This window comes from Passer montanus, unplaced genomic scaffold (assembly GCF_014805655.1).
Source record: "Passer montanus isolate IOZ18808 unplaced genomic scaffold, ASM1480565v1 scaffold199, whole genome shotgun sequence".
Classification (NCBI taxonomy): Eukaryota; Metazoa; Chordata; class Aves; order Passeriformes; family Passeridae; genus Passer; species Passer montanus.
Genome location: NW_024366580.1, coordinates 76,051 through 148,139, shown reverse-complemented (window position 1 = coordinate 148,139; position 72,089 = coordinate 76,051). Strand labels below are relative to the sequence as shown.

The following is a 72,089-nucleotide window of genomic DNA, read 5'->3' as shown; positions in this document are numbered from 1 at the left end:
AAACACCCAGACTTCTAACTATAAAAAGACAATACTGCTAGCAGCAGTGTGGTCAGGAGCAACAAGCCTTGTCAGACATCCAGCACCCACCCAGTCTCCAGATGATGATAGAGGCCATTGACTTGGCAGCTCTGCACTCTTCTGCCCACCCTCTGGCAGCCATTTCCTCCATGACAGTACTAAACCCAGTTGCTGTCATAATGACAAACTGCTCTTTACTCCCTTACCATGTCAGCTAACAAATCACAGAATGAAACTTGGGTAGCTGAAGTCTCCAAACCCAAAGAGTAATTATCATATTTTTCACAGAATGAGCTGTCAGAGCATTACAAACCCAGATGCTACTAGATTCCAAATTGCTTAATATATAATCTAAACTATATTGTTTGGAAATATCTGCAATACATTCTGCAGTACCTGTATTACATATGACAGCACAGCATTCCTCATGGACTGTAGAACTCCAGGTTTGCTGAGGTGTAAATTTTGTATACATGGTAAGTTCTTTGCCAAAACAGAAACACACTCAAATGTGGAGCTGTTTGGGAATGGTTTTGCTGTTTTTTCTTGAGGAAATACAAATGGGTGTTACAGACCAAAATACCTCTTAGATACAAGATGGATTGAGTAATCAAAACAGTAGCTCCTGGATCCAGAAAAGGCAGCTGGTCAGAGCATCTACCTGGACTTGGCAGGACAGGGTATGAATTCCTGGCCTTGGTCAAGAAGAGCAGGGTAACACCTGGGTTTGTCATATGCTACATTAGTCCTCTCTTCCAGACATCTTTTCTTCCATTTTTCTGCAGAAAAAAAGAAATCTTGGAAGACCAAGGTTTTATTTCAGTGTAAATTATCTATAATCCCAGATTTCAAGATTTTATGGAGTAAAAAAATCTCTACTGTCTGAGTTTTGTAATATTATATACTTTCCCTAGGGTAGTATGAAAGTATTTCAGTTTTAGGGGTAAAAAAATGGTTTGGAATGTTTTTTAGGATCAGTTTATTGGTTTACATTGGCTAGAGAACTCCCAGATTTATTGGTCTGAATTGCTTTCACACTGATGACTCAGTCTTGTCAGTGCTTCATCTCAAGATTAGAGTTTAAAGAACAATTTGTAGTTCCTTTCAAGGTGGCAAGTGTCCCAAGGAATGACAGTTGAGAGTTTACTGTAAATAAAATAATTTTAATTATTCAAAACAATTCTACTCAGTTTCAACCACTCCAGATTTTCAAACTTGTTCCATACACATGCTTTTATATGCAGAAAGTAAATACATTATTTGTATGTGCATAACTTTGTCTCAGAGTACAAACCCCAGGGATAGTATGCAGCTCTGAATACACCGGTTACCCAAAAAAAAATTAATTTCTAAGCTTTTAAGGCTGTATTAACTCCATATTAGTTTTTTCTGCACTTCTGCCTCTCCAGATGTGGAAGCATAGGAGACACTCCAGGAGGAGGTTTGATGCCTGTCAGTATTAAGTGCTTTGAGCTGCAGCCACAAACTCCACTCCACAGGTAAAAATCTGAGGACCTCTGTTTGTGGGTTTTGGGCACAAGAAAAAGTGGGTTTAGACTAGACAGTGCCAATATATTCTGCAGTATACATTTCTGGTAAGATTCAGCACGGCGCAAGAAATAAAACCCAAGCAAGATAATATGTAGGGTGAACACAGTGAGATGTAGGAGATGCAACTGTCAGCTGCTTAATGAGATTGTTCCATGTACAGTTATATGAAGGAATAAAACTCTATCTGAGCAAAACAGGTGGACTCAGTGCATACCGAATACCTAGCTGCATAATCAGTTATCTTGGTAGTCTGGTGGCCAGAAGGAGTCAAATCCCAAAATGAAATATGAGTACAGCATTTCCAACACTAATGTTCAAGCATCGAATAATGGAAACAGAACTGTTTTGAAACTCAATGTGCCTGAAGACTGAAGATCACAGGTTTATTCACAAATCATGGAAGAATGGCAGGCTATATCTGCAGCTGACCTACAGATATCTACAGATCTATCTCAGCGAAGAAAACTGTTCAAATATTTCAGTTCCCCCAAGAACTGGTATTTGTTCTGCATAGTGTGATAAAGGGTTCATTTCTTACACAGGAAATAGACCATTTTTACAAATTCCAAACATACCAAACAAATTTCCAGAAAAACATTTCCCTGATAACAATTCATCTGCTCATTCTCAACTGTGAGATTTGAATTCGAAAGTTTTCTACTCTGTCCTACAGTGAAATAAATGAGCTTTCTAACTTTTTCTTTAAAAATATCCCACATGCCACCATCTAGAGCAATCATATGGCCTTTAAAATACTGCCATTTAAGTTTGGTCATCTTTGTTAGTTTCAACTGGAGTAAAGTTAATTTTCTGCAGAGTGGCTAGCATGGGGCTGGTTTGGATTTGTGTTGAACACGGGGTTGATAACACAGAGATGATTTTTATATTGCTGAGCAGCACTTACACAGAGCCAAGGCCTTTTCTGCTTTTCACACGGCTGTGCTGGTGAGGAAGTTGCTGGTGCAAGGGAGGTTGAGAGCAGACACATCCAGGACAGGTGACCCCAGCTGACCAAGGGGATATTCCAGACCATACGACATCATGCTCAGGATGTGAAAGGGGGGAAGGAGGAAGGGAGGGATATTTGGTGTGATGTTGGCTGTCTTCCCAAGTAACCATTACGTGTGATGGGGCTGTGCTCTCCTGGTGATGGCTGAACACCTCCCAGGCCATAAGAAGCAGGGAGTTAATTCCATGTTTTGCTTGGGTTATGTGCAGACCTTTTGCTTCCCCTATAAAAAAAAAAATTCAAGGGACTATGAAAGGTGTCATAAAAAGCCAGTGAAAGTTCTTCATTTTTTAGAGATGCCTGTGATTTTGTATTTTCCAATAAAACTCTGCAGTCCAGTTGACCAATATTTTTGTCAGAAAACATACATAAAAATTAGTGTATGGGAAATATTCTCCTATTTTTTCTTCCTCAGGATTCACATTCCTGCACTTAAATTTTATTTTTCCAGTTCTTTTAAGGCTGTTTCAAGGCTGATTCTAGAAAGACTATTTTGGTTGAAAGACACCCATTTCCCTACCCTATGGATGACTGACTGTAAAAAGAAAAGAGACTGAAGTAAGAAAGACGTTTCATTCTTGACTGCACAAGTAAGAAACTGGGGCAAATGGAACAAGAGGTCTGTGGAGATGAACAAGCACTCCAGTCACTACTCAAGCATAAAGCAGGAAATACACAGGGGATGGAAGCACTCAGACCACTTGGAATGAATATAGAGAATTTTCAAAGTGGAAATTAGATGAGGAATGTGGAATTTAATGTAGCCAAGGATGTCAAAGACAACAAGAAAGGCTTCTACAAACACATCAGCAACAAAAGGAAAACAAAAGATAATGTGGGCTCTTTACTGAATGGAGGGGGAACCCTGGTAACAGAGGACACAGTGAAGGCAAAGTTACTGAATGCCTTCTTTGCATCAGTCATCACTGACATGACAAGAGATCAGGAATCTCTGACAGAGGAGACTGAGGGGGAGGCAAGGAGGTGGGGAGACAAGGAGGGAGGCAGGAAGGGAGGGAGGCAGGAAGGAAGGAGCTTTCCCTCAGTCGAGGAGAACTGGGTTAGAGAACATCCTGGTGAACTTGATATCCGCAAGCCCATGGGCCCTAAAAGGATGCATCCCCAAGTACTGAGAGGGCTGGTGAACACCATAGGAAGGCCAGCCACTCACAATCATCTTTGAAAGGTCATGGCAACCATAAATGGTGACTGAGGACTGGAAGAAAGCAAATGGCACCCCAGTCTTCAAAAAAGGCAAGAAGGAGCTGCAGGAGCTACCAGCCAGTCAGCCTCACTTCAGTCCCTGGAAAGGAGGCAGAGCACCTCATTCTGGAGGCCATCTCAAGCCACGTGGATGATAAGAAGGTGGTCATGAGCAATAGCATGGATTTACCAAAGGTAAATCATGCTTGACCAGCCTGATTGCTTCTAAATGAAACAATTACCTGTGTGGAGAGCCACAGATATTGTCTACCTTGATTTCAGAAAGACTTTCAACACTGTCTCCCCCAACATCCTCAGAGATACACTCAGGAAATGTGGGCTGGATGAGTGGACAGTGAGGTTGATGGCAGATCACAGAGGGCTGTAACTAGTGGCACAGGATCTAGTTAGAGATCTGTCATTAGTGGTGTCCCACAAGTGGTGGGCTCAGCATTGTTTACTTATGTTTACTTATTCATCAGTGACTTGGATGAAGTGACTCAGTAACATCTCAGCGGGTTCCCTGATGACACAGAGCTGGGAGCAGTGGCTGATATCCCTTCATTCAGCAGTGACTGAAACCCCAGAGGAATGTGTAGCCCTTCAGAGGGACTTTAACAGGCTGGAGAGACAAGCAGAGAAGAACTATCCGAAATTCAACAAAGATAAATGCAGGGCCCTGCACCTGAGGAGGAACAACCCCAGGCACCAGCAGAGGCTGGGGCTGAGCTGCTTGGAAGCAGCTCTGAGGAGAAGGACCTGGGATCCTGGTGGACAACTGTCCATGAGCCAACAGTGTGTCCTGGGGGCCAAGAAGGCCAATGGGATCCTGGAGTGCATTGGGATGATCTTTGCCAGCAGCTTAAGAGAGGTGGTTCTGACCCTCTACTGTGCCCTGGTGAGGCACATCTGCAGTTCTGTGTCCAGTTCTGGGCTCCTCAGTACAAGAGAGACATGGAGCTACTGGAGGGGGCCCAGTGCAGGGCTACAAGGATAAGTTATTGTACGAGGCACCATCTCTCTTATGAGGAAAGACTGAGAGAGCTGGGCCTGCTCAGCCTTGAGAAAGGATGACTGAGGGGGGACCTGGTCAATGTCTGTGAGTATCTGAAGGGAGGGTGTCAAGAGGATGGAGCTGGGCTCTGCTCAGTGGCACCAAGCAATAGGATGAGAGGCAATGGGCACAAAATGGTCCACAGGAAGTTCCACCTGGAAACAAGGAAGAGCTGTGCATATTACCAAATACCAGAACAGATTGTCCAGAGAGAGTGTGGAGTCTCCCTCCTGGAAATACTCAAGAACTAACTGGACATAGTCCTGTGCCACGTGCTCTAGGATAGCCCTGCTTGAGCACAGAGATTGGAGTGGATGACCAACTGTGGTCCCTTTCAATGTGCCTCATTCTGTGATTGTTGCAATCTCAACAAAACCCAGTTCCAGGATATCAGGTTGAAAGTCTTCTGCAAAGGTGTGACCAAACCATAAGAATCAATGGTATTTCCAAATGAAGGGAAGTATTCAACAACAATATGCCTATGGGAATGGGAAAAAAATATTAAATGTGTATGTCCTAATAATTAAAGTTGAAACACTAATTAGAAATCGCTCCACTCTTTTTACTAATAGGGGTATTAAGAATTAAGGCTGTTCTCCTGTTTTTTTCCTTCTGATGAGAGATAAATGCTGACTGCTTCTCTTAAGGTCTTAGTTGCCAGAACTGGAATTAATACACACATTACAGATAAGAAAGCAGGCTCTGCCAATGAAGTCAACAGCTGCTTGGAGTAGGTGTCTCCAGAGACCTAAGTGATCATGATCTATCCCTTACATATAACTGGCTGCTGTTGTGCTCACAGAAGGCAACAGTGGGATAGAGGTTGCTGGAGAAGCTGGCCACTTACAATACAGTCAGTGAGGAAAACGCTTCTCTTGCAGATGCCAATTGCTCCACAGGGAGAAGCTAGATCAAGCTCAAAATGCAAAATTTTTCTTAATCACTTCCCAGACCAGCACCAACTGCTTCCCAAACTCATGAGCCTCCATAAAGAGCATACTAATCAAAATTCACTTTTGGCTTAAATTGCTAGAAAGACAGGATTCTCATACTCTAGAAAAAAGAATTTAAAAATTTCCCTCTGGATTTGTATGTGTTCTCAGAAAAATAAAATTGAATTCACTCAAAACAGAAAGAAAAACACCAGTTTTGTTGTTTCTCACAGCTACAGTAAAAGCTTATTCCTCTAGAAAACAGACACAAAATAATCAATACGAAAACTGCTGTAGTCTGGAAAATACTGTAAGTTGATGGTTTGGTGAGGCATTTATTCACAGGTGCATTATTTCTTGTTCGATAATAAAACAGGCAGTAAAAGAGTACAGTGTGAAAAGCTTGCAAATGACTATGTGCAATACACTGGTCAGTCTGGAAGACAGTATTTTTGGGCCTAGAAAAATCTTAAACATCCCAATGTCATTCTTACAGTCAGTCAAATTACCACTCTTTATATGCAGCCAGCAAGAGTTATTTTCTCTGCTTTGTTTAATTGTGTAGCTAAGTTAATACTATACAAAACGCATCTTGTAGAAAAAGTCTGCCTTGGAAAACAGATGGAAAATTATTTGTATGCTTAGTATGAATAGTTTATATTTGTGGCTGACTGTTTCATGATTTTATGATAACATACTCCTCTAAAATAATAACTATGATATATTTAGGTCTTACTATTAGCACTACTATTAGCAGTGTGAGAAAATTTCTATTAATTTTATTATCTTTTCACTTAACTTGTCTCACATTATTTTAAAGATCCCAGGTTGAGCAGAAAAGCACAAAGAATAATTAAGTCTCCTAATCTTTGATGATACTCAGGATGAACAAAGCAGACCTTAATGTAGACAAAAAGAGGTATTATGCAGCTTCTGTCATCCTAGAGATTAACAAAAATATCTCATATATCTTGAAAATACTATCAGAAAAACTACCCTGTATGTTATTGAACACAATTTCTAAATTCAACACAAAAATAATTTTTCACTAAAGGGAAGAAAGGAATATTTTTCCTATTTAAATGAGAAAACTGCAAGGGAAAAAGGGACAGGTTATTCTCTATATTTGGTCTTAAAATTCACATCACTGTGATCAAATTCATTCCTGATTTCACGAAACTCTCAAGAGGGATGAATGTAGTGAATGTGACAGTTATAAAAGCTGTCTTCCACTAGAAATATTTAAAAAAATTAATCTTCCCTCTGACAAAAAAATACGTAAGACAAGATCAAAAGCAAAGCAATTACTACTTTTGCATTGCAAAATCAGAATGTTATTCATAGCTATAATAAAATCCAAAATGAATCAATACTTACAAATCTACAAAAATTTTTATTTCACGATGAATTCCATATTGCTCTCATTTGACTACATCTCATGTATTAGAAGGAACAATATAAAACTTTCATCTGGAACAGATAAAGATATACACTGACAGGCAGAATCCCTTCATATATATTCACACTTTCACTCAAGTTAATGACTTGGAGAGTTTAAGAGTGCAATAAAATATTGTTTGCATGAAATTTATATTTAAGTAAATAATTAGGCAAGTAGGTGTGACCTCTGGTATTCAATTTCAAATGTGAATGCATGCCTGAATTTTTCCAGGCACAGTAAAGAGCCAACCATCAAAAACAAGCCATGAAGTGTACCAAATATTTTGTAACCACTAATTTCATATCTTCCAGGGTTTCACAATTACAAACTTAATTAGAATAATGAAAGTACAGAAAATCTCCTCAGCTGCTCCAAGATAAATCAGTCCCATCAGCACCACTGACTTCCAAAAACCAAATATTAACTTAAAACAAGTGCTTCTGAAAACCTAATTTCAACAATAACCCTTAACCAATTACAGAAAATCCTTGGCAAAGCAAAAGTGCAAGAAGAAAGAAACAAACAAAACCACCACTACCATCACCACCAACAACAACAAGAACAACAAACTATAAAAAAGAAACCATTTTCATTCATAAATTAATTTACTTTTGATAATTTCAATATATTCAGCAAATAAACTTTAAGCAGTAACACAGGTGCAAACAACTAATAAATATGAAATAAGTGAAGACCTTCCAGGCCTTCAAAAAAAAATTTGCTGACAAAGTCCACGTTTCCAGAGGAGATAAAGGGGAGGTTCCATCCCTATCAATGTATAGTTGCATCTTTACCCTACCTATGTGAAAAAATGTTGAGACCTCATCCTGCCATTTGTTCTTTCAGAATTTTACCTCAGGACAGCCAGGAAGCCCAGGTCCTCAGATGGCTTGTCACAACGGAAAAGCTATGAATAGGCTAATGTTTTATTAACTTTAGGTTTGTGTTATGCAAGGCTATCAGCCCCTAAAATAGGATTCCTTTGCCACAGAATCCAACCCAGGAACCAGACTTCAATCAATGCAAAAGATCTCACGAATTCAGCAATTTTCTACCCTTGAGGGAGGCCACAGAAGAAAAACCCCTCTTAGAAGCTGTTATTGTCTCTCACATAGGACCCATCAGTCAAGCCAAAATGTTACAAATTCTAAGAGAGAAATTGTTGCCTGGTGTTTCTCCTGTTCCCCACACACTAGGTGGACACAGCTTCAAGAGAAGCTGTTCCTGCACACTGTGGGCTTGTGCTCATTCCTTCATCATAACTCAAATGTGACGACAGCAAAGGTGCTGAAAATCCTGGCCCTTACATTTAATAATGAAATAGGTTCACCTGGGCTCATGGGGTGTGCAGTCCACATTCTCAGTCTGCTGACACAGACCTTTTAATTAATCTGTGCTAAAAAGATTGCACAGCTCAGTAAAATACACATAACCCAGATGATAAGCTCTCTTCTTTGTCCCACATGTTACACTATGTGGAAATGTATTGTTGAAAGTGCAATCAATATCAGTCCTTTAAAATTTAGCTATAATAGGGAGTTATAGAAAAAAAAAATCAGAACATAATGGCATATTAAATCTTACCTCAGCATGGCAGCGTAGAGTAGGAGTTTTATTCATGAGAAATTTTAGAGTAGAAGGGCAGAAGGAACTACTGAAAGTTACTGCTATGCTCCTAGGATCTATACCATGGTAGAGACCATGAACCTAAGGGTCACTTTAATCAAAGTACATCAAAAAAACCCTAAATCTCAAACAAATTGAAGAGAAAATACACCGTACCTCCTACTACGTTGTTCCACAACTTTATTGCCATTGATGACAGTCTTCATTTTAAATCCAAATACATCTAATTTCAACTCCCAAAACTTGGGTCCTCTTTTACAACTTCAATTTCCTCTTCTCATATATTTCTTAGAAGATATCTCACCCTTCTCAGATACCTGAAAATCAGAATTCCTTCTCTTTCTCTTTTACCAGTCAAATATTTCCTGGAATCTCTCAATTTACAGCAAACTCTTTCTTTTCTTGACACTTCACTGAATCTTCTTAGACTTAGCAACTCCTATTTTGAATTTTACACACTCAAAAAAGATCCAACATTATGAAAAATGTTGCCTTAGAGCTAAATACAAAAGCAACTTACCTCCTGGTTTTCTTTTTATATGTCTCTGATATACTTATATGCTGCAATTTAGTTCAAATAATTAGGGAAATAGAATCAAAGTTGTCAGTACTAATAAGATACAAAATCAAGATAAAGTGTACTTCATAAGCAGTATTAAAATGATGACTTATACTCTAGCCAATAACTAGAGTATATATTTCAAATATCACAGATAACGGTAAAAAGATAATGGACCAAGAAAAAATAATTAAAATAATCCCAGTACCTTGGACTCCTGGTTTGGTTTTTTTTTTTTGGGATGGTGGGTATGTTTGAAGTTTTTCAGGGTTTTGTGGAATTTCTCTTACTAAGGAAAGAAAGAATCAGCTATTCTCAAAAATTCTCTATTATTAACATGATATCACTCACAACCTTTTTAAGATAGTCTGATGCACTGTAATAGTAATGAAGAAAAGCGTGCTGTATTGCATGCATGTGTGCTCAGTTGCAAGTGAGAAACAAAACAATCCTTAGACATGCAAAAGCACAGAGGAAGTATTAAGTAATCTGAGATGTTGAACAGATTATAAGATAAATAAAATGGAAGCTGGGTAGTCATATCTGAAGACATCACTAAAAATTTCCAATAATTTTTTAGCTGGTAAGTTTTCTGACTCAAGCCAAGAAAATTACATTTTCTAATTCTCACATTTTCATGTTCCAAACAGAAAGAACAAGAAGAAAAATCTCATTTCTTTTCCAGGTACAGCAAACAGTTTAATTGTAAAGGAAACCTTTTAAATAAGATTTGATATTGCTAAAATCTACTCAGAAACTGATCAGGTGCAGTCAAGCAGAGTGTGGAAATGGTAAGAGCATCTGAACGAATTACATTTCACAGAAATGACAACCACTAACATAATTTTGTGCATTGGAACCAGTTTGCTTACATAACTTAGGCTTACTGTTGAGGTCTGTATTTCAATAAAGCAAATGTGCAAATGGCATGATTCCTGTTAGAACAGAGTCTTCCATCAAGTTAAATAGCTGCACAACACACTAAAATCCAGATAGCTATCATTCAATACCATTTTTGCATCTGTCTACATTCTTGTTGCAGTAAACAAGATAAAAAGGTAAGAGGTTCAGAAATAAACAGCCTTTCTTGTTTTTATTCCATTTGCTGGCCTTTCCAAGACAATGTCTAGAACAAACATCATCATTAATCATCATCATCATCATCATCATTACAGTTTAAAAACCCTGACTAAATCCAAAAATATTATAGAAATAGAAGTATACTATAAAGAGGACTTCTCTGAGAACAGCATGTATAAACAACACGCTCTTTCTGCAATTTTGATAATTTTTTTTTAATAAAAGATCCCTTACTGTCACACATCCATTCTTTTTTTTTCCCAAGAAATCCAGATGAACACCCACAAAATAGTGGAGAACTACAATTGATGTCAAAACAGTAACAGACATATGTTATTCATAACTCCAACAGGATTCAACCTGTTTAATCACCATAATTCCACCTATTTTGTTGTGCCTGTTGGCCCAGCTCTTTGCCAAAACTGAGCATGTCATTTTTGCTAAGATACTTCTGGCAAACCCCTCATTCTTTCAGCAACCTCCCAAAACAAAATCTCTTCACAAACTCCCTGATCAGCTGCCACGCCACCATTTCAGAGAAGGTGCTGCCTTAGGGACCTGGCAGAGAAGAGAAAACAGAAATTCAAAATACTAATTTAGCATTAGTGAACTTTTTTGCAGCTGCAGTGATCTGAAGAGAAGTAAACTAGAAGGTATTGGGTATCAAAGGATGACTAGATTTGCCATTTTATAATGATGCAAACTCCTCTAGCCTGTAACAGCAATTTTTGCCCAGCACACTACTTTAAGAGTGTAATTTAGCAACACATTGTTTGTTGTTTAGGCTTGATCTCTTTTGTGGTCTGTTCCATGAGAGCAGGCTGTTTTAACTTCAAAAATCCTGGAGTATATGTCTCAGTTTTAAGTGCTGCTACAGTTTGAGATCATTAGCATAGATTTTTTTCGACATACTCAGAAAGAAAATATAAAGAAATCCCAGCATCTAGAAATGGAGACGATTTTTACCTCAAGTGTCCTGATGTCAGACAAATCTTTGTAATTACTATCAATTAAGCCCATTTTAAATATTAGAAAATAGAGTTATATTATATTAATAAGAAAGTTTTCTATCACATCACTAAAAATCTTCCATCATTAATGAAAGCTTATGCAGGAAGAAGAGCATACTTTTCACAATTTGAGCTCCAGCTTGCTCCTTTGTTTCTCAGTGAGCACTACCTGAAAATTTATCCAGCACAGAAAGACATGTACTGACTTAACAGTTTCCTTATTTCCTAATTCCTAAACATTTCATTAACCTTTCTAAAGGGAATAGTTTCTTCTGAGAAAGAAAGCATGTTTCAGATAAAAGATGAAAGGACAGAGAGTCCATGATCGAAGAAAGAGTTTTCATATTAAAGACTAATTGGCAGGTATCAATAGCATGAAAACCCAAGAAATACAGAAGTAATTAAACACCAAAACCTCAGCCTTCTTGCTAGCAGTCCAATTGTAGCCAAACTCCACTAGCCAAATTGCTGGCTGGAAGTCACTTTTTATTTTCAGATAAAAGCTTGCTATGTCTAATGTACAGTTGTACTTTTCACATATTTTCACATATTTTCCCTCTAAAGGTAGCAATTTTCTCAAAGCAGGGGAATATTCATGTGTAGAGGAGTCCTTTATTAGCTGACTTCAGTCAGTGTGGCCCAGATTTCCCTCTGTATTAAGAGGGTGCTGGGTCACCACTTTGGACTAGCAAGGAATTGCACTCTATGGAACAATTGGCTCTTTATGCTGAACTTATTCCACGCTGAAGCTGACTTCAAGACATCCTCCTTCTGCATCTCTGCCTTCTAAATGCCTCTGTTTAAATGATTCTATTTTTTTTCCTTTTAACAGCTTTGTCTTCACCAGGGCCTTGCTCTTTACTTATTTCTGAAGTTACCAAACGGCAGCATTGACTAGAGTAAGAAAATTGAATACAAGGCCTGCACAAGACTATTTGATAACTGAACAAATGGCAAACAACATGCTTCCAAAAAATCTTAGATATAAGAATCTTAGAACTCTTCATGAAATAAATGTACATGAAATAATTTTTGACATGAGCATGACTTCTCTTCCATAATCCTCTCAAAACTGAAAGCAGGGATTTGTGTCACTTTTCTGTTCCCCAGTCTGGCCTTTTCCAGGATAAAATATATGACTTAAGTGCAAAAGACTAAGACCATTTTTTGGTTGTTTGTTTTTTGGTTTTGGGGGTTTTTTGTTCATTTGTCTAAGTGCTTCATTCACTTACATTTTTTTCATTTTAGGAAATAATAGATTCTGACCACTATATTTCATACATGTGTGAGACTCCACCTACTTGCAAGAAAGAGATCTGACAGCAATAAAAGAGTACAGTGAATAATGGCAGTGGGTGTATCTGCTGCATGAGCATAGAAATGTAGTCAGTTTTTCTGCCATTGGTAACCATCCTCAGTACCCCACATTTTTGAGTAGTTTTACTTGTTTGTATCCTTTCATTAATAATCAAATGAGACATGAAATTATGCCTTAGGAAGCAAAGGATAGTGGATAGGCAGGAAATAAGACATTTGAATGTGAGAGAAAGGCACTTGAAATAAGTGCAATGAAGGACACCTACACTGGAGTTTCAAAGAGCTGACAGCACTGTCCAGGCTATTTGCAGATCATTATATAAGCTTCATTTTCAACACTCTGGATGGTCTGAGGTAAGTGAAAGATATTTAAAATCAAAATTAAAACTAAAAACACTGAATCGGAGAAACAAAAGAAATCCTATAAGCAAAGGTTATTACTTTAGAAACTATTTCTGTCCACTGCCCTTCCTATTTTCTTGCTAATCTGCACTGGAGCCTGAGCGGTGAAATATTCAGAAGTGCCCAGCCCCACTGAAATCCAATTTCTTTTTCTATTTTTAAAATTAAAGGTCTTGAGTCAAACCATGATGTATTATGCAATGAATCTGTAACAGGAAGAGCTGTATAACATTGCCAGCTAGTGGTCACTTGACTTCAGAGCACAATAACTCAATTCTAGCACAGTTTAAATATTTTTGAAATGTAATAAAACCTTTTATAGTTGTAGCTTAAGGAGATGACAAATAAATTGCAAACATATTTCAGTACCTTAGCCATCAGAACATAAAATTCTGCATGAAAGTAACATTTAGCTCATGAATATGCTCGTCCTTTGTTTATGTTTAGTTTCTCAGTTGAAAATGACATTAAAATTTTAAGTTCATTCCAGCACTGATTCCAATGGTGCAGAAAACTATGTCATATTTTTATTAATATTGTTTAACTTTACTATGTCATCTCTGAGGTGTATCTTCTGATACCTGGATAATTAATATGGTTTTGGGTTTTTTTACAATTGTTGCTGCTGAAGACTGTTTATTCATTAGAAGTGAACTCTTACAAAGGCACAGACATCAGTAAAACAAATATGTAACGGATACAAAAGAGACTAAGAAAATTCAGGAACCTCCATTTATAACAAGGTGTGCATTTATAATAATTACAGTTAAAATATTAATGATGCATCTTTATGAATTCTCTCTGTAATCTAAGGTTTAGATTCAAACAAGCTGTTTTTATGAAGATGTAAAGGTACATGAACACCAAGTAATGCACAATACACAGTAAGAGAGAAAAGGAGGAGAGAAAGAACAGATCCTAACATAAATGTTATGTCCTGCAAAAATATATATGCTTAAATGTTTCTATAGATAACTTCACTAGCTACAGTACATTTGCAAAAATTAAGTCAGTTGGCATTTGTGTGTCAGTATGTAAAGGTCATAGAGCAGAATATACATTCTGGAAGCCGACATTTTCTTCAGACTAACGTAAGAAAAAAATGGAAATTTTAGGGAATTGTAAAAGAAATTAAAGGCAAGCCTATGATGGTGTAAACAGTTATCACCAAAGAGTTCTTATTAAGTCATTGTTGGTCTTAATTATGTTAAAGGTTTTATCTATGTCATCATTTGCAGCCAGTTTGAAAATTGCACTTTTCCCACTTGGATCAGAATTGGGAGCAAACATCCCCTTACAACAAATTAGCACAAATCTGTGTTAATTCATCCTGCCCTGCAGACATCTATTGTGTGGATTTCATTTCAGAGCTGGCTGTGGTTATGGGGCCCACACAGTTCAGAATGAGAACACACCGTGCTCATACTGGCAGTGTGCACCAGCAGGACCAATCTGGTTTTGCCTGTAAAGGACTGGGCAAACATATTCTAAAATCAATCTAAGGTCCTTCCAGCCTCAGAACATCATTCTGCAAAGATTTGCATGCCCATTTAATTTTATTCTGACTTCAGCAGGACTAGTCATGGATAACTACAAGCATAGCAGGCAGCTTTGCAAACTAGTCTGAGAGTCAGGATAATTCTGAGGTGCGGCCTGAGATACTGAGTCTGAGGACAAGTCCTCAGTTGTCTGAAAAGTTGCACTGCCATTAAAATTCATGTGAGGACTATTCCTAGAGGAACAGATCTGTCGACAAAGCCAGAGAGCTACCAGAGAGGCCTTACTCAGAATCCTTTAAAATTATCCACTACTTAGAATGGAAGACCGAATTTAGAAGATGTTTTTAAAAAGAGGAGAGATGGCAAATTTCACTTTTTAATCTGAAAGAGGGGTTTAAAAAGGCAAAAGAAAATTTGTTCCCTTTAGGCTAAATCCACACCAGCTATTTCAGAGCAGTTTTGAAGCCCTTCCCTTAACTCACTCTATTGAGCAGTTTCCTTACACAGGATGGATTTCCTGTACGCTGGACAAATGCCTTGGGCATTGCAATTAGTCTCTCTTTCACAACCAAGTCTATCAGCCTTTAGACATTTTGTCTCCAAACTACCTGTGTGGTGGAGACTTTTGGCATAGGGGATCAAGCTAGACATAACTCAGAGTAAATCCCCTGAACAATAAGTGTAAACAAAAACAGAAGTCCAGAACAAGCTTCCAAATACCAATTTCTTTCTGATGTACCATATGATCTCCTAATGGAGATATAAAAATAGGTATTGGGTAAACAAAGTCAAGCTCTTGCTGCATTGTTAGTCACAATTAACAAAAAGTAGGTCTTCAATCACACAGGCGTCATTTGTTAAGAAATTATTTAACCAGCCTCAGCAGTGCCAGGTACTGCACATCCCAAGTTTCTGACTGCACAAGCAGACTTCCTGTCCAAGCATTGAAGTTAATAACTCTAGATGGGCTGTAGTCATCCCCACAAAGGTAGAGGGATTACTTAGACTTTCCTAGCCAACACAGTGCTCTCCAGAGCTCATCTCATTCAAATCCTTATATTCTCCTTCAATACTTGCAAAAGTAACCAACCTGCTGGGAAATGCCTATTTCCACATTAAATTTTCAGGCTCTTGAATCAGTGACTGACACATATCATCCTCCATGCAAAGGATGCTCTGCAGTTCCAGCTTACCATGAGTCAGACTTGGCAGCCTTGGTCTTGTTTTGATCTATGATCTAGCTCTATATGTCATGGTTTCTTGCCCCATTCCAGTGCAAGGAAGTTTATATTTTTGTTTTCTTGCTAAAAAGGTATTGGCAAGATTTTTCCAACTAGCTTGATAGTTATTAACTTGGGCAGCTACAAGCAGCTTGTGTAAGAGGGCTTCAAGGCTGACAGTCTTACAGTTCCAATGCTGTCCGTGACCGCAGAAGCACATTTGTCACCTCTTGGATCATTCCATGCTGTGCCACCACTAGCCAATTTTTACAGAGTTTTATATAATCCCCTCCACAGCCTTCAGTTCTCTACAGTACAAAAGCTTTGACCAGCCAAAGGCTCATTGATCACGATTTCTACTTTTCACACTCTGTCCCTCATAAATCACTACCTGATCATGTACTCATTTCTCCTCCTTCCAGCAATTGCTCCCATCAATACACATACATATGTTTGGGTTTTTTTAATATACTTAGAACTTTTGTTGATGTATGCTTTGCTTTTGTACAGAAAGCAGCATTCCTAAATCTTCTGTAATGCAGTTGCACAGTTAGATCATCTGCTGATATAAAGGAAAGACACTAAAACCAAACCGTTTCAGAACTAGCATAACTAGCATTGCCAGCAATGCAAGAAATGATCCTCTGACAGAATTCTTCCTTGGTAGCACCAAATGCCTTTGACAACACAAAGCACAGTGCTGTCCATTCATCATCCACTCTACTAAAATGCCAACACTCATAGCAAGGCTTTTAACTCACTCCTGTATTTGTGGGAAGTTAGTGTAGCAAAACTCAGTACAAGATGTTACAGAAGAGGGAGGTGATTTCATTTCATATTTATCTCAAATACACTGTGTGTGCAGTTGCATTCTGTCAAGTACCAAGGTTTCTCTTTTTCTTTTACAGGCTGGGGATGAGCAGATGTAGAGCAGCCCTGGGGAGAAAGACTTGGGGTGCTGGTGGCTGAGAGACTGGACATGAGCCAGCCATGGGCACTCCCAGCCCAGAAAGCCAAACATGTCCTGGGCTGCATCCAAAGCAGTGTGGGCAGCAGGGGAGGGAGGGGATTCTGCCCCTCTGCTCTGCTCTGCTGAGAGCCCACCTGGAACCCTGCACCCAGCTCTGGGGTCCCACAGGAAAGGACAGGTCTCACAGGAAGGACACAGACCTGTTGGAGTAAGTCCAGAGGAGCCATCAAATTGATCAGAGGGATGGACCACCTCTCCTATGAGGAAAGGCTGAGAGAATTGGGATTGCTCAATCTGGAGAGAAGACTCACTTGCAGTACCTGAAGGGAGCCTTAAAAGGAAGATGGAATGGCACTATTTACAAGGATGTGCAGTGACGGGACAAGGGGGAATGTCTTCAAACTAAAAGACAGCAGGTTTAGATTAGACACTAGGAAGAAATTCTAGGGGAGTGGTGAGCACTGGAACAGGCTGTCCACAGAAGATGTGGATGCCCCACACATGGAAGTGTTCAAGGCCAGGTTGGATGAAGCTCTGAGCAACCTGAGTCAGTGAAAGTGTCCCTGCCCATGGTAGGCAGGTTGGAACTAGATGATCTTTAATGTCCCACTCAAGCCATTCCGTGATTCTACAGTTCTGTGACAGCTAAGCAGCCTGGCCAGAATCACTTGGGCTCACCATGGAGGACAAACACGGCTGTACACAACTCTCATACATCTTGATTTTTTTGGGATTGACTCCTGCACACTGACTGGGGCATGTGGTAAACATAATACTTTAATGTGGACAATGCTGAAGCAAATGCCCAGGACTTCTTATTTTCATTTTCTCTATGAACATTTTATCTCTCCAGATATCTCAATTTAACAGTGTTAATATTGCAAGTTTTCCCTTCTTGCTATCTGTGTTGGGTTTGTACAGTCTGGTTTTCTGGTAGCAGGGGGGTCACAGAGCTGTCTTTTGAGAAGCTGCTGGAATATCCAACAGAGCCAGTCCCTGATGGCTCCAAAGATGGGCATGTCATTGGTCAAGGCTGAGCCAGTTATAAATGGTAGTAAGGCCTCTGTGATAAAATATTTAAGAAGAAATCAAAACAAAAGCGTGGCACATTTTTAATTCCTGCCAAAGAAGAGCAGATTGAGAACATGTGAAAGGAAAAACACTACAGACACTGAGGCCAGTGGAGAAGAAAGGGCAGGAGCTGCTCCAGGCTTAGAGCTGGGATTCCCCTGCAGCCCCTGGTGCAGACCACGGTGAAGCAGCTGTGCCCCTGCAGCCCATGGGGGTCCATGCGGATGCTGAGATCCCCCCACAGCCCATGGAGGAGCTCCAGACTGGAGGAGGGGGATGTCTGAAAGGAGGCTGTGGCTCTGTGAGAGATCTGTGGAGTCTTCTTGAAGGACTGCACCCCATTGAAGAGTGACCCACACTGCCGCAGTTTTGGGAGGACTGTGTGTCCCTGGGAGGTACTCCCATTGCAGCAGGCCACAGAGAGCTGCTGCTCTTGAGAGGGACTCACATCAGAAAAGTTCATGGAGAACTCTCTTATGGGAGGGACCCCACGGTGCAGCTGGGGAATGACTCCTCCCACTGAGCAGCAGGATAAACCATGGCTGATGAATTTATTTACCCTAATCCCCATTCCTTGTCCTCTTGCACTATGGGGTACAAGGCAGAGCTTGGGAAGAAGGAAGCAGTGGCAGGAAGGTGTTTTCAAGAGCTTTTTTTACTTCTCATTATCCTGCTCTGATTGTATTAGTAATAAATTCACTTTATGTCCCTAATTTGAGCCTGTTTTACCCTGATGATATTTGATGAGTGATTTCTCCTGGCCCTTATGCCAATTCATGAACCTTTTGTCACATTTCTCTCCCCTGTCCAGCAGCAGAGGGCAGTGAGCAAGCAACTTTTGTGGGTGCCTGGCATCCAGTCAGTGTCAACACATGACACTATCAGGGAATATGAATGAAAAACTATATGCAGCATTCTGTACCAATTAACACATACCATAGCCTTGCTTGGCTGTTTCTAAGGCTTTAATACATTCTTCTGTTAACACTTCAGTTACACCAGTCTTAATATTTTTGGTATAACATCTACACATTCTCGAAGTTAATTATCTTTGTTTCCATTTGTTTTCCAATAATTTAGCCATCTAACCTCACAGAGGCATGACTCCTCCTGTGTTTGACTACTTTCAATTGCAAGTTTATTTAACACAACAGCTGACTCCTGCCAAAGGTATTCTGATATTTACTACATTTAATTATGAAACAGGAGTGTGTTCTACTTGCCATCATTTGTTTCAGCAAACATATTTCTACTGTACAGAGGGTGAGTATTTTTGGAAATTATTTAATTAAATTTTTTTCAGGTTCATGAAACCCAAGTTAATCTGTACACAAACAGAAGACAACTGTTCAAGCTTACTAAATTTTTGCAAGACTTGAAAAAAGACAATACAAGACTGTGCATTAATAGGTGAGGATTTTTAGTCTATTCATAGGATGTATTAATGAAAATGAACTCAGATTTCACAACTGTCACTTTCAAAGAGACAACAAGGACTTTTCAATTCCTCAGTCTGTCCTGGGGGTTGTCTTATTTAGCATTAGAATCACAGTTTTCTTCCAGTTGATAAAGCTTTTTGTGGTCCTTTTAGTTTAAGGGTGATACCAGATATAATTTTATCAGATAGTTCAGTATCTTTTTGATATAACATTGGTGTTGTAACGTCTAAAACAACGGACAAGGTCTCAGACTAACATCGAAGAAGCATCTATGATGTTTTACCCAAGTATTTGAAGCTCAGTGCCTTAAGGCACTTTCTAACTCAAATACCACTCTGGGGTTTGTGGATGGATGTACTACTTCCTCAGCTAAGATTTTCTTCTATGACTAATTTCTCTTAGGAATACAGTGGTACTAACTTTTTACAATGACACCTGCACCTTACAGTACTCTAGAGACCATGACATGAAAGCAGACACTGTGGAAACAAAAGCCAATATTTTCTGGTATTTTTTTGCTGCTAAGAGTAGGCTTTCTAGACTTCTGCAACTAGCAGTGACAGACACTTTCAGTCCCTCCTGCCAATGGGATTATCACCACAACCTTGGGCTGTAAAGAAACAATGCAGGCAAGTCTTAAGTGATCAGCACATTCAGTGCTCTAAATAGGACTGCTATGTCAGCCTTTCCTTAGACTTTTAGGTCTTTTTTTATGCACGACAAAAGCTACATAAAACAGCATCAAACTAACATTCCCTTGGTAACAAACATGTGAACACCCCAATTAAAGCATGGGTATTTGCTGCTCAATGCTGCCATGTACCAACTGCTAGAAATCTCAAAAGTTGCATGGGCAGAAAAGAATTGTCATCTAAGGGCGAAAATAATATTGCAACATGAACAAATAAATAAAAGACATGTTTGAAGCACTGTAGTTAAGAAATTGTATCCTACTGGAAGCAGTTGCAAAATAGACACCCGAGATTTGCGGCAGTTGGAGCCTTCTGTCTTAAAAACAGGTTATCTGAAGGTGTAAGTTTTCCTCTGCTTCCTGTCAGTTTGTGACACACAGGGTATGAGAGGAAAATTGATATGTGAGATGGGGTTGAATTCTCTTCTTTGAAGGCCATTTCTCAGTTTTCAGAGATCAAGTTTGCTATGCAGATTTTCAAATTAGCTTTTGATAAGTTTAAATTCAAAAATCTAGGTATATTTCAGATACTAGATAATAACCTTCGCCAAAATCATTGATCAATGTCATGTCAAAAATATTTCCATTCAAAGCTAGGTCTGCAAGGAAAACACCTTTTATCAAAATGGTATAAACAAAACTTTCTGCAACCAATGTTAATCTTTCCTGTAGCTTTATACAGATAAACCTTGCTCACCTCCTGAGGTTCTTTATCAGGTTTGAGAATTCAGTTGGTTAGCAAGTCATGCTGTCTTCTTTCCTTCTCTTTCTTCTGTGATACCACACTTCCTCAAATGCACTTTTAATACAGTTAATTACCCTATCTGCACTCTGCTCTAGGTAGCTTGGCATTTCTGGTAATCATGCAAGAAATATCATAACATAAGCTGAAACTCTCAGGTTGAGCCTTTGCAATTAAGAAAAACTTTTAAAAGAGAATTTTTAAAAATTACCTCTTAAGTTACACATCTTCCCTGTTCCATTTTTATTGTTCTTTCTCCAAATATGACTACGTTTAACACTGAATAAAACCAAATAAATTAAAATATATTTATCATGGGCTCCTTCCATAAACTTAGAGATAAGCTTTTACTTTTGTGTATTTCATAATAAAGTAAAAGACCTCAACCAACTGCTTGAGGCAACTGTGCAGAACTTTTTAATATGATTGCTACATGGTAGCTTGATGTATTTTTCCCCCTAGAGATGGAAGAAATAGGGCAAATGAGTTGTTTTTACTACCTTCAGTTATTACCTGGAGTCATGAGTTGTTTTTCCTTTTGACAGACGCTGTAATGTCAAGGTGGAACCAGCCCACCCTTGGCGAGGCTCTATCCTAGGAAAGTGTTTTGCTCATAATAGGCTGCCTGACAGTCTGACCTTTACCACATTTTTCTTTCCTGTCACCTTCAGGAAGGGCAGCTGTGGTGCTGTTGATGTATTTCATATACAGACAATTTCAGAATTAGTCTAAAACACTAAAAATTAAGTTCTTCTTTACCTTGCAACATCTTCTGGGTTTTGTACTAAAAATAAAAAGAAAAAATCTGAATTTATTTTTGATTACTTAGTTCCAGGATCATTAAGAGTTTCTAATGTTCTATATTTCCCAAGGTGATTTCCCAAACGTGCCTTCATGTCTGAAATATGAAAGCTAAGTCATTGGTAGGAAGAGCCTACTTGAGGAAAAACGAAAATCTATTGTCCAAGAAGATTAAATCCTTAACCACTCAGTTAAAGTCACAAATTATCAGGTCTGCAAAGAGTTTTTTTCTCTAAGGACTGCAGAAAGGCCTGCAACATCTCTCCGAGGTCAAAATGTGTGCCTGACAAGGATATGCAGAATGCAATTTGCTTTAGGTGGCATAGTCTAGTGAGTATTTATACTTCTCAATCTTCTTTTTCAGTTTTATTTTTCTTTCATTGTTAAAAAAATATATATTGTACACCTTTTGAATGTATCTTTAAATATTGTACCTAAAATATGCTACTATTCTTCTTAAATACATGTTTTGAACTTTCTGGAACTACTGATGCACTGAATTAACACTCACAATGCATTTAAGCATGAGCACAAGGCATACCAGGACTAGATAGCTGGGCAAGTTTGATGTTTCAGCTATTTATAAGCCAGTTACAGATTATGCCAATGATGAAAAACTACATTTTGTTTATTATGCAGGCATAAAGAAGTAAGACAGCAAGAAACAGCAGCTTTTGGGCTTTGAGCAACATGGAAGGATGCTTAGACCTGCATGCTTAACTTTTTTCTTCAGTACTTAACACTTCAGTCTGTTACTAAAACAATTTTGTCATGTTTTGGTTTTTTCCCCGTCACTGTTTTTAAGAGGATTTTTGAACCACTGCACTGAGAAACGGCATTAAGTTATCAAAAATGGTACCTGCATATGATAAAGCAGACACCCCCATGCATAATTTTCTCTTACTTAAAGAGAGCTCATCAGGACTTTCAGAAAAGACTGCAGTAAAAGACTACACTTTGACTTGCTTCAAAGTGTGAAATATGCTTAAAAATACTCTTCATCAAAACCAGGAGGAGGAGAAGAGAAAAAAATAATCGCCTATAAAATTTCCTTTAAAACAGATTTTCTGGACAAAACAATAAAACAACTGCAAAGTTTTCAAGATCAACACTTTCCACATGTGTAGAAAAGTAATTTCTCATGAATGATGTTGCCTGCCTGTTATTCACCAACATTTTTTCTTGGGTTATCATCAAATAAGGTCCTGCTGAGCAGATTTTTGCCTACATTCAGATGAGCAGAGCTAGCAGCACAGTTTTCTTTACAGCCTGTTTCTCACACAATTATATTGACACATAAGCATTAAGGTATACATCAGGTATCAGTTAAGGGACATTTCAGACACAAGCAATTTTCTGAAATGCATCAGCCTAAGTTCTCACTGGGGTATGCAATCAGAAGTGGCCATTTTTTCATGTCAACAGAAAAAAGGACTATAAAAAAATATTGACTTCCAAACTGCCAGCATGTAATGCAGTCAATTGCACTTAAGTCACACAGCTCTGTATTTCTCAGAGATTCAGCTGGTGATGCAGCATTTACTTTCAAATTAAGGATTTAAAGACATTTGCTTTAAGGTGGTAGTGCTGAAAATGCAATATATAAAGGCACTTTTGCAGCAACAGAAAACAGACTGCAAGGGCAGCAGAGTAGCAATGCTAGGCATGGGACTGTATCCCGAACCATGAGCAACATCTTCCATTCTTACTGCAGTGTTCTTTCAGAAAACAGAGCAAGACTACTCTTTTTAGACAATGGGAGAAGACTAACAGCACCTTCTTTTCTGTACGACTATGTTCAACAGAAATTGTCTAGGAAATAAAAAACAGTTTTAATTTACTTCTTTACACCTGCTGGATTCAAGATTTTACTATTAGATCAATCTCACCACTAGGCTTCTGAAATGAAGCCCGTGAGACAGCATGCCACTAAACAGTGGACTAGAAGTCATGCTTAGTTTCCTCAATCACATACATGCTCAATTCCTCAATCTCAGCACGTTCTGCTGATCTCATCCTGCTTCACCAAATCTTTCAGGTTGACCAGGAAGTGTCTCAGCTTAGCCAACTGAGCTTGGAAGATCCTGTGAGTGAAAGCTTTTGGACCACAACAGGAAAGTATGACCAAAATTTTTAAACAACTTTTAAAATTCTCTTCTTGTTAAGAAACATAATGATGCTAGTACATATATAACAGATTGCTTAACATGCCTGTTAAAACAACCTAAGTAATAAGTTCATTTATCCCAGGTTTTATTATGACCTTCTAGTATATTATAATCAAAATACAGTAGCATCATATTTTCACAATAAATGCATGTACAAAACAGCAAAATCTCTGAGGACATAGCAAAAGGAAAGAAGCTCTCCAAGTATAGTTTTCCAGATCTTTGTATGTTAATTCAATCTTTCCCTGCTTTTTGGTTGTTTTTTTGGGTTTGGGGTTTTTTTTTGAGTGGGGAACTGTGTTTGACTTCTTCTGAAAAAAAGAAAAAGAAACAAGAAAGGTAAATTTTATCAGAACTAGAATTTTGTTTCTGTGAATCAGAAGCACAGCTCCACACAAACAGAGATCAGCAGCTGCCCCAAAGAAGCATGCCCATTACCACACTGAGGAAGTGAAGCACTGTCTTACTGCATGTTGTTACATTGCAGTAAAACATTATTCTGGAGCAATGATATCCTACCTGGAGGTTAGGCACACCTCAGGAGTATAAGGAGGCAAGCTTTAGTAATTGTTTATTTTTCACCTAAAATAAAAGTATTTTATTTACCACCTAAAAGTATTAAGAAAGTATTAACAACTTTACAAATATATGTCTTGACACTGCACTCCCATCTGGTGTGTATGCCAGACAGTCACACTTAAGGCAGACAGAACACAAGGTACCCTTGAGGAAGACTGGGTGCCTCACAATGCAGAAGGGAGTTGCCAGTGATGCCCTCACTCCTTTCATTTTCAGTGTATTGACATTTATATGTGCCCAGTTAAGCACATCTGTGAACTGTATTACCTATCTGCAACTAAATTAACCCTCACAAAATGACACTCTCTCAAGAAAGGTCTGGAAAAAAAACAATTCAGAACGAAAGTAATCCAAATGATACAAGCACAAACAGACAAGTTCCAGAGGTGATACTTCTGCTCCTAGTGCAAGTCCTTCATCAACCGCTTTGCATAGTAATATCACAGACAATGTAGTGAAATTTGAGAAAAAGTTGGCCAAAAAAATTGAAAGCAATCAAAGTAAGTATTAGAAATACAAATTTTCAAGTGTTATTGCTAACAATGAACCTCTTTTTGAGTGTATATTGTACCTTTAGGCATTAGCTAACAATCATATGGAGCCACAAGGATTAACAGGATGGCAAATTAGCCACCCAGGACATGAAGAACAACCTTTTTAAGTTTTTTCAGCGATGTTTGAAGTCCTGTGATATTCAATCCATTATTTCACAAATTTCACAGAAAACTCTGAAGTTTGAAGAATGCTGAAGGTTTGAAGAAACAAATATTAGAACAAGTGATTGTTCTGGGAGATGTGAAACTACAAGTGTTTCTAACCTGTCTCAGTTTAAGGTACTTGCTAGATTTTATACAGGACTAAGTACATAAAGAACAACTTTTTAGTCAATCCTTAATAAAAAGATGTAATAGAAAAAGAAGCTGCTCAACAGTTCCTTTATTTAAAGTTCTGTTTGGTGAAAAAACCGCACAAGTATAACCAGTGATGAAGTGGCTGCCTTGAATAGAATCCCTTAGAAAAAAGGGACCTAAGGATAAGTTTACAGCAAGAGTGAAATTTATTCACTGGATCACTCATGGGCAAGCTGGTGCAGCAAATAAACTGGAGACAAAAGCACACAAAGTCCTACATTGTCATCAATGTTGTAATTGTATAAAAACAAGACCTTTCAATATTAGAATCTTTACAGTACTTTGGAAATAGATGCTGTGAAAGTCTTTTATGCTACAGGGGTTCACTGGTTATCCCATATCAAACTTATATTTTTCTTTCAAAGAAAGAAAAGCAGTTGTTCCACATCTCCTGACCTTTTCTGTGACCAAAAGGGCCTGCCAGTACTATGCCAATGTTTTTGAAAAATAAAAACATTCAATGTGTCTCTTCAAGATAAAGATGTTGTTCTAACAATAAGAAAAATTTTCTTTTTAAAATAACTTTGTTTCATGGAAGGAGCATTTTGAAAACAGAAGTTTGAAAAAGTTTCCATCATCATGCAATTTTATTGCAAAAAGAAGTGTAGAAGTCTCACCCATAAAAACCTCTAATATCTGTATACTTCTACAGGGAAGTGACTTCCAATCTATTTGTTAGCAACACAAAAATTCAAGACCTTTCAAATAGTTTGCAAATCCAACTGAATGACATGAGGGAAAACGGAAACTTACTAGTTGAGTGTTAACCTGAATCTTAATACACCTTTGCATAAGTAGTGGGCATGACTGAAAAATGAGGATCATGATTTCATAAGTACAGCCTTTAACACACTTTCCACTTGGAACAGTATCTTTGTGAGGTATCTTTTTCAGTGATGACAGATACTAAAAACAGATATTAAATACATACTAAGTTTAAAATCAAGATAAACTGAACTTAGAACCAAATCTTAGAATCTCTGTACCACTGCATTGAATAAAAATTCCTAAAAATAATGAGGCATCAGGTATTTCTGAGCATCATTTACTAACTTTCTACTGGGAACAGAAAAATACTTTACACTACTCATAAAAATATTTGAAAATTGTTTATCTAATCTATAGCTTACCTTTTACATTTTTATTGTATACTTAATTAGTAGAGTAGTACATATAATAATTTATACAGAGTAAGGGTGCATGCTTAAAATATTTTTTTTCCATCCAGCTCTGGATTCCCCAGCACAGGAAACCATTGATCTGTTGGAGTGAGGAAACCACAAAGGTGGGTAAAGGATTGGAGCACCGCTCCTGTGAAGACATGCTGAGATCTGGGGTTGTTTGGCCAGCAGAAAAGGCGGCTCTGGGATGACCCCTTCAATACACAGAAAAGACTTTTAGGAAAGGAGGCAGCATTTCACCAAGGTATGTAGTGACAGGACAAAGTTTAAGAGTTTTACAATGAAAAAAGTTTAGATTGAACATAGGGAAGAAAATCGCTACAATAAAGGTGGTGAGGCACTATCACAAGTTGCCCAGAGAAGCTGTGGATAACCCATTCCTGGAAGTCCTTGAAAGGTTCAAGGGTGACTCTGAGCAACTTGCTCTAGTGAAAGATGTCCCTGTCCCACGACCTTTAAAGGTCCCTTCCGACTATTCTGTGATTTTGAGATGCTACTTCAAAAATCTGATCCGTTGCTGGGATACTATAAGCAGTAATAAATTTGACAACTGCTACTTCTAACAATAATATACTGTATTTTATTCCTTATATCAAGTTTAAGACATTCTAAGCTGGGATCACACAAAACCTACCAACTGCAGTCTGGCCTGCAGCAAAAAAAAATTATCCAACATAAAAGCTCAGGCTTAAATTACAAGAAATTCAAAGAAAAAGAGCTACCTGAGCCTCCTCAGAAAAAGCATATTAATTCTGCAGTAGTGTTCAGATCAGAAATTATTCTTGGGGTTTTTTTGTACTTCTCCAGCCCAGTGAATACCATGTCAGATACCCAAGGAATTTCTAAGCAAAGCATGCTTTTCACCACTCTTGATAACACAGACACAACACAACAAAACAGGAATTCAGGTACTGTCATCCAACACTAGAATAAACCCACTTGTGCTCTGAAGCAGCAAAGGCACAACAGTGAACTTGGAAAAACAGACACTCACAAAACCTAGAAAGCTTGATATTTATATTTATTATGCAATAGGAAGCTTATTAACATAAAAACCAAATTGCATAGTACAAAAGGTTTCTTATTTGTGCTCAACATGGAACAAGTTTCAAAATATATATTTTTTTAAATTTGTTCAGCCAATACACAATCCTTTTAAAAAACTGTATAACTGTCTGTACCCTCATTACATTTATAAATACATGATTTACACAGCACCCCATCTGGAAAAATTAAAACTCCTTACAAATATCTACATATATTGCATACATATAAAACATTCATAGGAGTACTTCGTCAAAGTTGGGTTTAATAGTCCATTTGCACTGCAGCAAAATACATATAAATCTTTGTCTTCTTCATAAAATGTCTCTAAAAATTAGCACATTTGTTGTAATTCATAACTCCTTTGATGCATCTTTTAGAAAAAAAAGATATTAATATATCCATGATATTCTGCAGGTAAGACAGTGATATGAAGGCTGAATGTGGTTAATAACTGAACACTAAGAAGCAGTTAAGGCAGCGGTGAAAGGAATGAATGGGAAAAATTAGTTTATATGGCAAATAAAGTGACAAAATACAGTACATACATATATATTTTGATGTAAAGTACTCTGGCACCCACTCACAAGTGTCTATTTCTGACACTGCTCATTTTAATATTAACATTTTATTTTTTATAAGCAAAACATTAATGGGACCTGGCTCTTGGGTGCCATCTGGATTTGCTTTAACTGCACACAACTGATGATTCCAGAATATGGGTTTATGGTTTCTGTATGACCTTCATTTATGGATAAGTACTATCCTGTGTGATCTCACACATTCACAATTCTGCCATCTCATTTTCATCACTGCTTTCTGGTAACTACTGGACTTCTTGCTAGTAAGTAATATTTGAGAATTTCATCGATAACCACCATTTCAGGTGCCAAAAATATACAGGGATCAATGCCTTCCATACTATGAAGACTACATGTGGTATAGATGCAGACAAAAAGGCATAAGAAATGCAAAACAAACTATTATAGTGATGGCTGAAATTGTTCTCACTCAAACCTGTTTATTTTTGTATTAACTTGCAATTTTGGGAACTAAACATTCAAAGTTTTTTTAAAAATCTGTCTCTGTATTCAGGTTTCTACTCAATATCAGAATTCGACACAGCATTTGCAGTCCAGCACTGGGTAGAATCACACCAGCTTGTGACCTGCTGTTCTAAAAAACCACTCCCGCATGCATGACATCAACCTCAATAGCAAAGAGCAAGTGACCTCCTGTCACAGCTGCCTTCTCCTCAAAGGCAAGATACTCTGGTTCCTCCCACCAAGCTTCCAGAGCCACAAATCAGATGAATTTGTTCCATCAGCCCCTCAGAATTTAGTTTTCACACACTGCTATCCTGCAGCAATGGTTCAATGTCCTCTTCATTACTTTGGTCTATGTTGTTACTCAGACTACTACTGATGCTGTTGCTGTGTTTTTTGGTACTGCTGGCTTTGCTGTTCTCAGGAATAAATAAGGCGACTAGAAAAGCCAGAAGAACAATGCATGCTCCAACCAGGAACGGTGGACCAGGAATCATCGCTCTCTACGGGAAAACAAGTATAATAAAGAATTCACGTTTCAGACACTGACTTCAGCATTATGAACTACACGACTGAGGCAGGAGATCATGAGAGACATTTATGGGGACTATAAAATTTTTGCAAACACTATAAAAATTTTGCAAACACAAAAATATGTGCATTGTAAAGTGAATTTTCTACATCTAAAATCCCCACCAATTCCTCCTTTGATCTCCACACTGATCTAAAAACCAAAAACACATAAAATTTTCAATTGAAAGTATGATTGCCTAGCAAATGAAACAGATGTTGACTTGATGCTTTTTTGTAATATTTTTCTGCTTTAGGCAACATGCCTGTTAAATCAACAAGACTCTTCTGAACATTAATAGAATAAGATTTCAACATCTAGAAGTACAAGTACTCAATAACCTCAGCTTCACTTTTCCATGGCTGAGATATCTACAATCAAGATAGCCAAATAAACAAGCACCCCAAAAAAATCAATATATGGGTAATCAAAATAACAGTGAGACCATTCTCAGTGCAGAGACATGTTACTCATACATGATAACCTAGTATTTGGAGTTATTGTCTCTTGCTTCTAAGCAGTTTATTTTAAAATTCAAAACCAAAACTTACTCACATTTCATAGCCACAAGTAAAAACAAACACCAGAAAGGTTTTAAGATAAAGTTTAAATCAGCCAGGTTTGATGAAAAACCTCTACCAAAGAAAAATGTCAACAACCCAGCTTTTTTTAAAAATTTTAACAACTTTTCTGTATCTGGGTAAAGTAAAACTAGATAAAACAGAAGGTGAAAATTGTCAATCTAGTGTACTTTTATTCTACCAAAAGGAACATAGGAAGTTATTCTCAAATAAAGTGGGAAAATACCTGAACATAAGTATACAGTAACCACATATTTCCCTTGCCTCAATCTTGTTACAATCAGAGGCCTAAGTTTTCAGCTCACAGTCTGTACATATAAAGAATATAAACATATCAAAAATAGATTTTGATGATATTAAATCTTCAAGAGGTGTTACATACACAAATACTCAAAGAAGAAATAAACTTCCACAAATTAATACACCCTCATTTGCAGTGTAACAGCTAATTAATCTGAGCAGTTTTTGAATATTACATAATTGTGGTTTTGCTGACAGGAGTAAAAATCTCTCAGAAGCTGCCCTTTTTCATTGCATTGCCAAGCTTTATTACTTTCCAACGCAGCTTACAATGCCTCTGTTTGCTGGAAGGGTTTCCTCTGCATAATCATAATGATGCAACCTCACTCAAACTTTAGTTCCTCAAACTTTAGTTCCAGTAAATTATATCAAAAGTTACCCGGTACTGTTACAATACCGAAACCAACGCTGCTACTATTGTAAATCTAAGTATTTACTATTACATTTAAATTATGAGCTCTCTTAATTATTTAATAGAATTGAAAAGCAGAATTAAGTCATTTAAGAATAAGATGTGATGATGTTAAATCAACCAAAAAGGCAGACTTCTGGCCCTATGAGTTCTACACAGCAAACTCCACACCAAAATTTTGAACTAACCTTATCACTTGGATTCTGCTTTGTTTTTATTTCAGAAGTGTTATCAGGTAGCAATTCATTGAGTTCCACATGGAAGAGAAAGAAAATAAAGCCATACAGTGCTGGTCCCAGGCCATTGCACAGTCCTCTTACTCCAGTTATTATTCCTTGGACAACACCTAATAAGGAAAAAAAAAAAAAGTAGGAATTTTTTTAAGCAAGGAAGAAATGCTCAGAACCAAGATCTCTGAGTGTAATCTAATAATTGCTCCAAAATTGAACATATCATAATTATTTCTACATTCTAAGATGTAAGAAGTATATTGAAGACAAATCTTGGATTAAAATAATCCTCTGCACACTATAGTTCTGCCACTATACTTGCAGATTACTGGAAGAATTATTGTTTTTATTATTGGATAATATTTCATTATTATGATAAAGAAATTTATGTGCAGGTTTAATTTTTAATATTAAGAGTTCTTCCACTCTCACCCAAAGCTGGCAATGAAGATACCAAAGATAACAGAGTTTAAATGTGGTCTCTATTAAATTTATTTTCAAATAGAGTAATGTATCTAAGTGTTAAGAACTGTGATTGGGAAAATACACACAAATTGTGACCAGTATTTATTTAAATACCAAGTAACTTACTCAGGGCAGTATATTAAATACACAGCAGTAAATTCACAATATTTGACTGACTGTACTTTTCCACTGGATTCTTTTTAAAGCTTGATTAATCAAAGTGCTATAGGTATATTTCTGTTTCAACTTCATTAAGTAATTATGACAACAGTGTAAAAAGTGTTTTGATGATATTAACTTCACATAATAAGAGTCTAAAAAATGCTGCTTTACAATATTAATAATCTGCTTCATTCTTAAGGCAGTAACTTATAAATTGTGAGGAAAAGAAAACATGCAAAAAAGACAGCTGTCCAAGTTTTTACTTCATAGGTTGATGACATGAAAGTTTAAAATCTTCATGCCACTAGGTGGCAAAATCTCAGTCTTGAAAGCCTTAGCTATTAACACCAATTTCCTCTATGTAAAATCAAAGTTCAATGGCTTCTGTCAGCTTAACTAAACTAGTCATTTCCTAATGTAAACAAAAAACAAGTCTTTAAAAATCTTTAAAATGTCTCAAAAAAATAGGAGCGAGGGGCAAAATTACAAAAACCCATGTAAAATACTTTTGGATCTTTCAACAGAAATCCACTTCCTGAAATGGCATCACCTTGGTACTTCTCAGATTTCCTGCATTTACCTAACTTCATGTGGTACAATGCTAAAGTATAACTGATACTTAAAATTTATATGTACAGCATTTTTTTAAAAAGAATACTAAATTCATGTTCAATTCAAGAACAATATTAAGTCTTTTTACTAGTGTTTTAATTTATGATGACTTCTCATTTCATTTTAAAGGAGGAGTAATTCCTGACTGTACATTGCCTTTCACATCAAAACCAGTAAATTCTGTGTTTTCTCAGATTAATTAGTTATTTTGGCATCCTTTTCTATTCCTTGAAAATCTGAAGTATTGTATCAAATAGGGCCAACTTTTCTACAAATAAAAATAAAGCTTCTTTGCTACATTTATTTCAATCTGGTAAATATGTAATTAAAAAGGTAGTATTGTTACATTAATCCTCACTGTCTACTTAGAGAATACTGCATATAATAAAAGGAAGGGAAAAAAAGAGAATGTTGTTGTTGCCTTCATAGTACTTTTACAGAAAGAAAGACAAGAAGTAGCTCATCAGAAATAATATCTTTTACAATGCAAATATAATAAATTTGTGCACTTTCTTCCTCTCTACACAGACTAGCAGACTTCCACAAGTACTACCAAGTAAAAACACAAAGAAAACTTGAAAAGTACATCTAGATAACTCTTCTGCATTCTAGACAAAAAAGCAGTCTGATCCATAAACAGTAATTTATCCAATACTCACCTTGTTGATCTGCCTCTGCATTTCGTGAAACCAGAGCACTAATTGCTGGGAATGTAATGCTTGACATAGCTGCTACAGCTCCTGCCGCCCACATCATCCTGTGTTAAATACATAATTCGAATTAAAAATGAGACTGTCCTTATAATAATCCCCACACTCCTACAAGGGCACCCTTATTTAACATGTCATTCCCTTTCAAAACATTCTTATTGAAACACCTAAAGAACTGGAAATTATCTGATTATCTTCCTGCTCCCTTCCCATATATTATTCTGAACTTGCTGGACATTGATTTGATTCTATCCTAGAAGAAAAAAAGACCAGAACAGAAGTGAAGTGGGCTTTCCTCTCCAAACACTGTACAAAGGAACAATTTCCCAGGGTGTTCCAGTGACACAATTCTTTAGCTTCTACAACTGACTAGGAAGTACTCTGATAAACGACAAGCACTTACCCCTCTCAGTAGGACACACTTTGTAAAGAGTAAGTTTTTCTAGCTTATGGTTCCAATTGTCTCTACTTAAAGACAGTTTTTCCAACAGAAGAAACTCTAGATAGTTTCTAGGACTGATTATAGTTGGAGTAGGAGAATATGTTATAAAAACAAGTGTAGGTCCAATACCTAATGGGTAAAATAGATCTAGTGGAATTACTAGAGGGAACATGCTACTTATTAACTTGTGAGTTTAAGAAGAAGTTTTAACCACATTCATAGACTTAATACTCAGTGGAACAAAATGTTGCAAAGACTCCCTTTTCAAAAGGGCTGTAAGTACATGAAATTCTATCATTCCTACATATGCAAAATACAGACCACATTTTGGTAGTGTAATGAAAATGGAAATACTTATTTCACAAAACATTCAAATACATGACAACAGAATTAATAGTAGAATTTCTTGGGGTGAGAAAACCCTTTCAGTTCCTTAACAAGTGTGTACATAGCAAAACATATGCTTACCAAGACTGAGATCCAAAACCATACCAAGCCAGCTGAAAGATCTGAAAGCCAAGACCAAGGAGAACTGTGTTTTTGTTCCCTATAGATCTCATCAAGATACTGAGAAACAGAGTCTGCAAGAGAAATTAGTTCAACCAAAAGTTGTTTTTAAAAGTCACACTTGCTAAAGTAATTTCTCCCATGCAAAGACCTTACAAATTATGTGGAAACTCATATCATTTGTCCTCTTTCTCCTCCTGTATAAAGCTCAAAATACAGATAAGTCATTTCAACATTTAACGTACAGATATTCGTAACACTTAAAGGGTTACTACTTCAGGACATTCAGAAGCATATGTATTTCCCTCTCTATGTATATTAGATGACAGTGCCTATTTCCAATGCAAACAGGCTTTTATTTTCACCTCTACAATCCTATTGTATTACAGAATAGAGCACTCCACAAAATAAAAGCTGTTACCAAGCGAAGACAGGGCAGACTGGACACAACTTGAATTTACCAGTGTCTACAAATACTACAGAAAAAAAAAATTGCTTGCTCTGAATAAAGCAAACTCCTTCAGTCAGCTGAATAGTTTTGCAAATTTACATTTAAACTTACAACTAAATCCTGCTGCTTTGTCACCTTCATCACTTACACTGAAATTTGGCCAATTCCTAGGCACCTTTAATTACATTTTCTACTGATTCTTTACACAAGTGATATGACCTTTTCATTTGCATGTGGAAACTAATCCTAACCAAAGATCAGTATTTCTGTTTGTTAGAAGTGTTACTGCTGAGGGGGAAGGAGATCCCAATTCAGATAAAACAAGACACTCAGGGCAAGAAGCAGACACTTCCTGGTAAAGCAAAGTCCACATGGACAACTTGATTCAGTTAATGGACCACACATTTTTCTTTAACAGGAGAAACTCAGCAACGCTTCAGTAAAAACACAGAGAAAAGGAACCAGGACTGCAGAGCAGAATACACTTCCTCTCTTCTCTTGTCTCTCTTCCTGATTGTATTGAGTTTGGCTGAGATGGATAATTTTCCCACAGCAGCTCTCACTGGTCTGTGGGTAGTAGGAAAGGCAGAGCATCAGCACTGTCTCAACATTCCCCCCACACCAGTAGACTGGGAATGGGTAAGATCCTGGGAGGGGACAAAACTTGCCCAGCTGATCCATACTGACCAAAGGGATAACTGATCTTACATGTATCAGCTCAGATATAAAAGCTAAGGAAAGGAGGAAGAATGGGGCATTTGCTATTTATGATGTTTGCCTTTCAGATCAACGGCTACGTGGGTGGAAATCTCGCTTCCCAGAAAGTGGCTCAACACTGCTAGCTGATGGGAAGCAGAAAATAAACCCTTTTTTTTTTACCTGGTTGTGCATGCCTAAATTTTTGCTTTTGCTTTAATAAATCGCCTTATCTCCACCTAAGAGTTGTTTTCTACCTTAAGTTTTCTTCCCTGTCTGGCTGGGAAGGAGAGTGCTGGAGCAGCTGGATAGGCACTTGCCATCCAGCCAAGGACAACTGCTCACCCTAGCTTTCTTGTTTCTCATTTCTACTTTGAATACTACATAGAAAAAAAATGTAGTAATTCTACCTTCATGTGTTCAATTCTTTCTTACCCAACATGCCAACACAAATCAGTATTTATGAAGCAAAGATTATGTCAATAAGCCTAGATTACTTCAGTAAGCTGTACTCTTCAAAGAGCTCAAATATCCCTCATTTTAACACTGAAAATTATAAACCAGTAAGAAAGCCATCTTAGAGATTTTTAGCAAAAATACTGGTCTGCATAAAGTATGACTGGCAGATGTTTGAGGCACAATAGCCTCAAAACAAACCACAGCACCTAGATTAAAATAACTTCTTGAATTGCTAATGAAGGCCACAACTGACACCAGTAAAACTGGTAAAAAACATCGATGAATGTCTTGTTTACATCAAACAGTAAGACCTTCATTCTGCTAAGAATGGCAGCAGGGATACAATATACTCTACATGCCATTCCTCCTCTTGTCATCAGAACAGGAAGACAAACTGTATCCATAAAGATACCAAAGATCAAATAATAAAAACTCAGATTTACAAAAGACAAAAAGGATTTGTTGAAAAATCAGCTCACTGTTGCCAATTAAAAAATATGAAAAGAAGATAACAAGGCCTCACAGCTCCTCAGCCTCCAAGCTGAGCCTAAGCAACCCAGAAAAGACTGCCTGTATGCAAGTCAAGGCTATCAAGTTGCCTTGATAGCACAAGCCATCTGAACAGGTGCAAGTAGCATGACTTTTATTTAAAATAAGGCATTTCCCTTTCAGAATGCCTTGCATTTAGTAACTCATTTCCTGTATCGTTTTAATGATTTTAAGTCACAGTTCCAATGAATTTACTGATCAAGTTTAGCAAATTTCATCTTTCTGATGTCCAGATCTAGTATTACCAAGGAAAGTTTATATGAAGTAAGAAATTTCCATGGACTAGAACATTCAGCGAATGCAAGATACATACTAGAGCACGCAGAAAGTGTTTAGATAAGCTTAAATGAAGCACTATGAAACAAAGCTTACCTGAGCTATTATGGACAGAATGCCCACCACAGCTATAAATGCCACAATGCTAGCAGATCCAAAACCTATAATCTGTAGAGAAGCAGAAATTGCATGAAACAAATGCCAAACACAATCCAGGACAATTACTAGCAGTGAATATCTTCTCAATGAAAACACTCATCCCTGTTTATACTCTATATAGATTTATACAGGATCCATTCAGAAAGTATCCACTTTCAAAAATAATCCCTAACTTGACTCTTTGCCTAGAAAAGTGTAAAGGGAAAGAAAAAACCTGCCTTAAAAAAAGGAGACAGAAGTAGTCACGGATCTGCAAACTTAAGTTCTCTATCTCTCCCCGAAACACAACAGGGCTTTGACAGACAAGATCCCACCTCGAGACAGACTCAGAAACTGCTGCACTAAATGAGAACAAAGGCCTTAAGATATTGCATGGTTTATGCATCAGGAGTCAAGTGTTACTCAGTTCTTGGCTTAGCAAAGAACCCTGCCTTTAATTTTAAAGCTTTACATTGTCAGAAAGCAGGCCACTAAGCAAAGTCTATAACAAGAAGGAGGCCATAGGGAATACTTATTTAAACATCCTTAGTAAGATGTGAAGAGACCAACATTTACCTGTCTCAAATACAGAAAGAAACTAGAATACTGGCCAGCTTCAGGCAGATATGAGAGAAACACTGTAATGCAGATTGGGAGAACTGTAGGATCTTTTCTAACCTTCTTCAGAGACTGTAAAACAAAAGAACAGGGCAGGTATTGAAACATTTTTATAAAGTCTAATGAAAGGAAAAAGAAAGAATGTAGATTCCCTTTTTTTTGTGCACACATATACATCAAAACAATTACACATGGATACTGTTAAGCTGAACCTTAAGTCACAAACAAGCTCTTTATATACAGTTTGGGGAACCCAATTCTTCAGCAAAGTTTCCATCAAGATTTTTGAAGCTACTGTTCAGTACCAAGTCAAAACTACTCCCCAAAACCAGCATTATATAATTGTAATATCTAATGTCTTTTAATGGACCTCCATAGTAATTATTTGGTTTGAAAGATACTAGTAAACAATATACATTTCTTACACTTATTCACCAATTACATTAATTACTTTAAGGAACAAATAAATTGTGGAAAACAAATTCTGTAACTTCAGTCTTTCAAGCATGCCATTCATCTCTCAATATTCACAACCAGTTCCCAGCAGGACAGATCTCATGAAGAAAAATCACTTCTTCCTTTCTTAAGATACCAAGGTGTAATAAAAAGATAAAATAACTGAGTAAGTGCAAATGAGTGAACAAGTTACTACAAAGACTGCATGGTATGTTTCAGCCCTTCCTATATATGCCTATATAAAGATCAGGCTTTATAGAGCCATTCTCTATTAGAAAGAAATCACATATAACCAAACGTGGAAATCAAGAGTGCAGAGAGATACTGCCAAAAGTACAGTCATAAAGTGAGTATGTAAAACCTTAAAATATTGGCTTTTGAGGCATAAGAATTCAGCATTTCTGTGTGCAACAAAATAGAGTACCTAATTTAGAAAATTAAAGTATTGTACCTTTGGATTTCACATCAAACATTACTTTTAAATCTAGAATTATTTAATCAAAAAAGTTTGGTTTAATTTTGTTTTTTAAATGTAGTTAGATCTTCATGGGCAACAGCAGAGAATGGATACTACGGTATACCCAACAGTCAAGCTACGAGTAAGGCTAAAGACTTCTCAAGCTTAACGAACTGCAACTGATAATTTCTACTTATTAATCACCAAATATTTAATAACTACTTATTGAAGTGCATCTTACTGCAAAAGGATCTGCCTGTTCCCACGATATAGAAGATCCCCACGAAGCAGGTCTTATTTTTTCCGGCAGAGATTCTGGTACAGCTAGCAGGATGAAGCAGATGTCCACAACAGCCACCAACGTGGCCACCAGTACAACCAGACTATCCCCATAGCTGGCAGACAGGTATGCTCCAATGGCAGGACTAATTACCAAACTTGCTGCAAAGGTGGCAGATACCTATGCACAATAACAGTTTACAAACCCATCAAAGTGGTTATTCTCCCAGTACAGAAAAAGGAAGTAACTTGCTCACCACCATCCCCCCCACCACTAGAAGTGTGAACAAGATTTAAAAAACACACCAGTAAAAATCCCAAACCAAACAAAAAAGTAAATAAACCACATAACATTTACAACAGTGACTATGGGTCCCAAATACAGTTTCTACAGCCTTCTCAACTGCACACCATACTAGACAGGATCTGCACTCCAAGATCAGGGTTGGCTCAAAGGAAAATGGATCTTACTTTCAAATAGACTCAAATCTTTATTTTGTTTTCTAATTATGAATTTGAAGTGATTTGACTGAAAAAATTGTCAGCACATTTAAATGCCGGCCTAAAAGAAGTTTAAAAACTGAGGACATCTACCAATAGACCTCCAAAACTTAAAGTAATATAGACATTAGGAAAGCAAACTAAGCAGGAATAATATTATCACTGAATGGACTAGTTTGTACTAACTAAATTATTTTCCTCATCTTTTGATCATTAAGAAAGATCATGTCTAAGTTATTAAAAATACTGTTTTATGCATTTTCATCCTTACTTACCATTCTGACATTAAAAAAGGCCATTCTATACCAAAAAGAAGTCATATGCACTAGATGTGCAACTTAGAGGTGATGGAAAACTATTGCTAGATTATATTACTTGCATTGTCTTTAACATTTAATGTTCTGTTTGCAAAACTTAAAGATATTCTTTCTTACACATGCCCTCTATGCAAATTGTCAAATATTAATTCTGCTTCCATAAGCACACAGCACTCTGTTCACTGCCTGAACTCTAACACAGTGTCTTGAGCCATGGTACATTCCTTTATCAAACTCTTTACATTAATCAGGAAACAATCTGTACATTAAAACACAAGTTCAATATGAAGGTCATAATCTGACCTTTTTCCCCAAATTGAGCATATCTTACCACTCCATAGGCTGCAGTTCTTTCATGTTCTTGTGTTACATCAGCTACATAGGCAAATATTACAGAAAAGGTAACAGAAAAGATTCCACATACTGAAATCATAGCGAAGTACCACCTAATAATTTAAAAGCAACAATTAGAAAGTTTGAACTAAGATAAGATCTCTTGCTTTTTATCTTACTAATAAGCAAGTTTGTGTTTAAGCCTAGGAGGAGGGTTCCTTGAGAACTAACACAGAACTTTACTGGAGATGAATGAATGACTGTACAGTCTCACTTAAATATGGAAAAACAGAATTTAAACTCTTATATTCTTCTGTTTACTATACATCAGCCTCAAAGAAGAAGTCATCTTTTGAGGACATGGTACCTGCAGATTTTTACACTCTCAAGTTCAAGTTATGAAAAATTAACTATCTTAGAAGTTATTTCATCAGCCAGTTAAGGAACAAACTATCATACATATAATGCTGTGGAACCTGAACTCTGGATGCATTCAGAGTGCATACAAAATTATTTTGCAATTCTTCCAATTTTCACAATTAATGTAAATGCAAGTGAAGTCTTAACTGAGCAGTCCTGACTTGGTTTAAAAGTCCTAATCAAATAGATAAAAGATCTCACTTGCAACAATTATACTTTTCTTTAGCAAATAAATTATAAGGTTCATTTAGCTTTAAAAACATATATATTACTGTCAGTCATTAAGAGAAAAAATTAACAGCTGATCTTAAAATTAAGTAAGATAGGATTATCAAGAACTGCTTTACTTGTCTGAATACAGTTCACATTCCATTATTTCTACTTTTATGATAGAGAGTTTGAATACATCTTGAACAGAACAGCTCCAGAAAAATGCAATCATGTCTTGAAAGGAAAGCTGCTTTCTTCTTGACTTATTGTCCCTCTCCCATTTCCCCAAACATCTCCTCTGAATATCTGCTCTCCTGACAAGATTGCTACTGCAGTTTGTACCACTTACCATGAGCTTATTTGCATTAATGGAATTGGGACACAGGTAAAGAAAACTGTAAGAAGAAGAAAATATTTTCTTCCCCAAGCATCTGAGAGAGCACCTATTACTGGAGCACTGAGAAATGACAAAAAACCCTGTGACAGAAGAAAAACAATTAGTATGTCTGCATCTACAATTCCAAGGCTCACTTTAACTACAACGTAAGAAAAGAATAAAATTGAAAATTGATTTGAAACTATACATAGAAGTTGTAGATAACTGAAAATTCACACTATTTGTTCTACAGTCTAGTTTTCTGTGATTCTGATTTTTTATATTTCAAATCTATTAAACCTGAGTGAATTTAATTTTAAAAAAAGAGATAGCATACGTTTTTTCAAGTTCCATTTGATTCAACATAGAAGTAATACAGACTGCAAAATCTTTACAATCTCCAAAATACAGTCCATAAAAGACATTATTTTAGCCTCTATCAAGAGACTCAGTGCTAGATTTGAAACTCAATTTGCCCTCTAATTTGGACTGTCCTAGGAGAGAGCGTTGGGTAACATAACTGCTCTTTGAAACAAATTAACAGTTCAAATTAAATTAACACTTACTGCTTTATACTACATATTCATGCTTTACCTTATCTCTCTTACTCAAATGTAGTCACAAGTTTAACACATGCATACAGACTTGCTGTACTAAATAACTGTTCTGCCAATCCTTACAAACAAACCTGATTTTCAACATTTTCAGTAAGCAGATTGAGAGCAAAAGATGTAAAGCCAGACTACCAGATTCTCAGAAAGTTAGATGTCTTACTCAGTTGAAATTAAGTGTTTCTGTTCCTTAGAATCAGATTTCAGTGCCACATGAACTAACAAGTTTTGCTGTCAAAAACACTTCTAATGTTTCACAAACAAAATTTTAAAGAAAAAAGACACATAAGTACAAGCTCTCTTAGTCTTTGATCCCCAGTTTATCAGACCTGTTAGAGCAATTCAAATATTCATTACTCTACTGCACTTTTCTACAGACATGCTCCGTAAAATCTATGGGGAACCCTCTATTCACTGCTTTTAATACAGTTATATTGCAGTGTGAGAGAAAAACTTAGAACAGGAAGAGGAACATGAACTTTCTTTTTTTATGAGAAAAATGAGAAGATAACTTCCTCTTTCAGTCTGAGACAAACACCCCAAGTGCACTGTGTTCTGCCAGTTCACCATGAAAGACAGCGAAACACAAGCCGATCCTAAAGATATTGCATTCTTACAGCTGAAAGCAATGTTTTAGATTTGTTAGGTGACATAAAGCCAGGTAATTTCTGAGTGCTACAAATTATCTTAGTCGTAAGTTTCAGCAAGGGCTTTGCAGCCTCTCAGCACAGGAGTTATCAAAGAAAAGACTACATCAGTTATGTTATAAAACTCTTGCAAGCTTTTTTGTGGCCACAATCCAGCACAACCACTGTGTGAATGCAGTGGTCTAAGTAAGCTATAAATTGCGTTGAATATCTTGAATATCACAGAATACTCAAGAGCTGATTAAAAAGCAGGACCAGAAAATAAAACAAACCTGATGAAAACTAGCTCTTATGCCACATTTTAAGACAAAATCACAGTGACTAAATGCTTTATTTTCCATTTCAATGGTATAATCATGATTGCATTAATTTCCCTCTGATATAAATCATTTAATGTCAGGAAGCAGACAACAAAAACCTAGCTTTAGTCTCAGACAGATCCTTATCAAAATTACAAATAGCTACAAGTGGAACCCATTCAAATGAGAGAAATTTATATTTCTGAGAAACATTCCACTTGTCTCAAGATGCTGCCACTTCTGCAGTAAAACTTGAATTCAGCCTAAGAAACAACCACTACAGTAAAAAAATTATTTAATAATTAACTATATTCTCAGTATTTTGTAAGTTCTTATGGCAAATGTAGTTGAGCCAAGTTAAAATATGAGAACACACAGAATATTTAGGTCAGAGCTTTAAAAAACATCTTACCTTAACACCTTGAATAAGACCATTCATTAAAAATGTATGATGGGGAAATGTTTCATGTAAGACCTGATGGGGAGGAAAAAAAGCATTATTTTAATAATAAGACAGGAGAGAGTTGATTACAAGTTTAAATTTGATTTATAAAACAGGATAACTCTATGAGAACTTGTTACAAAAAAAGGATCCTATTCCAAAATAAAAACAAAACAAACAAAAAAAATACAAAGCCAAAAAACCTGGAAAAAACAGAATAAAAGTATCTTCTACCTCTTTTTTGTCATCACATGAAAATGTAAACAAGATTTAATATCTATTTATTGTCATAAATTCCTAAGCTGGAAAAGACTGTAATGCAAAGATAGCTGGTTTGGCACACTGCTCAAAAAGAGGATCAATGTAAGCAAAAATCATCTCCAGGCAGTACAAATTACAAAAATTTTTATGTTGCTACTTCCTTAAAAAGGTTGACTCAAACACTGTCAATATTTAAGAGTGAAAATGAGATTTTGCTACTTTACATTGACAAAGAAAAAACAGTGCTGTATTCACAACTGAACACAGAGCAGCTATTAAAAAGCCATACAGTTAGAAATAATTACAATTAGTAAGTAGATGATTATAAATACCAGCAAGAGTTCTGAGCATTTAAGTACAGCTACAAATTCATGTAAGGTGCTTTCCCAGCAGTCCTAATTCAAGGACAAGAATGTTAATCTATGTTAAACAGATTTACCATAAATATGCGAGAGAGCTAAAGGGCCTCACAGGTGCTACCATGTTGACTAAAACAACTTATTGTTTTTGATGTTCAAAACACATTGTTTTGTTCAAAACTTATTGTTTTGAACTTGATGTTCAAAACCCATATATGCAAAAATTCATGTTCAAACAAATCTCACATTCATTTTCTCCCGATATTTATAGACAAGTGCCACCAATTAGAAAAATTACTTGTGTGTATACTGAGAAATTGTCACTGAAAAGTATCAGCATAATTTTTATACAAAGACTCAGATTCTCAAATCATAGGTTTAATCAAAGTGGTGGTTCTCCTACTAATTGCTGGTCAGATAATTCCCCTTATTTACATCACTTTTCCCTCCTGATATCATCCTTTGATCAGGTATTTAAAACAATTTTTCAACTGTTGGAACACTGATCTTATGAATTGAGGGGAAAAAAAGATCAGAATTCAAATTACAGACCTAAAAGTAGATGTTTTCTAAGTTAAAGAAAAACAAAACAAACAAAAACAGGAAACTCAGAGAGTCAAATCTAATTACCTGTGAGCGCTTTTCTAGTATTTTTACCTGAGAGGCAACCAGTTCCAAGTTTTTTTACATTAATTTTTTATTTTTAGACAAGAGAAATGCAAGTGGACAAACTGGTAGAGGGAACTGCTTTACTTAAGTTCTACCAATAGATACATATTTAAAATATATATACATACATTGAAGGGAGAACATGTCATTAAGTAATTAATATTGCTTATGGTAACTTACTAACACTGGTTACAAGCCCATAAATTAAAAAAAATGTCCACAAGCTCTGGGCAATCTACAATAGCCTTTGTGTGCTTTACAAACACTTTAAATCTTTTCTTCTCCAAGTATAGTGTCATGTAACAAACACTACAGCTTTGCTAACAGATGTCAAAAGAAATGAAAAAGCAATTTAAAAAATTAACTTTAAATAATCTCAGCCATCACACTATTTATTTTCATAGTATGCAACATTTTAATTAGACTGAAAGTGGACAATGACCCACAAAAACTGAGTAACCATGAGCTTTGATCAACAGGCCAGACATTTCCATTTCTGCCCTTCCTACCTGACAAACCTGCTTGAGCACAAGTAAGCAGCTGGCAGTTCAAAGACTGAACTTTGCTCGTAAGATATCTCTACATGACATCTTGTACTACTGCCTCATAAGCAGGCCAATGTAAGCTACCACAGATACACCACAAGACAGGTGCAAAGTATCAAACCAGTCTTGAAATTATATAAACCACACAGCAGCCATTCAGTGTTTACAAAGCTGATTACAAATAAAGATGATGACCCTCAGCTATGGACCTATTCCAATGGGAGTATGCTACTATGCTACTGGGCAACTATTGAAGAACTCACCTAATGCACAGTTTTATTAAAACTGGTGGGAGTTTGCGGATCTGTAGGACTTATGATTTGCACATTTATCCTTTTAAATGAGAAGTGTCAAACCTGGGTAAGTTGAAATTGAGCACTTTGGTTGAGGAAAAAAAAAGCAAATAAGAAGAAAATGTACGACAGACCACTCAGTAAGCATCCCTATATTTTGACACCAGCAAGACAGGATGAGAGCACAATCACTTTGTGAGACAACTGCTTTATGGAAATGTGTTAATTGTATATACAAACTTCTTTTTACCTCATAGTACTAAGTTATGTTAAGAAGCTCAGCAACTGTCTTCAGGAAAGTTAGGCAAACATATTCCAAGAGTTATGTACATTAGCTTACTTGGAGTTTGGAGAAGGAAAAAAATTAACTCTTTCAATCACACGAAACTTTGCTTGCCATGTATTCAAAGTGGTCTCAAGCATTAGGCAATGAAAACCTGGACTAGTAGACCTCCTGCAATTGCTCACAGGCAGGCCCCACTAAAATGAATGAGATCCATGCCTTCAAATGGAATGCTTCATATCCTATTACCAAACACTCCAATTATCTGCTCATCTGGAAAATAACCAGAACATAATAAATACTTATAAAATCCATTTCTCACATAAATGCCTTTGCACTTTACTTGAAGTTACATGCTGACAAAACAGTCAGCCCATGGGAGTACACATAGTCAATGAAGGGTTACATAGTTTATTCAGTTGTTACAATGAGAAGATTAATTTAACTATGAAGTTTTGAAAAACCCAGAATTTCCAGAGAAAATTCTATTGATTAAAGTATCTGGTGTTAGTCTAAAAGGCAAATAACAGTTAAAGAGTAGTATAGCAGAATTAATTTATTTTTCTTTATCTTTTAGTCTTCCCACAGTCCAGATCTCATCTGCTTAGACTTCTGGAATTGAGGTAATGAGATATGCATTAATATAAAGAAAATTAAACCTCCAATCCCTAGAAATTAGCAAATTAACATTTGTCAATACCAAGCCAACAGCTGATGAATGATGCTTACCGTTAGCATTGGAGTTGTCAACAGCCCCCAGGCAAAGAATTCCAGAAATATGACCACCACTGCATGGTATACATTTGGCCGACCAATACTTTGTTGCTAAGAAAGAAAAACAAATGTAGTGGTTGTACACATCCAGTTCATTACATGTGCAAATACCTCTTACAAACATGTTTTGAGCATAACCACTTTTCAGCATGACCTACTAACCAAGCCCTTGGGAACAACAATAAGCCAAACAAGGGAGGAGAAATTGTTTTGTATTACAAAACAATTAAAGATCTCTAGGGAACTTCAAGTTTGTTCCCTTGAACACCTGCTGATTAAAAAGACTTATTGGCCCTATTCCTGACATCTTCCTGTACTGTTCTCACCTCCAACATGTCTTTAGGCTTTCTCCCACTCAAGCATTATTCACAACCCTTTCATGACAAGGGGACAAAATACCTCTCCCTGCTTCCTCCACAAGTGACAAGACACATCCACTTCATTAAGATCATAGCACTGCTTCAATAAAACCATGACAATGTACCTAATCAGAAGAGCAACAATTTTTGTATTTGAAAATGCCAAAGTATGAGAAAATAAGGAGCTGCTTATGTCATCTGTACAACTGTTTTCTACTGATTGCTGACCAACTGATTCGATGCTTGTGTCTGCAAATACAGACTGCAGACTGAAGAACTATTCTACTGGTCAACAATTCCAGAAATAATTAGAAAACTATCAAAGAACTCATGATTCTGTGAAACTGCTGGCATTCAAGATCAAAGTACTCATGATTCTGTGAAACTGCTGCCATTCAGGATCAAACGATTTGATCCCAGATGAGATTAATGAAATCTTTTTACTTAGATTAAATGGGCAGAACCCTTGGGAAAGGCGTATTTAACCAGAACTCCTGCTTGCTTGCTTTCTTCCTGAAAGAGATTTAAGCAGAGGTGCTGAACAATCTACTGGGCTTCGCTGCAGTGACAGCAACTGTTGACAAGAGGAGACTGACAGATGTCATTTAGCTAGACTTCTGTAAAGCCTTCAACACAGCTCCATATGACACCCTTACCTCTACAAAGGAGACACATGGATTTGAAGTGTGAGCTAGTTGGTGGATAAGGAACTGGCTGGATGGATGCCACCAGAGAGTTGTGGCTCTGTGTTCAGGTGGAGGCTGGTGACGAGTGGTATCCCGTAAGGCTCTAATCTGGGACCAGTGGTCTTCAATATCTTCACTCATGACACAGACAGCGAGATAGAGTGCAGCTTCAGCAAGACTGCAGATGACACAAAGCAGTGCAGTACAGCTGACACAATGGAAGGACAAGCTGCCATCCACAGAGAGTGGGACAAACTTGAGAACTGGGCCCACAAGAATCTCATGAAGTATAACAGGTCTGAGTGCAAGGTGCTGCACCTGGGTCAGGGCAATCCCAGACATGAACACAGACTGGGAGAAGAATTAGCAGCCTTGAGGAGGATTTGGGGGTTCTTGTAAATTAAAAGGTGGACATAAGCCAGTAATGTGCAATCACAGCCTAGAAGGCCAACCACATCCTGGGCTGCATTAAAAGAGGAGTAGCCAGAAAGTGAAGGGAGAGAATTTTTGACCCCCTACTCTGCCCTCATGAAACTCCCAGCGGCAACACTGTGTCCAGCACTGAAGCCATCAATACAGGAAGGACATGGATCTGTTAGAATGGGGCCACAGGAGGCCACAAAGTTATCAGAAGGCTGAAACATCCCTCCTATGAAGACATGCTGGGAGTGCTGAGGTTGCTCAGCCTCCAATAAGAGAAGAGAAAGCTCCAGACAGACCTCTGTGGCCTCTCACTGCTTAAAGGGGTCTTTTGAAAAAGACTGACTTTTAAAAGAGAAACAATGACTTTTTACTTGGGGAGAATGTGATAGGAGAAGGGGGATGGTTGTAAGCAAAAAAAGGAGAGATTTAGATTAGGTATGAAGAAAAAATTCTTCACTCAACAAACAGTGAGGCACTGCATCAAGTTGTGGACATTTCATACTTTTAAGTGCTAAAGGCTAGCTGGATAGGGCCCTGAGCAACTTCTCTAGTGAATGGAATCTTCTCCACTGGTGGAGGGGTTGGAATTAGATGATCTTCAAGGTTCCTTCTAATCAAAAGCATTTTGTGATGTTTTAATTTCTGACTACCCCTTGGCATAATAACTGTTTTACATAGTGTTTGTGTTCCAAAATTACTCTTTGCCTTTCTCCTAGCAACTGTCCTGCAGAAGGCTGTTTTTCAGTGTTTCCAGCCAATCCAAGGCCATTTCACTCCAACAGAAGAGTGCAATTTCATAATGCAGAATTCAGTTAAAGGGACATTACCCAGTGATGAATATCAACCTGACTCATTTCAGCAAGTGGACACCAGGGCGAGCATGAAACTCAGGATCCCCCATTGAACACAAAAAAAGTCAAGACAACCTATGATGAAGGTAGAGTACGGATACCTTTGGTGTTTCTCCCCTGCTCAAGAACTTTTGCCCAAATTGGTAGAAATCACAGGTTTTGAAAATGCTTGCATTACAAGATTCATTTAACCTATCTATAGTACAAACCATGAAGAAATTCCTATTGTTTAAACAGTAAATGCATAGATCTGTAAGAATTTTTAGATCCATCAGTTTATCAAGACCTGCAGCAGCAGTACATTCTAGCTAGTAAGATTCAATTTATTTTCCACATTGCAGTTTGCTTCCAATCATGACAATTTGAAGAAAACAATTATTCTCCTGGGAAACAGCATCGTAGATGAAAGATTATCTCTGGAAGACTAATGACTTTCAAGAATTATTAGCATGCAATTTTTAATTTCTAAATAGCCAAGATTTTTTACCCCCAAAGGCTATGTGGGTAAAAAAAAAATCCTCCTCATATAAGAACTCTGTAGTACTTCTATATAAGGTAATAGAATAATAATTTTATGAACATTTTTTTGCCAAGATGTCTGTCAATCAGACTAGCACTTAACACTAATTACACTGAAGTCTGAAGACCCCTTCCACAGCAGTTTCCTCTGAAAAAAGCGAATTTTACAGTAAAATAGGTAAGGGACTCCCTAGACATTCCCCCACCTCTACTTTACTTCCCTCACAACTTTATATCGCTAAGTATTGTTGTTGCATCATAAATATCTGCATTTAGCATACATTTCTAATGCCATGGAAAATGAAGTTTTGGAGTGTTTGGAGTTTTTTAATAGTGTTTTTATTACTCACAAATTTGATCTGAGACTTACATTGGTTTAGATGATGCACATACACACTCAATGACAAGCATGGAGATTAAAACAGTCTGCAAATGATTTCTGGCAATATCACACAGCTTACAGTTAGCTGCACTGACCTACTAAAAAAAAACAGAAAACACCACAGCCTTTTGGATTCAAGCCATGACCTGGAAAACTAAAATTCAGATCTTGAAAGGAACATGTACCTGCTAAAAATAAGACAAGCATTCTATGTCAAACATACCAGCACTACCAATATATGATCCACATTGAAAGCAGTTGATTATTTTCTTTCAGTTTTCTTTACAGTGTCCTAAATCTGTAGATTAATTAAAAATCTTGTGCCAAGGGCTGCACTGGAAAACTAAGATCAGGAAACAATCAAAGTTTACTGACATTATCAAATGGACTGATGAAGACAGTTACTTCCGAATCTTCATCTTTACCGCAGATCTAAAAACTATCACAGAAGCTTCCAATTTTTAATCAAGCATCAACTTATTTTTTAAGAAAGCAAAATAGTTTATGATTGATCACGTACACAGCCTGGTCCACAGATGTAAAAAAAAAAAATCAACGAAAACTCTTTACTCACTTCAAAATCAAACAGTTTTCTAAAAACACTTCACACTTTCCTTTTTCATAAAGCTGTATCACAACTATTGGGCGAGTTTCATTTCTGCATTAAGAAAACACACTCCAACAAAACTCCATGCAATTAATACAAAGAAATTTGAGCATGCAAAAAATGGTTATAAACCTTGAAACACAAGGACCTTTAGGCTTCTTGAATAAACAATATTGGAACGACCTACTAAATTCCTTATGATTAAAAATATTTTTAAAGCATTTCAGAAATAGTGCAGATATGGTCAACACAGAGGTTGCTTGCCTCATTCACTGCCCTCAAAATTGAAAGTGTTTTAAGTAAGTGCCCTCAGGAAAGCCTTACAATTGTTAAGGGCTTATTTTTCTACTCACATGGATCATCTTAATGTGACAGAACTGTGTGTGGGCTGCAAAACTATGTATGAACATTGTAACAGCCTTCAAACACAGCTGTTCATCAAGGTTTTACACTTGCACAATCATTAATGAGCAAAACATTACTTAATCTCGAATGCTTAACAATATAAATATTAGGCCATCATTGTAAAATCTGAAGTCCTAAAAGTTCTAATAAAACATCTGTTATTTCTCCAGTTTTACATTTTACTCCTTCAATGCCTCTTTTCACTGCCCAATTCTAAAAACATTTTTTTCTTCTGCCTTTCTTGGAGTCAGAGTAAATCTGAAAGTTAATTTGAAGGAAACTGGGATAACTACTGGGAGGCAGTACAATCTCTTTTCAAAGTGAAACAGCTGTTGAACATTAAGAAATCCGTGAAAGAATGTCAAAATTATAAATCCAGCTGGTAATAATTGCTCATAGAAAAGGAGGAGGGAAATGCATTCTAGTATTAGTAACAATACCTTATCTAAGACATTCTGAAGAACAGCTAATACAATTCACCCTAAAATACTCTGCAGCAAAATGCAAGCTTACAGCCAGTCCCTATGGACTGCCGAGCAAACCAAGAACAGGCAGTATTTGTTATTCATACAGTTTTTAAATAAATATTCATCTGTTAATTCAAATCTATAATGTAATAATTAAAATTGTTTGAATGCCTGCAAAAGCACCTTAACATCAATTTCAAGAATACCTGTTTATTTCTCTGAAGAAATATGCTTTTTTAAGAACAAAATCACTTCTCACTGTTCAAATCCTGAAGTCCTCCACAGCACCTTTTCAAATTTTTTCTATTTTGATGAGGGCCACACAGTCCTGCTAGGCGAATTAAGCAAAAGATTCAACTGCATAAATACAACAGGCTTTTTTTTCCTCCCAGAAGGGTGAAGCAGCAGAGCTACACATGAATGGTTTGTTTCAATATACACCTGGAAACGCTCAGGCCTCACAGCTGATGTGCCCTGAAAAGGAAGGTATCTCCCTAAAGTACCTTTCCACTCACATAATCCTATTATCTTTTAGGCAGACAACAACCAAACTCAAACTGAACTTCTGAATTGACAACCATGGGAACTTGCTTTTGTCCCCCCTACATCATCCTCTGGGAAATTCCTTCCCACCAGGCATTAGGGTCCCTCGGGAGAGTCTGATAGTCGCTTGTTCTGCTTGCAGTATAGACATACCTTTGCAAAGAGCACTCACTGTCATACAATATGTAAAACAACATTCAAATTAATTAATATGAGTTAAATTAATTTTTTTCTAAGTGCCTACAGAAACATTTTCCACTACAAAAATTCTAATAGTAATTTTTTATACTACCACCTGCACTGCAGTCCACTATGTCTAATCTGATATTTCCAAGAAAAAAAAGAACTGAACTAACAGAACCAGTAAAACATTCCAAGAAAGATACTTTCATGTATCAATCATTCAAATCTTGAAGTTCATGACAAATTATAAAATTCATTCCCTTTACACACCTACCTTCATTACTATTATGTTAGTTTCCCCCAAAATACAACCCCCCCAAAATACAACCATTTCAAATGCAAACTTCTCTTAGTATGTCTCATTACAAGACTACTTAATCATTTTAGCTTATTCTTGCACAAGTATTATGCCACCAACCCATCTCACTTCATGATGGATTTTCTTTCTTCCATACATATTACCCAGGTAGTTTTCTGGGGATACTGCGTGTTTGTCTCTTTCTAGTGACTATTTTCTGTAATTTTCAAACAGAAGCATTTTGGATCTACCTTAATTCCAACTGTTCACCACAAATGCTCTACTTGCTGGAACTTGCAAAACTTCAGTGCAAAAATACACAGAACACAAATAAAAGTACAATCCAGTACAGCATTTTAGCATCTTGTGAGCTGCAACATAAGTCGTAACTAATTCAGGTTATACACTGTACAAACTCGTATTTCAGTTGCAAAACAAACACCTTAAGCAGATCTGTATCTAGACTGCAAGATCATAACAGACTTTCTCAACAGAATGCTAAGCTAAATCATATTGCACAGGTCTAGAGTATCAGAACAATTCATTCAAAATGGAAAAGCCTATGAAGATTTTGCAAAGAGAAATTGTACCTTAAAAAGTTCTTGGGAGTTCTCAAAAGCACATGTATAGTTAAGGCAGATCATACCAATAAGCCTTCTGAAAATTCAATAAACATACTCAGAGAAGCTCACTAAAGGCTCTTAAAGCAAACAAACTTTTCACATGAATTGAAAATAAAAGCAAACAAACACACACACACCCTGGGGGAAAAAAACAACCAAACAAAAGAAATCCTAAACCACAAAAAACCTCAAAACACACACAAAAAAACCCAGGACAATTGAAAAAAAAATAATAATAAAAAACTGCAATCTGTTCATACAGCACAGCAATATTACCGAATTAATCCTACTGCTCTTAGTGCCTGTGTTGTTCAACACATTCAGAAGTGAGCTGTAAAGAAGGATGAAAGTGAAGTGATGAAATTCATTGACGGTAAAATCAATTCACTTTGGAAGAGTTATAGGGCAATGGTAAAGAAAACAATCGTTTGTGAAACACGTAGAACAAATTAAATGGCAGATTGAAATTAATGTATATTAATTTAAGCAATGCAAACAAGAAGAAACAATTTTAATTCCACATATAGGATGATTATAACATAGGAATGTGATCCTGGAAAAAAAGAGTTCAAGAAATGAGTCTAGCATTCAGCAGTGACTTACTAACACATGTTCAAAAGAACCTTCCCTGTTAGAAGAAAGATTATCACTACATTTCTGCATTAACATGTGATGTGCCTGCCTAGCTAATCCTCTTCTTCTGATGTTCTGACCATTTTTATTAGCTCTACATAAAGATCCTCCTCTTATCCCATGACTGTTTCGTTCAGAAGCTTTAAGCAATATTCATTTTGGAATTATCTATTTTACAGAATCACAAGAGGCCCACAGAAAGAAAAAGAACACTACCAAAGATATGGAGGAATGCTGAAGCAGCTTCCTCCAAACTGCAATAAAAATATTTGCAGAAAATAATGAACTGGGAGTGACATGACATGAAGGGTGTTAAAAAAATTTGCCACTACCTCCTTATACTAAAATACAATAAAATAAGTGGCACTTTACACAATCTGTTCTTGAGGTCTAAAATGTCTTGCCATACTGTACTTCCTGCTGGGAACACATTCCTGTTTAAGTCTAGACTGGACAAGTTTAGAAGCAGGAATCTTCTAAGGCACGTAAAGCATGAAGACCATTTCTGGTTCAGTCTTCATGGCTGAAGCCACTGAGGTAGGAAGACCACCCAAGAAAACAATTGCCATACATCCTGCCACATTTTGAATGCTCCGCTCTAGACAGTACCTCATTGCTTAACTGAAATACTTCATACAGCATATTACACTACAGCAAGTTGGAAGCCAAATTGTCTGTTTAAATTTTCTTCATACAACTTAGAAATATGTACAACACTGAGAAATTCCTCTAAAAAGCCCTGGCGGCTTAGTTGATACAAACACTTCTTCATAGTGCAGATAGTTACTCAGATGCCTTGCCCAGCAGGCTAGGATTGGCTCTTCATAACTAATTATCTAACTATAACTTGAAAATTTAAGTTTTCACTGATTTAGTCTACAGTGCTTCTCTTGGAATGCAACATCATCCACACTGATAGAACCCAGAGCATCAGTAACAGTAGACTTGAAACAGCAGAAGTGCCCTCTCAGCAAAAATATAAACCAGAGTGATTTGTTTTTAAACAGAACAGCTAAACATTCCTGGTAACAGTTCAGATGAAATGTCAATCTAACAGGATGGAAAGATTCAGAATTGGCAGTCTTGAGAATGTAATATTGTTCATCTCTAATTATTCAGATTTAACAGTAAAAATAAGCTGTGTGGGTGAAAACAGTGTTCCACAAAGGACTTAACACCCAACAAATGAACTATGCTTTTACCACCAGCAATACAATTTAAATTCTACAAGCAAGAAATTTAAGAAACCAGCTGACTGAATTCAGACCTGCTTCAGTAAGGTCTTGTAACATTAAATCATGCTGCCTTAGTTTTACTGTGCTGTATTTTTTATGGAGTATAAAAAAGAAAAATGCTAACACTAAGGGCAAGAACATGTAATTCTTTGGGTACAACAGTTGTGCTTCACTGTGTAAACCAATATTAAATTTAAATAATAAAGGCTGGCAAAATTCTAAGATGTACAGTTCAGAATGTTTATATTATCTTTCCAAAATATATGAAGGTCTTAGGCTTCATAAAAGGTGAGGCATTTTGCAGTGTCCAAGAAAGTGAAATTGTCTGATTAATTCTCAAAGAGGTACATATGTGCGACTTTTTTTCATACTCTATTTAGGACCTCTCCCACAACAGCACTTCATTGTAGCCATGATATTTTAGTGAAAAAGCCTCTGCTAGGATTTTTCCCTCCTGAGGAGCTGAGAGCCTCAGGAAAGAAATGTAAACAATAACTATCTGCTGCTGTGGAAGGCCACAGGTGCATCTTCCATTGGTCCATGTAGATTGTTTTCAATCAGTGACCAATCACAGCCACCTGTGCCAAGGCTGTGAGCAGTCACAGGATTTTGTTATTCATTCCTTTTCTATTCTTGTCTTTGTAGCCTTCTGATCTTCTTCTCTCTGTTCTTTTAGTATAGTTTTAATGTAGTATTTTAATATAATATATAACATAATAAATCAGCCTTCTGATGAAATTGGAGTCAAGCCTCGTGTCCTCACACAAGGGGCAGCCTAAACAACACTTCATTTAAAGAGTATGACACTATTTTGCTGAAAAGTTTCCTTAGTGTGACATTTCACCAACAATTAGTTGCCCAGAAACTAAATGCGTAGCACAAATATTCTGAATGCCACGCCAAGCTTTATACTACTACTAGCATTCATAATTCAGATGTAACAAGATTGCACAAGAGCTAATAAAATGTCCCATGGCATCATTTACTTAAATTTCTGAGGCTCACTGAAGTCATGGTAATACAGCCAAGAAAAATTATTTAATTCCATTGGAATTTAGTTAAACATAGTATTGCTGTTATTAATTTTGAGGTAGTAACTCAATTCATAAGAAGTCATTTGTTCAGCACTTGTATTTCAGCTCTTCAATCCAGTGAAACCAATGCATTCAGCAAGGTGAAGTTAGTTACATCAAAAACCAGAAGCTTCTTACACCCGAGCTGGAGGGATGAAAGAGAAAGCCTTGCACAACCTAACAGACTTGGTCATACTCTTCTACTTTGTCTTACTGATCTGATGTGAAGAAAGAGTAAAATTAAAAATGAAAAATTAACACATTCTTCAGAGACCAAAGAAGCAGCTCACAAAAATTTCACTTCTGCATTTATTTCTTCAGCAGCAGTCCAAGCAGCAAGCTTCCTCTTCCAAATGCCAGGGATGCACTCCCACTGAAATCAAACAGATCTCTGCAACTACATCTAAAGCCATGATCCAGCCCCTCATATTTTACTGTGAATAAGCTTTTTCAATAAAGTCTAGGCAGAGAGAGTTGTGGCAATATGACAACCATGTGAGAATCACAGGGAGGTGCAGGAACTGCAATTACAAAACAGACTGTTCAGCCAGGAACAGATGCAGGCCCTAACATGATATAACTGCACTACTGAGAAAAGGCTAGAGACACATGAGGTCTGTCTTGTATGAGATGCTTTAGAGGATCACAAAGTCCGCCAAGGGTACAACTAAGAGGGAAGGGACAAAAAATACCCTCAGAAAACCAAACCTCATATCATTTCACAAAATTAAGAATTTATGTCATTTTGAAGCTAAATTTTCAAACGTATAGATGAGCATATATTAAGTACTCAAAAGCACTTTTTTAATGCTTAATCCAACTTATCAGACATTCCATCCACTAACAAAAAAAAAGGGTTAGCGCCTTTGTCAGTTATGAATTTAATTTCCATTTGAGTTTACCTTTCAAAATTAGAGAAAGAAATCAGTTCTTTGATTTCTTTTTAAATTTCCCTACCTGTACCTTCCATTTCCTAACCTCTGTTCATACATCAAAAAATTCAACTATTTTTCTTTTATATACTTAGGAGATCAATCCTCTCTTTCTTTCACCACATGTTCTGAGCTGATAAAACTGAAACCTTCTGTTTCTTAAATAAAACACTAACTTTTCAAAACTCTTTCAGAGGTATTTGTGTAGTCTGACTTCAGACTGGGTTACTGCATTCCATATACTCTAGACTCTTTAATGGGAGATACTGCACGCAAACCCAAACAGCAATTCTACCATACAGCAGATATCAGCTGCATTTCTTGAAGAGTCCAACCTGCTTTTTGAAGAGCATAACCATTTCTAAAAGACAACTGGAAGACTCAAATACAGAAGTGATACACTACAAGAAGTGTGAAGCAGTCATTTTGGAATTAACTTACACAAAAGAAATTACTATACTAATGCTATACTAATATTCTATTCCATAGAATAACATTTTTCTACATCTTCTCTGCAATAATCATCTACTAAAAGTACCTTAAGATCTTCATCAAATACAAGGTAGAAAGAATGTATGTGCATCAAACAGATGGTTTCAAGATTTTTTTTAATATTCTTCAGCTCTAGTAATGATATCACATTAATGCTACACTGTTAACGTACTAAATATAACAGATAAAAATACCTCTTCACCTTTACATAAAACAGCCCACTATCTTCTCTCTGATAGCACAGTTGCTTATCTGTGGGAGGACAGGTAACACACAAAAGAGATGCTGACTCCCTGACACAAACCTAGCACTGTTTTATAACTTTTGGCATATGCAAAGCTTTCAGCATACCCAACTTTGTGAGCAAACTAATACTAAATTATTCAGGTACACATGAACATAAATATACCTCAAAAGAAGTTATTAACAGCTTGCAATTCAGACGCAAAAAAAATGTATGCGATTTCAGTTTGCTGAAAGAGATTCGGCACGGTAAGGCATTGCCTTGTTTTGCACCTGTACCCCTTCAACAACTATTAGTGCCAGAATCATCTGTTTTATTACTTTGTGCCTTCCCCTGGGTTTTTCTACTCCATCCTGACTCCAACAAAACAGGATGAGTTATATCGCCTCAGCCAGTACCATCCCGCCTGAAACAAGTCACCTGTCATCTACGGCAGAAAGCTCAAGAGATGTGATCTCTGATTTGGCTTTAAGGCACCTTGTGAGCACAACGACGTACTGAAAGAAAGGCTTAAGCCTTTTTCTTCAGAGAGCAATTAGGCAGGACTACCACATTTACAAACACAACTTTGCAGGGCACGGATCACTCTCTCCCTTTCAGCTCCTTTTTTTTTGCAAAACAAGATCTCAGTGTGAAGACACGAAAAAGAAAGCACAGACACTTATAAAAACTGCATACGCTAAGCCCGTGGGTTAGGTTCAACACGGAGCACCTCCAAGAGCTCCTAAGGAAAACTAAGTTTTACCTTCCTGGTGCCTCGGATTCATATATTTTAAAAGAAAACTTATTGACAGCCACCTGCTCACAGGTGCTGTTACTCAGGTTACTCCGCCCGGACAAACTCGTAAAGAATGTGGCGGGGCTGTCAGGGACGGGCAGGGCAAGGTAGGGCAGGGCCGACGCGAAGAACCCGCCGCACCTCAACTTCCACAAGGCATCCAGGGGCAGGACGCTCCAGGGAACATCTCGGCGGGCAGCCGAGGGGGAGCTACCCCGCACGGCCGGGCCGGGCGCTGACACCCCGCCTCACGCCCGGCCCGGCCCGCAACGCACGGCCGCCCTCAGGGCCGGCAGGATCCGCACGCAGCCGCCGCCGCCGCGGAGCCCCCGCTCCCAACCGAGCACTCACCACGCCACAGCCGCCCGCCGTCAGGCCGACCCTCTTTGCCAGCATGATGCAGCCGCCCCACCTGGCGTCGCCGCCGCCCTCCCACGACGGCTGCGACGGCGGCGGCGGCAGAGGAGGCGGCGGCGGCTCCTCAGGCTTTGCCGCCCGGTCCCGGGCTGGCGGCGGCTCCGGCTCGGGCTCGGGGCTCATGTCGCTCCCACCATGGCCCCGCGTCGCGCCGAACCGCCCCCGCCCCTGAGGCGGATTCGAGCGGGGGCGCGCGCGGCAGCCGCTTCCCTCCGGGAATCGGGGACGCTGGGGCTGGAAGGGGCTTCTGAGGTCATCGAGTCCAACCTACGACCGCACACACACTTTGTCACCTAGAACATGGCAGTGAGTGCCACATCCAGTCTTCCCTTAACCCCCTTCAGGGTCCCTGACTCCTCCACTTCCCTGGGCAGCCCATTCCAATGTCCAGTCACCCGTTTCTGTGAAGAATTCTTCCTAATGTCAACGTGAACGTGTCCCGGCACAGCTTAAGCCTGTGTCCTCTTGACCTGTCGCTGGCTGCCTGGGAAAGAGGCCGGCCCCCCCGGCTACAGGTGGTTGCAGAGGGATCAGTCAGCCCTGAGCCTCCTTTTCTCCAGGCTAAACACCCCAGCTCCCCCAGCCACTAACAAGTTTCTGTGAATTAAATGGGTGCATGAAAACATTTTTCTTATTACATAGGGATTAATAAATCAATATATTTTCTTTGCTTTTCCTCGCCAGTCCAAGCCAACTGTATTGCTTTCCACTTTTTTTTTGTTTTAGTAGCCAAGAAGGTCTTACAAAACGTTTCATTCCTTCAAAAATAGTCACCATGAAATACAGTAATATTTTTTCTCTCTTCAAGATGTAACCATTTTTCTACTGACTTGAAAGGCAAGGGACTTTACCCTGTACAGTTTTCAGTGTTGTTTTTTGTTGTTGGTTTGTTTTGGTTTTTGTACTGAGGCTTCTAATGGATGATAGCTTTTTAAATTCAAACAGATTCCTCAGTCAGAAAGGTATGAATTTATAAGCTTAATGTATCAGCAAGAAACCTGTCTACCACATGAGTTTCATGTAAAATGTATTACTTTAATTCATCACTGTATTTTGAAAATTTCACCATTAAAATATTTACATATATCAGTTAAGTATTTAATCCACTTTATATAAAACCACTATCAAATTATCAGCTGAAATGGGTATTGATTTGGGCTCGACAAACCCATTAACTACTTTATGTCTTGTTGCATACAGAATTTAAAGTTAGAACAGTTTTGTTCACATGCTGAGCTACATGTATAATCCTTATTAGGAGCTGGTTGTCCAAAGAAGTGGCAACAAAGCAAAGGAATAAATACTAAGTTTGTGAAGAGACATTACTAGTACAGTTCCAGTTCTGTGCTCTATGTTTTCTAGAGTATTCTTAGCAATATTTTTAAGCTATCTGGAAGGGGCCATTATTAACAAAGCTATAGAGTTTATTAGAGATTGCTATTCAGTTTAGTCAAAACTATAAAGAGTTGTAAAAATACAATAAACTTGAGTGACTGTTGAAATGTCAGCTGAAAGTGTAAGTGAGGATAGATCACTTGTAAGTGAAGATAGGTCATCCTGGGGAAAATTATTCTAATTAGTCATTGGGTTTGAGAGGCTTCTAAGTTAGGTATTTCTACTTTAAAAAGATTCTAGAAACTGCATAGATAGTTTTGTGAGATAATTCTTATATCTGGCAGTAGCCAGTCACCTGCTAAGAGATAATAAAAAATATTCTCTGAAATTTAAAATTGTCCTTTATCTCAGCATAGGTACCTGCAAGTTTTATTATATTTTAATCCATTTTTTCTAGCTAATGGAGTTAAATTGCATGTTTTGTTGAAGAAAAAGTATAAAATATTGACAAAATATTCATGGTAAAAATATGAACCAGATCTAATGGGTTTTTTTACACATAGTTTAGTGAGGTTTTGTGAAGTGTGAGCCACCTGCAACACTGCCGCTTCTCTTTCCCCGGCTAGCTGATGACAAGAGAAGAGGGGATGGCAGTTTCCCCCTGGAGCTTCATTGAATCCCAGCTGTCAGTTGTTTTGGCGCATTACAAAACACAGGGAAGTGCACGGATCCCAGGGTAACTTTATTTGATGGTAAACTTTCCCTTTTCCTTCTCCCGGGACCCTGATCAAGGGGCAAACAAAGACTTACATGTGTGGGCAGGTCTCAGGTGAAGGTACAATCTTCAACAAATCAGGAGAATTGGGAGTAAAAAAACAGGCAGGAATCACAATGCATGAACCAATAAAATTCCAAGGGAGGAAAAACAGTTTCAGTAAACTGCTAAAGTTTGGAGAAATAGAAACTAGAAACTGGCTGACGAAATAACTGGGAAAAGGCGGAGACAAAAGGAAAACAGCGACAAAAAACCACCAAACCATAAATCAAACCATAAACCTACTAATAATACAACACAACACTGTTTGAACTAAATATTTCTAAGCAGTAGAATGAAGTCCTGGATTAACAAAATTGTCTGAAGGTGAATCATAAGTTGATCTCAATAAATCACGGCCAAGAGTATCCCAAGGAGGATGCCCTGGGGATACATCCATGCCATGCCAGCGGCTGGATGGCACTGAGGGCTCTTCCCAAGGAGCAGTAGATATGGTGCATGGCCAGCGCTGGTGTGTGTGATGCTGCTGGCCTGAGCTGGGTGCTGCTCTGTGGGACAGCTGGGCCAGGCCTGCCTTGCTGGGGCAATGTGCAACTCTTGGATGTCTCTGGGTCATCCTTTGTGTCCTCGTGACCACCCACAGCAGGGATATGCTCTCAGGGTTGCTACTGCCTCCCTATGGGAGACTGAACTGAATTGAGGCCACTGGGTAATGACTCAAAACATTCCCCATTTGCGGAAACCAGGGAGCTTTGTTGAAGCCCAGCTTGAAGATGGAAGAGTTGAGCTTTTGACTGTGTAGTGGCTAACCTCAGATGTGATGGGGCAGAGAGCAACTGATAGACTATGAGTGAGATAGGAAACAATCCCATGGAGACAGGATGGAGCCTCTTGTTATTGCTCCCTTGTGCAAACCACCAATACTCCCCATGCCCTCTGCCTCTCCCTTTACTTTCCCCTCCCCTCCTTCCTCTCCACCACCCCTGCCCAAGTACCGGACAGTTCATATGTGGCCTGAGGGTCATCTGGCTGGTGGGCCGTAATGGGCTCAACTGCTCTCGCAGGGCAACTGTGTTGTTTTAGAAGCCCATGTTGTCTTGGGCAGCTGTGTTTTCTCTGACAGTGGTGTTGTTTTAGAAGCCCATGTTGTCTTGGGCAGCTGTGTTTTCTCAGGTATCAGGGGCACCCAAAGTGTCCGGTGATCCACAAAATGACATGAAGCTCTCTGCCCTGGAGACAGGCACCTGGGCACCTGGATGTTCCCACCTGAACCTGACTGTAAACCAAATAGATTTTGTGTTCAGCAGATTTTCCTGGGGATTTTTCCCCACTGTTTTTTTGGTTCTTCTCCCAGCACCCAACAGTTCAGTTCTGCAACCACCACTTTGACTAAGATTGCTCAGCAACTAAATCTTGGGGAAGGGCCTATGGCTGGTGAGAGCTTCACATTCTTATACTGTCCCTTTTTTTGTTTTGTTTTGTTTTTCACACTCTTGTGCTTTCTCTTTCTTTTCCCTTGTGCTTGTCCTGGAGTGATGCTGCATTTTCATAATCCAATGCTTCCTTTTTATTATATTATTAGAGATAATACTAACCAAAACTGCTACATACCTGTTTTCCTTTGCAACCTAATTGCTCTGTGTTATAAATGGGTAATGTGATGGTTCGCTCCCACAATTAAGAGGACAATACTATATGTATGTTAAAAAGTTTTATAGATGTATAGTTATGCTATTTGTATATGTTCTCCATCCTCTCATCCTCTTTCCCTTCCCGAAAATTTATAGATGTATAGTTATGCTATTTGTATATGTTTTCCCCACCGTCCTCTTTCCCTTCCCACCTTGTATTGTCACTAGTCGGGGCATTTAGGGGAGGGAGAGCGTGTGCTAGGAGGCACGGCATGGCAACATTTGACCTCCAATCAAGTTGTAAGAAAGTGATCTCCGCAAATGGACAGCAGAGAAAGAGTTGACTGACAAGGCTTTGGGAGGGGGCCAAGGGTATAAAAAGCAGAGCATCCCTTTTGTAGATGAGCATGTGGGTGCTGGTCACGTGCTGCTAAGGTTTAATAAACCTAAACTTATAACTTTCTTCTAATGTTTCTGTGCCCTCATCATCTTCATGTTGAAATAGGCCCTGGCCACTTGGTCTTCCAACATACCTCAGAACACCTGGCTTTTGCTGTAGTCTTCCCACCTCTTCAAGGGCACTGGACATTTTTGGTTCTCTTCAGACCTCTCATAGGACAGCTCTTTGTCAATATTGCTAGGACAGGAGATGATGGGACTGCAGCTATGTGGCACTGCAGCTGCCCCAAGAAGTGAAAGGCTCTTTCCCCTTTCCCATGCCATCCCATCTTGTCCTTGGCACTCACCTGCCTGGGTCTGTCATTGAGCTGCCAAGACCATGTCAGGGAGGCAAGCTGTCCTCACCCTTCTGCTGCAGGAGCTCCTTCTCCAGACTGTCCTGCTGCCACTGCAGGGTGGCTTTGCTCCACTGAGCCCTCTGCCTGGGCCAGGCTCAGCTGCTCCTCTGCAGAGCCTTCATCTACAGGCTTGGCAATCTTCTGGGAGGCTGGAAGCTGGTATTCTCTTCTCCAAAAGGATCTCCATTGATGTCTTTGGCATCTGCTGCCACAGACCTGCCACGGTCATCCAGGGAGGATGCTGTCTCCTGAAGGAATTGCACTCCCGAGAGTGGGCATCCAAGGGCTCTGTGTTCCTTCAATGCCCTTACAAGCCAGGTCAAGGCCCTAGGGCATCACAGTGGTCTCTGGGCATTACAGAGGCCTGACAGCTGACCCCAGCAGCCACTCCCAGTGCAGGTGTTGAGTGGCACTAAATCCCAGACACGGTATCTGATAACAGTTGCCGCAGTACCCAATCCATCAAAACCTCCAAAGTTCCAAAATTTGTCATTTTCACAGTATGGGAGATAATGCCATCTCGAATAGGAAATCATGCTGCCAGCTACTTTTAGATGTACAGACGGTCAAGGGGAACATGACCTTTTGCAGTGGAGTGAAGCCACTGTCCAAATTGACTGCCAGGAAACTTGACTGCTGCCATCTTACTTTATGGAGGGGTTTTACCAACCTTATTTGGAGCACCTTTTCAAAAGGTTGGAGTTTTTGTAATTAAATCTTCCATTCTTACCTATGTTAATCATGAAGAACATTCGTTTTAGGCATGGAATGGCTTTGGTTTCAGAAAAAATTCAACATATATGTAGCCACACAAGTGAGCAGACAAGAAATAGAAATCTACAGACCTGGCACTCTTTGAAGGAACAGGAAAGCTGATTTACCTGTGATTAATGGAAAATAGAGCCCATGTAAGAGAAGCCTTGCTGTCTCAAAGATTTTCATGCTTGTTTGTGGTACACAGTGCAACTGTGGTCATAGCCAAGTTGAAGATGAAGAGTATGGCCTGTCTCTGAGCATGTCCAATTCTTTTGGCATGCTCAGAGACATGAGTGAGAGCTATGTGCCTGGGTATGCAGACATAAAGTGAACTGTGATTGGATTCACTGCAATTGTTTTAGTGAGGTTAAAAGGAGATTCAGATTAAATATTCTCCACTTGAAAGTAGTATTTTTGGAGGTAGAAATTGGTAACTGTTGTGTAGAGCACAATGTTTTATGTGTAAAGAGAGATGTGATTTTTTTATTATTTCAATGACATGTTTCTAAAACTATGTTATGTCATGTATAATATTCGTGGAAGAGTTTACAGAAGTTTAATATCTGTATTTGGATGCTTGTTTGTTGTCACACATCTTCCCTCTTATTTTAAAACAGAAAGGAGATAAAAATCTCCTTCCCAATTCAATTTTTACATTTACACAGGAAACTGCTTGCAATGTCTTAGTCTTCTTGTTTCAGAGATCTTATGGTGTTATACAGGGGTCAAAGTAAAGTTGCTGCCTTCAACCAGTCCTAGTGAAATGTCCTAGCAGGGACAGAGAGAATAAAGTAAGTGCAGCACAAGCACCAGGTCAGATTGACCTCTCTCCTGATAAGGACACTAGAACAGCATTTTACTCACTCAATAAGAATAGTAGAACAGTACAACCTTTATTCTTATCAGGAACTCCAGAACACAACTGCTTAGCTTTGGAGAAATAAATTAAGGATGTAACTTAGGGAAACAGAAGTCATGCAAAATGCTAGCAGGATGCCAGCTCAGCTATGTAAGTCTGACAAAGTAGAAGTTATGCAAAACAAAGATACTCTGCTTAAAAGCAGAGGGTAGAGGAACAGCCACGTGAAAAGGACACTGGATGTTGAACACAAATCCCAGAGAATCATATAAGAACTTCCAATAACAGGTGTGACTGTGTCAAATAAAGTCAAGGAAGTGGAGATAGCTAATGAATATGTAATCAGTGTGTATGATAAAATCTCTGCTCACCCAATGCTTGAATGGAGGAAGAATCCCCCAGGTGAGCAACATGCTGCAATAAAGAGTTCTTGCTTTCTAGTACTCAAAACTGTATTGGGAAGTTTCTATCTGGCTGATTTTGGCATTACTGGGAAACTCCTTGTGGGTAGGTGAGAGAATGGTGCTATGGCAGCTGGGTGAGCTGTGCTGCTTCAGAGCTGCTGATTCATCCTATCCCTTCCCTTCCCATGCCATCCCATGCCATCCCATGCCATCCCATGCCATCCCATGCCATCCCATGCCATCCCATGCCATCCCATGCCATCCCATCCCATCCCATCCCATCCCTTCTATCCCAGGAAGCTGTGCATGGCTCTTGTAGTCAGCAAGGGCACAGTTAGTGAACTCTTGCAGGCTGGAAGCTGATATGTCTGTGTGTGTGGTTTGATCTTGGGTTAGATTTTTCGGGTACGGTTTGTTTATTTTTTTTTTAAATTGCAGAATAGTCATAAATATACCGATTTACAGTTGTGTTATTAGGAACCAAAGAACTGCATGGATTCACTGAGGGGAAGTTATGTTTGACCAAATCTGATAGTTTCTATGATGACATGGCAGATGCGTTGATGAGGGGAAAGCAGTGGATGTAGTCTGTCTTGACTTCAGCAAAGCTTTTTACAGTATGTCCTATAACATCCTCATAGGTAAGATCAGAAAATGTGGGCTAGACTAATGGACAAATAGGTGGGTTAAGAACTGGCTAAATAGCAGAGCTCAGAAGATCGTGATCAGTGGAGTACCATCCAGCTGGAGGCCTGCAGTCAGTGGTTTTCTCCTGGGATCAATACTGAGTCCAGTCTTGCTGCAGCATTGGAGTGGATGGCGAGCTCAATCCTCACTAGGACAAGTGGGTATCCGTAGGAGTTAATTTCCTCCTAGAGACAGATTTAGAGCAGCTGCTCTAGGGTGCTTGGGTGTGGTTAAGAAGAGGCAGAGGCAAGGGAGGCCTTCTATATGAGTTCAAGAGAGTCTTTAATATCTAGAGGATCTAAGGACAGAAGACCCCAAACACATGTGTGTAGCAGCTAATAAACTGGGGAGGTTCAGTGGGAGGGTACAAACAATCAGCTAATGAGGGTACTATGGGGGAGGAGATTAAGGTGAGATGGAATAAACAAAACCCAATGGGGATGACGGGGAGGGGATAATTCACATAAACCAATGGGGCATTGAAGAACATAATATGGACACAGAACTTTCTGGAAGAATGGGTAGGTGTGAGGAAGGTATGAAGAGGAATGGGTAGGTGTGACAACTAAGGGGAAGAGAATAACAGAACTTTAAACAATAAATGGGGTTTTTAGGGGAACTGAGATTAAACTAGGAGAGGGCAACTTTAACAACGAACCATTAGCACGCTGATAGGAAGAGAAAAAGATGACACATTGTGACCAAGGGAAATAAATGTAATAAATGCACCACAACACAGTCCTACTCTTGTTTATCAACAACCTGGAGAAGAGGATGCTCAGCAAGTTTGATGATGATGCAAAACTGGAGAAGTGGCACAACTCAAGGTTATGCTGCCATTCAGCAGGACCTTAATAGATTGGAGAGTTAGGTGGAGAGACACCTGATGAAGGTCAACACGGGCAAGTGTAGGGTCCTGTACCTGGGAAGAATAACCCCAAGTGCCAGCAGCTCTGCAGAAGAGAACAGCTCTGCGGAAAAGGCTATCTGCAAGAAAAGGACTCGGGAGCACTCTGCAGAAAGGGACTTGGGAGTCTTGGTGGATCACATGTTGTCTATGACCTGGCAGTGCCCTTATGGCCAGGAGGGCCAAGGATATCCTGGGGTGCATTGGGAAGAGTATGGCCAACAGGTGTTGTGATTCAATGGATGTTGAAGTCCTCTGCCCAAATTAAGGTGCAAAGGAGAGCAAATATGCAACATGATCAGTTCAACAGTACAGGGTTTTTTTTGCAAAACTGCTTGTATAACAAAGAGAGAGAGAGAGAGTGAGAGAGAGGAGAGAGATAGTGCAAGTAGAAGATAGTTACCACCATGGAGGTGGGATCACCCCATTAGTCATTCAGTGCCCAGAGTGTCTCCTCGTGCTGGGTGCCCACCCCCTGGCTCATTCCCCGAGTAATTTTTATATAGTACCTTATTTGCACAAGAAGTAAAGGTAGGAGTGGCTTTCAGTTCCTCGTTAGTAGGACTAATTGTCAGTTCCTAGTTAACATGAGAGGGAGAGGAGGAATGGCTTTGGCTATCACTCATGCTCAAGCTTTAATTCAGTGGTCATTGAGGCTTGTTCTGGCAGTTATGTAGCATTCTGCAGCAGAACGTTGCAGTGAAAAGTATCCATTTCTGTCCTGCCTAGGCAAAGACAGAACAGAAACTATTTCTTTTGCTGTTTGTGCTTAGGGACCACTAATGTCTGCTGCAACAAGTTTTACAACCGAGTGTTTGTTTAAGGCATATACTACAAATGTCATTAACTCTTCCCTTACTGCAGACCAAGGGAGGTGATTCTGCCCATCTACTTGGCCCTCGTGAGGCACAACTGGAGTCCTGTGTCCAGTTCTGGGCTCCTCAATACAAGAGAGACATGGAGCTACTGGAGAGGGTCCACTAGAGGCCACAAAGATAATTTAGGGTCTGGAGCATGTCTATTATAAGAAGAAACTGCAGGAGCTGGGCTTGTTTATCCTGGAGAAGACTGAGAAGACATCACATTAATGCATATAAATATCTCAAAGGCGGGTGTCAGGAGGATGATGCCAGACTTTTAGCAGTGTCCAGTGACAGGACACAGAGCAATGGCAATGGCCTTAGACAGAAAGCCCAAGAAGTGTTAGCTCAACATGAGGAAGAAATTCTTTACATTGAAGCTAGCAGAGCACTTGGAACAAGCTGCTCAAAAGGTCATAGTCTCCCTCTCTGGAAACATTCCAAATCCAAGGAATACTTGGACATATTCCTGTCGCCTTATCTAGGTGACCCTGCCTCAGGGCAGTTGGACTAGGTGACCTCCAAAGATCACTTCCAACCCTAACAATTCTGTGATTCTGAATGTTCAAAAGTGTTTAAAAATAAAAATAGACCTTTTTAAAATAATAGGAATTAGCTAGTTAAGAAAGAAGGTGAAAATATGGCATGAATCTGTGAAGTCTCTATGCTGTTGTAACCCCATCTCAAAAAGGAAGTAATTAGCAAAAGAGTCAGGGAATGGCTTTCATAAATGAGAGATAACAGAGGGAAGGGAATGATACAGTAGCAGTTATAAAATCCTGACTGGCATGGAGAAAGTGCTGTCATTGCTTGATATTCTGTTAGGCAAGAAAAGGAGGCATTAAATGGGATTTTCAAGAAACAAGTTTAAAACCAACAGAAGCAACTGTTTTTCCAGTCAAATTGTAACTAAATCATTAAACTCATTTCTACGGATATTCTGGTTAAAAAACTACAAGTGGTTTAACAGATAATTACACAAGTTGATGGAGTGAACTCCATTAAGAGCTATTAACCAGCACAAAGTCTTCCAAGCTGTTGGCTGCAGAAAGGTGATGGAGTTTGTCAGGAGACCCTTTGCTGTTGATTGTGTTTTCCACTAGTTGCATAAGTATACTCTGTCTCCGAATGAGAATAGGTGGAAGTTTGGTGTAGCTCTACAAATCTGCTCTTCAGTTTTAAGTCTCAAGTCTTGACAGTCTTAAAGACTCAGAGGCTTTGAAACAGAAGCCACAATTGCACTGTGTGACCAACTTTCCAAGTATGCAGTGGCTGGTCTGAATGAAGTGTAACTGCCCCATTTCTTTTACTGGATGAGCTCTTTTGAAAATTGGTGATAAATTGTATGTCAGTGCTGATAACCATAATTACTCATCAAATTAATACGAAAGATTACAGAATCGTTTGAATGCAGAAGATGATGTTGTTTGGGTCAACAGAGTTTGTAAAATCCCTGCAACTTGTGAGAGTGCCCTGTCTTGGCAGGGTGCTGATGAAGATAGCCTTACTCAGTGAGCTGTCAATAAAACAACAGGAAGTCTTCTATCAATGGCACAATAGTGTGTGCAAGAGGTGGCCCAGCTTATTCTGCAGCAAAGGCACTTGTTGTGGTTTCAGCCCTGAGTGAGCAATATGTTACAGTAATGTGATAAACTATAAATACTAGGCATCAGAAAAAACCCTCCACTCTCTCCCTTCTCTATAAGTCATCGTTCCCAGTGAAAGAGTTTAGAACCAATGAGCCATCTTACTCCTCAATTTCTTTGTGTCATTCAGGGCAAGGAACAAAACCAGTGTTCATACAGCAATTTAGCTGTGAACGCTACAAGAATTCATTACTATTTTGGTTAAATTCATCATATCCTAATCCCCAACATTCACTACAGTACAATTACATTCTTTTATGTTCTTTTGTCCCCTTGTGCTTTATTAATTTCAATGAGGGAAGACAACTTTGAAGAAAATTCATGAAGGCGAGGTACTCTGAGGACTGTTGACCAACACCATTTCTACATTGCACTTTTCTGCTTATAATCAAAAATCTCATAAACCATGTTTTTTTTTCCACAGTGTGGCACTAAGTTTATTTAGCATTTATCCAGATAATACAGTAGCTACCTTCCTTGCTGTGCCAACCCTTTATAATTGATGAGGTAATCATAAAAGTAGCAAATTCAGAATCCTTTAAGGAAAAGTCTGGAGTAGACAAAACCTGGGAATCTCCCACTTTCGTTTGATAGTCTTTACTAACACAAAATACTCGGAGTAATGAAAAGATCAAATCTTACCAGCTATTAAAAAGAAGTCCCACTAGATGGGGTTATAGCTTCAGAGGAAGACTCTTTTCTCATCTAGTTTGAGGAGGAGCAATTTTTTGTCTTCTTAATTGTTCAAATTGGCAACATAACCTTGTGAACTTAGAATATATTGTCTTTTTATTTTCAGTTCACAGATAGATTTTTTTACCATTTCTGCATTCAGCACAAACTGTAGTAGCTTTATGTGAGTAAATTACTGATGTGTTTGGGGTAGTGTTGCCACTGTTCATAGATTTAAGTGGACGAAATTTGTTTCTTTCTTTTCTGTCCTTAACACTACTTTGTTACCAATTTATATGCTGCCATACAGCAGTTCCAGAAGAAAAAAAATAGCACAAACCATCTTAATTTGGCATTAGTAATGTCGTTGGTGCTATAATCTATGAACTGTTTGGAAGAGAGGTGTGCTTATTTATTAATTTTTGTGAAAGAAAACTGGTTCTCACAGGGATGCTGCTCGTAACTGGGTTTGAATTCTCCTGAAGTCAACACTAAATAATTACATTGAATAGAAGTAATAATTATTCTGTTAATTGTTCTTAGACCCTTGTTACTATTCTGTTTTAAAAGAAGGTTGTCAAATGAGTATTCATCAAATATAGTAATAACCAAAAGAAAAAATGCATTCAAAAAAATCCAGTGAAGACAAATGGAGAGTAAAAGAGAAAATTAATTTTTGACGTTGTCTGGTTTGTGATTATTTAAAAACTTACATTAATATTCTTGTACCATAATATTTTTTGTTGTTATGCTTAGAACACTTTAATTCCTACATCAGTTTAATTAATATTTCTAGAAATGCCTTGCATTTTACTCTTTAGGAATGATGATAGGAATGTCAAGGGTCATCCTGTTCTAATGAATTTAATTGGATTAAATTAGTACTAAATAATTTCTAGGTACAATTTTTGATACAAGAGATGACAAATGAAATTTGTCTTTTAAAACCACTGTAAGGAAAAAGAAAGGGGGAAATGGGCAAGGACAGAAATGCAGGGAAATTAAGAGTAACCTATTGTTAATATCACATGTTGAGAATTCCAGTAAGGGGCACTGAAAAATCAAGCATCTTTAAAAATTATCTAAAACTTACCAAAACTCTATTTTTGGAAGTGATGTAACATCTTCCTTCCTTAGCCATAGTGTGTTTTAATTTGGTTCAAATTTTGAGAATGGAATTTCTGACTTTATATTGAACCCATAGTCAGTCATTACAATGGGAGTGTAAACAACAGGTGCAACAAACAAGAAGACTATGGGATGAAAAATGTAGAAATAAGAGAGCATGGGATTTTTTACTTCACTTTTGCTTCACTGATTCTCAATATTTGAACCCTGTCTTTTTTTCCAGCAAAAGAGATTTCCAACTTAGTAGCTGTCAGAAGTATTGTCATTTACTGTATGAAACCAAAAAAAAGCCTAATGAATACATAGCGACAATTTGTTTTCTTCTGAGTTCTTTAGGTGAAATAATTGAGTTCATTAATGTAATTCTGAACGGTCTTGCCAAGCATTAAAATACTTTTTTCTCCAGCATATTAAAGATGGCATTAGTAAGTGGAAACTGGATTACAGGCTATTAGAGATTGTTGAATACTGAGATACATTATATTAATTTGTATGGTGCTTACCAGATATCTTCCAGTTTCATGTATGCATTACACCATAATTCAGCTCTGATGAAACTCTTGTTTGTGTTCTAATTTACCTAACTTATGAATAAGAAATTCAGCTTTTGCTTATATGTTACATTTTTTTCTTCTCTGTGCTTAATCTTGGAATTAATTAGAAGTCCCTTTTGCAGGTTTTTTTTGTTGTTGGTTTTTTTTTTGTTTGGTTTTTTTTGTGGTTTTGTTTTTTGTTGGGTTTTGTTTTGTTTTTTGGTTTTTTTTGTTTGGTTTGGGGTTTTTTTGATCATGCATTTAGTACAATTACGGCACAATTAAGGAATTTAGCATTGTGGTTTGTTCAAAATCTTGGTTTGTATCCAAAAATTTATCTGCTCTTACCATTATTCAATTTCACTTACATTGTGAAATGTGTATGTGCACACATCCACAATAAAAGTATAAGGTGTTTGTATGGTGGTTTCTGTCTTTTTTGAATGAATAATCCCATAGCCACATACTATTTTACTTTGCTGGTTGCAACAGAATAGATTTACTAGACTTCAGAGAAACTAGGTTCAGGAAAAATAGCTTACTGAGAAAATTTGTGTTTAAAAACTTTTTTTTCACTCTGTGAAAAAAAAAAAAAATGGGTGCTGGAGAGTTGCTTCTGTCCACAGCTCTGGGGAAGTCCCAGCTCCTTGTAGGATCATGATGCTATCTATCACAGGATACTAGATAAGATATGGAGGGACAGGAGAAGATGCTTCTTAATGTTTACGTAAATCTCTGCAGAAAGTTGCAACACTCCTTGGCTGAGTGGTGAAGGAAGAGGAGGGTAGAAGATCTGCTCATGTTCCTGTCCAAGCTGTCAGAGACAGGAGAGCCACTAAATGAAGCAACCAAGCTCTGATGCTGCCAGCAGCGCCTGCCACTGTGCCCACAGCTCTCCCAGCCTCACACCAAAGCTCTCCATTACATGCCTCCATGACGACCAAGAGACCCCAATCTTGAGGAACTGTGCTGGCTGCCACCAGCATTCCACCCACTCTGACATGGCCACGTCCTCACTAGAGGTCATGCCAGCAGATCAGCCCCAGGGCTCCCAGTGAAAGAAAGGTACAGAGGTCTCTTTACCCAAGGATTCAGAGAGTTTCAGAGCTCCCTGTAAGAGCACTACTGGGTATAGCTTGCTGCCTTCTTATATGTCCTTTAGATTATCGGCAACAGTACAGCTCAGTGGCAGAGGAGCTAGAAGACAGAAGTGTGCTGTGGTCTGGTGGCTTCGCTAACTGCAGTCCAAAGCAGCCACCCTCCATTACCATGGGCAGCCCCTGCCCCCTTATACTTCCTTTCCTTATTTCACCTGCAGCTCCCCTGCCAGACTGGGCTGGGACAGCCCTTTTCATGCCAATCCTGCACTGTCATTATCACCAAATGCTACCACCCATGTTCTACATAAAACGGCATCACCACCACATCTCCAGGGCTGGTGCCAGAAAATGGAGGCTGCCTGCTGGGACAACACCAGAGCAGGCACGCTGACTTAGTTCTGCAACACTGTAACATGGCTGTTACCTTCCCCATGTCCAGGTAAAAGAAACCATTAAATAATTTATATTTCAAGAAATGGTAATGTTGAATATAGAAAACGATTAGCTGTAGTGGCATTTTGAAGAGCAGCACATTCAACAAAGTTTGAAAGAGACATAAAAGCATCAGATC

General features: G+C 38.1%; 1 protein-coding gene across 1 annotated transcript; it reads right to left on the bottom strand.

The window, feature by feature from the left end:
* Nucleotides 1-27,476: 27,476 nt before the first annotated feature.
* Nucleotides 27,477-57,574, bottom strand: LOC120501075 (hippocampus abundant transcript-like protein 1). The gene is made up of 12 exons (XM_039706760.1): nt 57,363-57,574; nt 45,234-45,329; nt 42,065-42,127; nt 40,069-40,196; nt 39,088-39,202; nt 37,901-38,119; nt 36,705-36,818; nt 36,087-36,158; nt 33,521-33,633; nt 32,560-32,657; nt 30,620-30,777; nt 27,477-29,070 (listed from the first exon to the last, which is right to left on the bottom strand). The coding sequence occupies exons 1-12, from the start codon at nt 57,549-57,551 to the stop codon at nt 28,867-28,869; spliced, it is 1,569 nt and encodes a 522-aa protein (XP_039562694.1). The 5' UTR covers nt 57,552-57,574; the 3' UTR covers nt 27,477-28,866.
* Between the last annotated feature and the right edge of the window lie 14,515 nt (nt 57,575-72,089).

Coding starts and splice junctions, on each gene's coding strand:
- LOC120501075 (XM_039706760.1), bottom strand. CDS start 57,551: ATGAGCCCCGAGCCCGAGCCGGAGCCGCCGCCAGCCCGGGACCGGGCG. Junction 45,330..57,362: donor CGGCGGGCGGCTGTGGCGTG/GTGAGTGCTCGG, acceptor TTTCTTTCTTAG/CAACAAAGTATTGGTCGGCC. Junction 29,071..30,619: donor AGCAGAATCCAAGTGATAAG/GTTAGTTCAAAA, acceptor GTTTTCCCGTAG/AGAGCGATGATTCCTGGTCC.